Source organism: Mya arenaria, chromosome 6 (genome assembly GCF_026914265.1).
Source record: "Mya arenaria isolate MELC-2E11 chromosome 6, ASM2691426v1".
Lineage (NCBI taxonomy): Eukaryota > Metazoa > Mollusca > Bivalvia > Myida > Myidae > Mya > Mya arenaria.
The window spans coordinates 43,048,339-43,120,427 of NC_069127.1; the positions used below are offsets into that span (position 1 = coordinate 43,048,339).

General features: G+C 34.5%; 2 protein-coding genes across 3 annotated transcripts; both read left to right on the forward strand.

Moving 5' to 3' along the window:
• The first annotated feature begins 7,252 nt into the window (after nucleotides 1-7,252).
• LOC128236886 (integumentary mucin C.1-like) lies at nucleotides 7,253-23,568 on the forward strand. The gene is made up of 3 exons (XM_052952014.1): nucleotides 7,253-7,313; nucleotides 13,772-13,948; nucleotides 23,226-23,568. Exons 1-3 carry the CDS (start codon nucleotides 7,307-7,309, stop codon nucleotides 23,423-23,425), a joined length of 384 nt encoding a protein of 127 aa, XP_052807974.1. The 5' UTR covers nucleotides 7,253-7,306; the 3' UTR covers nucleotides 23,426-23,568.
• Nucleotides 23,569-53,852: 30,284 nt separating this feature from the next.
• On the forward strand, nucleotides 53,853-66,796 carry LOC128238802 (serine-rich adhesin for platelets-like). Of its 2 annotated transcripts, none has more exons than XM_052955054.1 (7): nucleotides 53,853-53,984; nucleotides 56,234-56,290; nucleotides 57,661-57,852; nucleotides 58,831-59,067; nucleotides 61,076-61,219; nucleotides 63,318-63,405; nucleotides 64,110-66,796. In XM_052955054.1, exons 1-7 carry the CDS (start codon nucleotides 53,912-53,914, stop codon nucleotides 65,008-65,010), a joined length of 1,692 nt encoding a protein of 563 aa, XP_052811014.1. In that variant the 5' UTR covers nucleotides 53,853-53,911; the 3' UTR covers nucleotides 65,011-66,796. The 2 variants fall into 2 exon arrangements, with proteins under 2 accessions (XP_052811014.1, XP_052811015.1); XM_052955055.1 differs by having other exon boundaries at nucleotides 61,076-61,186.
• Nucleotides 66,797-72,089: the final 5,293 nt, after the last annotated feature.

The window sequence follows — 72,089 nt, forward strand, 5'->3', positions numbered from 1 at the left end:
TAATAGAAACCTCGTTATGATATTAGAACTATAGGTATGCCCCTGGATCTGCTAGTGCAACCTTTAGAGTGATTAAAAGTTACGCCCCCCTAACCCAAAATCCTGGATCCGCCCCTGGGCGGTATTGCAATATTGGAAACGATTACACGTGTGATTGTGTATCCGGAATTATATGAACGAGCTCCGAAACACATGAGGATAGCTGAACTTTATTTCAATCTATCGAGTGTTTGAAACTTAAGTAAAAAGCTAAAACGTCAAAATAAACTCGGAAAAGAGTATTTGAAGTCCATAGTATCAAAAGCAATACTTACTTACCTGTGAAAAAAGCTGCCAAATAGTATGAACTTCTTTTGGTTAAAACTTAAATTACGCAGAGTTATAAGGTAACCTTGTACTCTGAATTATGACCGCTGTCTAGATGGTCAAAGAAAGGTAAATAATGTGCAAACGCAACGAAAATTAAGTTCAAAGAACAATAATAATAATTGTGCTATAAAGAACACAGAGTTTAAATGTCTGTATAACATGTTTAAATAAATTATAATTGAAATTCAAAACGATCAACGTGACACTTATATTTAATGCAGAATTTACGAATTCTTGTCAAATCCCGGCTCTAACAATGTTCCATCTACCAATCAAGTGAACCACTACACCCGCACATGCACAGGAGAAGGGGACAACATGTGACACTAGTAAACATTTCAAGATTGCATGTATTATAAAATAAATATATAAAACAGGAATTGTAATTCAAAACCGGTATGGAATTTGATGAAAAGGCTATTCTGATTAAAATGGACACTGAATTATTTGTATTGTCCTATAGCATATACGATTTCTAAACCTTTGCTTTATATCAAGTTGCGGAGATAAAAAGTAGGACAACAAGATGGCACAAAACAAACTAGAAATAGGGCATTATCTCATTGAAGCTACTCCAATCTAGTGTATATAGAAAGAAAAAAAACCTTTATCTTTCTTCTAAATGTACCTGATTGTTCTTCAAATACTTCATATCTACATGAACGGACGTGTGTTATCGATTGGATGGATACTCTTGTCTTTGCCATACAGGATGCTATGGATACCATTGTGAATCAGGTATCGGCTCCTTGGTATGTTCCATAATACACAAATAAGCTACAAACACGCATAAGAAGGTCATGATTTGAGTAATAATCTATTAACGGATCAATATGGTAAACAAACAGAAACAGCTTAAGAGGATTATAAGAAAAAATGTTCATTAATAAAACCCGAGCAACATTTATCCAAATATTTTATCAAAGCATTATTTTACCGTCGAATACACAACCTATGATACCAATTAAGGGAGAACAAACAACCACCAATCATATCCAACAGCAGTAAATGAGGCACGGGGGAAAACAACTCATCCGTCATATCATTACTTATGTGATAAACTACAGAAACAAGCTCAGTAGCAAAATGTTTAAACATAGCCCCCATTTAATGGCACAGATTTAACGCCAAAGACATAGAACACAAAAACAAAAAATCACAAACAAGAAACATGGAAGACCAGCACAAAACTCCACAAACATCACAGTGAATACATACTATATATAAAAAAAACTAGGTATGTTTATCAAGGATTGTAAGGTAGCGCTTTGGAACGGTCAGTAAAATGCAAATTTACTGGGGGTTTAAACCAGTTTACGTGCACAAACCTCACTCTTCTCCCAACAATCATAAATAAAGAAAATAACAATATAATACAATACAATACAATACAATACGTTTATTTCGGCTTTAAACTTGCAAAGTTTATAGCAGTGAAAAATAACAGACGAAAAGTGGTAAAACAGAACTTAACAAAGGGATGTTATGTATAAAAGACATATGCATGAGATGTTATTACATACATGTATATTATTCCAATATAACAGTTCAAAAAGTCAGAAGAAGGTATAATTTCAGGTTTAATATTTGACTTAATATGTTAAGTCGTTGGTAAAATTTCATTTCTTAATTTCATTGCAAAAAATATGTATTTCGCAATATTCATTTGACATTTTTTTATTTGGAGGACATAAGCGTTTCGAACTTATTTAAAGTAGGCCAACTACAAAATTAAGGTTTAAAATATGTTTTTCTTAGGTCTCTATATACAGGACAGACAAGCAAAAAGTGAAATTCTGTTTCTACAGCTGTCATTAAACAGAATTTGCAAAGTCGTTCGTTTCTGGGTGTATTATCATTCCTCCCAGTCTCTATTGCTAGTGTATGTGCAGATACTCTAAATTTTGTTAAAACGACTCTATATTTTAAGACAGAGACATTGTCTATATAATTCTCTAACACGACGGTTTGTTTAAACGTACAATATGACTCTAATTTACGAGAGTTATTTATATCGACATACCATGATTGATAATACATATCAAACAATCGCTGTTATTTTCGGCATTGGTATATCTATGTCGTTTTGGTTAGTCCAAATATACTCTAAGCCATGCTCTTGTAGGATAATTTTAACTTGGTGAGCTCAGTTGTTGCCACCATACATAATATTATTGTCCGAGTCACATTTTAACATTGTATAAGTTCGGCGTATAAGTAAATTTTCGTCTGATTTTAGTATTTTGGCCCAATATTTAAGCATTCGGAGCTTACGGATAACTATCAACGGAACTCTACCAAGTTCACCATATAATGCGGACCTGTTAGATGATTTCTTAACATTTAATAACTTTCTTTAAAATTTGGTATGAATTAATTTCAAATCCGGGCACGGGTGCAAGCCAATAACTTCTCTCCCAAAATGAAGACTCGATGAAACTAGGGAGTCAAATAACTTCAGCTTTTGATTTATAGGTAAATCAACTTTATGAAATATAGAAAATAGTCTATTTAGTGCATATGATGCATGCTGAGCAATTGATTTTTGGCTTCGGTACCATTGTCCATTCTTGTATAAATTTAAACCAAGGTATTTAAACGTTTTTACTAGTTCCAGCGTTTGCCCATACATGAAGAAATAGTTTTTGCTATGTTGCCCCTTTTAAAATAGCATTACTTTTGTTTTATTTTTGTTTATTTTAAGCCACCAAGTGTTGCAATAGTTTTCTATGTCTGTTAACATTGATTGTAACGACTGGGCTGACTGTAAATACGACTTGGTCGTCGGCGTAAAGTAAAAGGAAAAGACGTAGTTCGTTACAATTGAAGATATCATCGATGTTATCATTAATATTTTCTATCAAATCATTCACGAATATCATGAAAATTATTGGAGAACTAGGGTCCCCCTGTTTTACCCCTACTTTTGAGTCGAAGAGGGGCGATAACTCTTTCTTAAGTCGTACACACGATTTTACTGAGTTATACATTGTTTGTAAAGCAGTCACCATGCGGCTATGGATATTTTCAGCCACCAGTTTATGCCACAACATATTTCTTTCAATGGAATCAAAACAACGTTCATAGTCTACGAACGCAGCATACAGTTTGTCACCTGAATTAAGAACTTTATTATTGAAGACTTAAACCCAATCACATTCTTCTCGACTATCAGAATCCTAACCAGAAGCAAAAAAAACTCAAAAAAATGAGGTTTTATACTCCCTAATTGCAGGCCCCAATTGTAGTTAACCATTCAGAAGTGTTTCCTAATTCCGCTTAATAAGTTAACGATATCATGTGATACATTTAACCTCACGTGGCCATAATCAAAGTATTTTACTAGCTATCGCCACAAAAAGGAGCTTGTCAATCAATACTTTCAGTGACGTCAAAATTAACTAGACTAAACCCCTTTAATAGGATTTTTGTAAACAAGGTAATTAAACTTATTTCTGGACGGTACTTAAAATAGCCATTAGGGGTTGACCTAAGCCGTAGCCGATTGATCTTCGATGGTACCAAGTAACGTATGAGTTTAGCAAAAGGCAGATCCTTTGATAATTATTGTTCAAGTCGTAGGGCCATTCTTAGCATATGCTTAAGCGATTAACTGTTCCATTTATTCTCAGAATATCTAATCGACACCTGCCGGAAACGGCGATGAAGCTCCAATGAAAATAAACGCTATGGCATTTTGACCACTTAGTAGCTAAAGAAATGAATGATGACCTTAAAAGAGATGAATCAATATTGGCGGGGGTCATTGTGTTACACGGCCTATCGGCGTGAAGTTAGCAGCCAAGCGGCCTAGCGGAGTGAAGTTAGCGGCCTAGCGGCCTAATGTTTTCTCTATTTCATAGCAATTGTTCATGCCTTGTTTTGAAACACAATGATAAATCAATGTCTTTTATTCATACATTAACATAGCGGCCTTAAATTGTTTTTCTATTCAGAGCATTTTTATATGTGTTTTCTTCAGCGGCATAGCGGCCTAGCGGCCCAGCGGCCCTGCGGCGTGAAGATAGCGGCCTAGCGGCCTTAAATGGTTTCTTATTCTAAAGTATGTATACATACATCATTGATTTAGAACAAAACGCATGTATATATGCTTTGAAATAGAAACTCATTTTAGGCCGCTAGGTCGCTCGGCCGCTAACTTCACGCCGCTAGGCCGTTTGGCCGCTGAACTGGTTGATCGACATTTTAGAAAATTGTTGACAATCGCTTCAGGATGTTATTATCTGAATCAAAAACATTTGTGTATCGTTGTTTTCAAGAAAACGCATAAACAATTGAATTTTTGAGGCAGCTTGGTTGAGTTTTTGGGAAATGCAGATATTCGCTAAAGGATGTTGATTTGTGAATAGAAACCATAAATTTATCATTTTTTTAGAAGAAAACGCATGTATAAATGCTTTGAAAAAGAAATCAATTTTAGGCCTCAAGGCCGCTAGGCTTCTAACTTCACGCCGCTAGGCCGCTGGGCCGCTGAAGTGCTTGATCGACTTTTTTGAAAAAAACTGTTGATAATCGCTTTAGAGTGATTTGTGCATAAAAAACAGTAAATATATCATTGTTAAAGAAGAAAAAGCATATGTATACATACTTTGAAATAGGATACCATTTTAGGCCGCTAACTTCACGCCGCTAGGCCGCTAGGCCGCTAGGCCGCTGAAGTGCTTGATCGACTTATTTGAAAAAAAAGTTGAAAAACGCTTCAGAGTGATAATTTGTGCAAAACAAACAGTAAATATATCATTTTTTAAGAAGAACAGGCATGTTTACATGCTTTGAAATAGCTGACTGCTAGAACGACTTTTTTGAAAAAAATAATGTTGATTATCGCTTCAGGCCGGGAATCGAACCCGGGTCGCCTTGGTTGATCACTGAAATAAGTGGACAACATAGACAACTGTCTATATGATATTCAAACAAGCTTAATTCAAGCGTACACATGCTCACCTTCCGATGCACCAGTTTATTACATCTGTATAAATGATAAATATGTCATATGCATGGTTATTTTTATATTTTCTACGTTTAAAGGTTTTACAATAATTTTAGAGAGATGAGTCATCGTGACACTTAAGACGTCAGAAGAACTACTTTTTTGAACCTCGTGACGTAACAAAGTTTAGGAATAAGCAACTAAATACGGTCAATAGACAAAACGATATCTAAAACGATTACTCTTTCTCCACCTAGTAAAAGCAGGTCAATATCCACAAGAAGTTATAGCAGGGTAAAATGAATCTACGTAAACACAAATGTTGATGGAACTTGAGAGTTCACTTATTTATTTTCCTGATCACGACACACTTAATAGCTGTTTTTACTGCCTGGTGGGTTTCGCTTACGTGCTTTCGAAATCAGGAAAATGCGAACAATCTGAAATGTCACACAATAGAATGTTAAGTTTGGCCCTCAACATCTCATCAATGTTGAGAATCAAAACCAGAACAGCAGGAATTTAGATCAATTCTACTTGTACACAACCGTGGTATTAGATTGTCCATAAAGTAAATACGTATGTAAGAAAAAGGGAAGTAAACCTGTTTTATTTTACATATATACGTGTTATCTCAAACGTTTAAATTTATTCTAAAAATAACCTAACTGAGTTAAATCAGCAATGTGCCATTATTTGTTATATAAATGTAATTTTTGTATTTGGTTTATATTCAATACAAAAGTTAGAAAAGTTCAAACTTGAAACATGTAGAAATGTAAACAATTGATGAATTATGTAATGTCAAGTTAAGTAGCACCATTAAGTATAATATATCAAACTATTTTATGAAACTATTGGTAAAAATACACCTTGACACAAAGCTGCATTTAAGATTTAGGTTCGCCTATGATAACTTCCTGTTTTGAAACTACTTGATTTTAAAATGACACCAAAAAGGAATTTTGCTGTTCAGTTGATGTGTTTTTGTTTTTTGTTCTTTGGTAAGTCCTTATGATTACATATTTTATCGTCTTATTTTCGAAATATTTTACAAGCCTTGAGCTTTATCTGTTTAAGGGCCTTCCACAGTGAACAAGTGGGTGGGGTAGGCCAAGATTGAAATCTTTCAAAAGTTCATGTTATATTTAGTTTTGTGAAACAATATTTTCAAGAGTAAAACAAACATCCCCTGCAACAAACTTTGGTGTAAGCAAATTTAACGAAAACGGTTTTAATCAAGTTTGAGGTGTAGAAGCATTTAGGGTCCGGTTAGAAAAGTGAGTATTCATTCGGACAGTGTAATTGGCTATATATATTTAAATGCTGCTATTTGACATGTTCCAATATGCTACATTTCATTAGTAATGTCATTATCTCATTGATTTTTTTGTTTTAATCAAACTTAAAAAAGAGAATTTAAAGTCTGGTACAGGTCAGGGACTATTTTTTCTGTACGAATAATTCGCCCACTCTGCGAAGTCATTGTTTAATGGTGTTTTTATGATGTTGATGATGATGTTGAAGACGATGATGATGATGATGATGATGATGACACGAGTGTGTGTGTGTGTGTGTGTGTGTGTGCGTGCGTGCGTGCGTGCGTGCGTGCGTGTGTGTGTGTGTGTGTGGCTAAAACTGAAAAAAATGTTATTGACTCCCGCGTCGTCTATTAAGTTACGAATTGACAATGAATGAGGAGAACAATTTTAATACTATATCTTTTTGTGATTTTGTCATAGCCTTGGCTTATCGATGCAAAGTACTCATTTTTATAACCGTTGCCTTGTTATTAAATGTGTCGGTGTGGGAAATGTATTGATCAAGCCTAATGTATGTAAGGCAACTTGCTAAAACGCTTCCTTGGTAACAATGTTACGACCTGAGGCTAAACTATTACAACATATCTGTTTATCTGTTATTGCAGTTGGCAGAACACAATCTGACAATTGCTTTACCTTTGGACACAATCACTACAATTCTACAATGTGCAGTAAGTACACATAGTAAGAAATACTAATCAAAATGGAAAAGCAAAAAAAAAGTTTAATGGGCCGATTGTTAAGGACTTTATTAAAGTTAACAATGTAATTAACGACATCGTTGTTAAATTTAAACGTTAAATATTTGATGATGTGCTCTCATTTTAAAACATGAACAAGTATTGATGAAAAAGTTGTCTCAAACAGTGTTAGAAAAACAGCAGATTAGTAAACCTACAGAGCAGAAACTATTTAAAAATTATCAACGTTGATATAAAAACGCTGTTAACTTTAACAAAGTTTTAAACAAGCGGCCGTTTTTCAATTATACCACTGCTTGACAAAAATGACTTTCTACTGATATCGTACCAATTAATTAGTGACTGTCTGTCATGTGTTAAATTGTAACACATATTTTTACTGTTGTATGATGATGGCACCCACTGCAGATCATGACTGGCCATACGTTATTTAAATTTTAAATTACAAATCGCTGATATATTTCCTTAAAATGCTTTACAATTGTCAATATATTTGTACAGATGTATGCATATCTCCTATCGGGAAGACATAAATATTTTGATTGATTCATTGATTGAGGATATGAAAAAAAAGAAAAAAAAGAAAGACCAAAAGGAAAAGTAACACGTAACATTTATTTTCAGAATAAAATCCTATGCATCAGTATTTTTCTCTTAAATTAATATGTATTAAACCGAAAGATGTAACGTCAAAAAGTCAGGCTAATTCGACGACCGTGACAAATAATTTAACTCTGTTAAAATTCGCATATTTTGTTATTCTCAGCTATATGCATTTCATATAAATTCAGTCATTAAAAACATGCGCTTCTTCCCGTGTATTTGAAATAATTTTAAACGACCTTTTATGTATTCATTTTTTTGATGGACATTTCCCATAAAAACCGAAAATGACGGGAAACATGCGATGGAAGATACATAAAACGATGTAAAAACCCCAAAATAGCATTTTTTGTTAAAAATCAAGTCTCTTTCCTCCGCAGATATCATATGACATCATAAACAAAACCTTCCGGTAAACAAACAAAATGGATGCAATTAAACATAAAGATAAAATTGCTGACGTTGATTATTTGCCATGATGTGTTTTATTTCGATTGTTTAACTTTTAGACCTTTAAATTCTAGTAGAATAGAAACTGGGCGGTGTCTAGGTCAACCTGTATGGAGGCTATTCGTTGCCAAAAGTCCAGACGTGTGTGTGTGTATTTTAAGTTTATAACATTGATGATTTACCAATGTACATTTTACAAACGCCAACTCATCGGTTGTATGTTTACATTTCACACTAAACATTTTCATTGTGCCGATTGCAGTTTTATTCTCGTTGCATCTATTCAACAGAAGGTTCAGTCGTGTTTATAGAGTCGTTTATGGTAAACACTTGTAATTCTGTGAAAGTCACATGCCGATTCTTACGTTGCGGTTTGTAGAAGACAGATTTCAGTTCGTAGTTCTACAAAGTACATTGTATGGTGGTGACTTTTCATTCGCAGTTGAACATGTTTACGCCTTAACCATGTCTTAACTCCTCCTTACGTCTTTCGGAAATTTCCGCTATCATTCGGCTCTATTTAAACCAGCTATGGATACTTTGGACCATGGACATTGCGAACGTTATTATGGACATTACAAATCATCTATATTATGACACTATGGACTATGATTTGGAAACAGGATGGATTATAAATTATTTCATGTCGAATAAAATAATATATGATATTACAACATGTTTTTGTCTATATAATAGTAATAAATACGCACATATGACATGAAATGAGATGTATGCAAAATGATACTTGACTCAAACACAACAAAATGTAAGTCATTAGCATTAAATTATACTTCAAGAATGAAAAGTCCCATTGTCTTATTTTTCTTTTAAAGCTGCACTCGCACAGATTGACCGTGTTGACAACCATTTTTATTTTTTGTTTTGGAATGAGCCAATTTTTGCGTAAATGTCTGGATACCAGTGGTATAAGACTGCTGACAAAAGATCAGATACAATTTTTCAGTTTTACGTTCGCAAATTGATGTTTTATGGCTAAAAGTGATACTACAGTAACGTTTTAAGAAAAATGAAAAATGTCGGTAGTTTTCCAAACAATTTAGATCTGTTTTATTGTGAGTAATCTTATTATTTGTATAGAAAGCATTGCTGCCAAAATTAGCCGAGTCTGGGACAAAAAAAAGGTTGTCAAAACTGTCAATCTGTGAGAGTGCAACTTTAAATTACTATAAACACTATTTTAAATTCTACCATTAGAGGACACTTTCTTGCCTTTTTGCAATGTTTAAGATTGCAAGTAATATTAGATAATTTAAAATTTACGAAGAAAAAAATCTAAATTTTCATTAAGTTGAAATTATTCACTAAGATACCCCAGAGGTTAATTACCTGGTAGCTGGTACTGTATGGATAAAATACACTAAGATTACAACTTCATATAACTCGTACATTATACTGTAACGAATATTATTTTATAAGTAATTAATAAAGTATTTTAATGATGAAGTCAATTTATTGCCAATAAACAATTATTACTTGCTGCTACCTTTTATACCCCACCCACACTCAACAGTCAGGGCTTTTTTTCACATTTATATGAAGCGGCCCTAGCCATTTTGGAGGGGAAAAATCGCGCGTTTGTTTTTTTAATCTAAGACTCACGATTTCTATTTTTTCATGTTCTTGAAATCCCCCACTTGATTGTTATGGTTCACAGTGGCAGATCCCGTAATTCATAAATGGGGGACACAAGTGGGTTGGAGGGCTCCACATGGATATTTTGTTTCAATGATGTATTGAAATTACACGTTTACACCATACATGCTTATTAAGATAGTAAATTCATAACATCAGACAAAACTAGGTGGATATCATTATGATGTCCATCAAAAGTTTCGTGGGTTTGCTGGAGCAGGTTTCGAACAGGGACTTGCGTTAGAGGGGCGTTACTTAGGGGCACAACTTTTTGGACATGATCCCTCGAGTGGGCATGACATTAATATGTTTAAAATGTTGGAAGTGGGGTTTAGGGGTACTCCCCCTAGAATATTTTAAATATTTTTAGTCTGAATTGGTGCATTATGGCGTAATTAAGTACTTTTTTCTGAGAAATATTGACAAAAAAATTACCCTTTAAGTTTACTTGCGGGCCAACTGGGGGGGGCACAGGCCCTACAGCTCCCCTCCCCCCACTGAACGACCCGCCCATGGTCCACTTGTAAATAGAATAAATGAACAACTTTTGCTTGCTTGGGTATATAAGTAAAAAAAAAACTGACAGTGGCTGTATAAATCTGGGTCCGTGAGCCCAGCTCAGATACACCCAACTGCAATTGACTAAATAATATGGTGATTTATAACCCATTTAGGAACATTGTTCGTCAAAATAAAATAAAAGATGAAGTTAATTTTAGCTTTTATTGTGAATTAAAGAGAGCGTACTCGGACTTACAACCGGGAATTTACAGGAAGAATGCGAAGATGTTATCTCCCTTGCTTGATTCGACGGAAATAAACGAAAGAAAATCCAATTCGTTAGCTCCGCCCATTCACCTTCGTTTCTTTCGGTGACATTTACCATATAAGGTATAGGCGAAATCGTCTGGACATTTGGCAACGAATAGCCTCCATAAACCTTTGGTACAATACTTTGTAGGCTATGCCACATCCAATAGGTTGAAATGTGCAGTGTATACTAATACAAGAATTTCGTGCTTTGGTCCTGTGCTTTCTGAGGATCATTTCACAAATCTTATGGACGTTGAAAATTAAGAATAACACTATATGTATATCATTGATATGTTTCATTTTGCATTGTGTCATTAAATTTTGTATTTAACATTTATATGTAATGAAGACGCAAAAGAGAATTGAATATATTATCTATTTCTATATGCATGGAAATAAAGAAAAGTTTGACATTGTGTAGTGCGGAAGATAGAATAGGAGTGAAGGAATAGAGCGGAAACGGTGGAGAACCCGAGTGACTTATTGGTAACGTGCATGGCAAAAAATGTAAACAAAAGGTCTCGATTCAGGAAGGCTTTTTAAAGATAACTTTCTTAATACTCGGAGATTTTTTTATCACATAAAGACCATAATCCCCGCAATAAAGAGCCTTTTCCGCGGTTATATAGAACTTTCTCTAAAATCTGAAAATTTCGGCAAAGTACACGGCTCCTGACATATATATTACTAAAATTGGGTATGTCGTAAGCAATTCACACGATAATCATATTTTCTGCAAGTTTAATGCATTTTGTAGGTTCCAGAAACTATGGGTTTATTTCTAATATTATAGTCATTTCAACGGGGAAATTGAGCAAAAACAAAATTGATAAAGTGCACGGACATTTTGGGTTTGATAAAGTACACGATCGTACCTTCAGTGCATATCCTTATTATTTCACAGACGGGTGCTAAAATGCAACTCGTAATTGAACGTTGATGTCTGTTCGAAGCAGACGCATTGTAATGGAGTAACAGTAAAAGAATAAACGCGTTTTAACATTCAGACTGACGGAGTCATGTATCAATGAAAAATGTGTTATTACAATAAAATCCATTCTTGTATTTCAACAATATACTCACAGTGAATATAAAAAAGGCTTTTAATTTGTTGTGAAGTGTGTCCAGCGTGTCTTTCGTTTGTACATTCCATTACATTTTCGCATGTATTTATGATACCTGACATACCGTATAATAACATATAATTGCTTTATAACTCTGTATTTTGTCAATGTTCTGATTAGCAGTGTGATTGTACTTTTGAATGACCTCGAAGTCAGAGATTGACACTGTTAGCTGATTGGATAGACGTATACTTTTGTGATATTTGTTTTATTTCAGAAAATAGAGACTCCATATGTATGCCAAGAGTGCTGACATTAAAAAAATCCTGCACATGTTTTAAAAGAACAGATTTTGTATAGTTTATGTTCATTACTCTGCGAATAAAATATCTAAAATCTTACCTGTTAAATGAGCGCTTGTTAAATGAGCGCGGGAAGTAAAACAACTCCCGCAACAGCGATGATTTTGAGTTTGGGCAAAATGCCTTTTTTCTCTTGTTTGTTTTTTGAATATCAGTCTCCATTTCTGAAATCAAACACATGCTACAATACTATACTACTATACAATCAGCCTAGAGTGTCAATCTCTAATTTCGAAGTCATAATAAAGTGCAACCGCTATATGCTATTTAGAAAATTGACAAAATGCAACGTTATTTCGCAATTATCTGTACTAGCTGTACATGTATGTCACGTATGATAAATGAGCAAATGTAATGGAATGAACAAACGAAATGCACGTGAAAAACCTTCACAATAAATTAAAAGCCTTTTATATATCCATTGCGATTATTATGTTGAAAAACACGACTGGATTTTACTCTAATGACACACTTTTCATTTTAAAAAATAGCCCATCAGTGTCCGTGTCCATTCTTTTATTGCCAGAGACGAACGTTCCATCAGTTTTACAGATTAAAAAAGGCATTTAAGAACCCGTCAGTGAAATAATAAGGTTATGCATTGAAGGTTTGAAACCTTGAAAATGCATAAAAATTGCTGAAAGTATGATTATCGTGTGAATTACTTAAGGCTAACCCGAATATTAGTAGTATATTTGTCAGGAGCCGTGAACTTTGTCGAAACTTTAAACTCGCAAGTTCTATATAACTATGGAAAGTGCTCTTTATTGCGGGTTTTATGGTCTTTATATGACAAAAAATCTTCCAGTATTAAGAAAGTTATCTTTAAAAAACCTACCTGAATAATAGTTAATAATGGTGTACTTTGTTATGACGTCATTTGTGTGGCGTCAAATTTAGTATTCGAAAGGCGCAGAGCATGATCGTATTTGTTTAAAAGTAGAATTTTTTTTGTAGAGATATCATCATGAAATTTCTTTCAGAAATCTTATTTAATTAAAATACCAAATAAAACAATAAAAAAACAGTACGCGTAAGGACAAAACTCGCGCGATAAAGCTCATTTCATAATCGATTTCTAGGATTTGAAATACACCAAAATAGTTCCTTAAAGTTACCTTGTATCTACAAGTGTATTTGAATGACTTGCAGATTTTAGTAAAAATACATGAACACGCTTACAATAGAAGAATATGTTCATGAAGATTGTGTTTGTTACAGAAAATACAATAAGAAAATGTTTAAACATCTTTTTATGTTGAAGAAATTATGAAAGTGATTATAGTGAAATAATAAAAAAAAATGGAGAAGAAAAGGGAAATAAATGAAAAAATAAATTTGGCCTTCGTATGTAGCATCGTATGTGTGTATAATATATTATGACTCTTTACTCTGTAGGTACGTATATTGTTGCATTTTCAAATCCTTATACATAGATGTCTTAAGTGTAAATTTCAATGTTGTATATTAAAACTTTTGGTAGATTGCTCTGGGTTGGACATACCACATATTACAGACGGCAACTATACCGACCACACCTGGCACAGTGTAACCTACGTTTGCGATGATGGATACATTATGAATGGAAATGCAACACTGTTTTGTGAAAAGTCAACGAGTAGTCAACAATGGCAAGTCAACCTACCAAGCTGCGTGTCAGGTAAGAACTTGACTTACGATAACTTGTAAGTTTTGAATCTAGTTGTGGAGATCGTATTGACTGCACCAAAGCATTAAATAGTTGTGTGGACAAATCCGCTAGATTATCAGATTGACGGTCCACAAAAGGCACAACTGGGAATGCCATGACGGTTCGGTGACTTTATACCGATATTCTCATTTATAAAAAGTTAACCGAAGTATTTATGTAAGACGTTTTATTTAACAAAACATGGTGAAGCTGAAACTATTTCCTTGTTAACGTTTACCCTTTTTTGAAAGGTAAAAAATCTAATTCATGAATACCCACTTTAAGGTTTCTTTTTGTTTGCCACCAAAACACGGATATATTGAAAGCTTACCTGGCTAATATCCCCCAATAGTATTATTTTTCAATACCTTTTAAATGATAATTTCAGTTTCAATAATTTTCTCGCAGCTGGATTTCAAATCCACAAGATACCTTTTTACTTTCAAGTTACCTTAACAGTGTTGTAAGTCTCGTCCGTACTGTTATATTTTTTTACTTTTCCTTTAATGCATTGGAGTGTATTTTTATACTGCATTTCTCATCTTCGCCGTTCATATTACTCGAACAAATTAACTCCTGGTTGACTTAGGAACTTAGGTTGAAGTTTTTAGGCACATTATGTCCGGTTAAAGTTAAAGGCAAGTCGAGATGTCCACTTATTACATCTATACCCTTTATTCAATTGATTTAATACTCCACACAGTTGGCCATAGCACTTTTAGGTTACATAACTATAAATTAACCAAAAAAGTAAATAATGGCCTTTGATTGACTTTTTTTATTTGCTTTTAACAGTCACATTTTCATATTTCTAACCAAAGTGAAACCTGTTTATAAGAATGACGTACGCCGTTTATAATTTTTGTAAGGTTTGATATATGGTGACCAAACTTGGTAATTCGGAAGAGTTTATGGAGACCTTTCATGGGATTGCGTTTGAGGCCCCTAGGGCAAGGTCAAGGCCACTATGACTAAACATAAAAAATGATTGGTACTAAATAATTTTAGTAAGGGTTGACATATTGCAACCAATCTTTGCATATAGGTAGAGTTGATAGGAACCTTTCATTGGATTGTATTTCGGGTTTCGAGAATCATGGTTTAGGTCAAGGTCACCGTTACTAAAAACAGATAAAAGGTAAGTACTGAATACCCTTAGTTAGGATCGACATATTGTGACCAAACTTGGTATATAGGAAGAGTTTATGAAGACATTTTTTTGGATTGAGTTTTGGACGCCTGAAATAGAAAAAAAAACGGCGTATACTAAATAACTTTTGTAATGGTTGACATATTACGACCAAACTTGGTATATAGGAAAAGTCTTTGAAGACCTTTCATCGGAATGTGTTTGGGGCCGCTAGGGTCAAGGTCAAGCTCCCTGTAACTGAAAATAGATACCGTTTGGTTCTGAATAACTAAGTTATGAAAAGAATAGTTAATCTGATAAAAGCACAATTAAAAGTATCATTTTAATAAGATTTAATTCCAAATTAAAGGCTTTATTTAACTGTTAAATGACATATCCTTGGATTTAACAGTAAGTGCCAAAGTTTTGTAATACCAGTATACACATGTACGGGATGAGGTGCAATACCTACGGATTTTACAATCAACAATGAACAGTAATACACTTGCACCGACACTAAAAGCACCAACAACGGAATCACCAACAAATACACCACCAACAAAAGCATTAACAAATCAGGTTTGTTATCTGAAAGAAAGCATAACTTAAAAATAATAATTTGTACAGTTCATGATGATAGGATTCAATAAAAAATGTTAGAATTTTCGTTCAAACACAACACCTGCAACGGGTTTGATTTGTTATATTTATTTAGAATACAGCCTACACTTTCAGCCAATGAAATTGCAGATGGGCAATTATTCAGTACTATCTTTAAAAAAATAAACATTCGCGGGTTTTTAAATGTCCCCACTCGCCATAAACCATACAATTGGGCGTTGATGATTTTATATATCTGTTTACCAAATTTCATTTTGGAGTTGTTGAATTATTTTCAAGCGAATAAAATTCAATGTAATGATACTGGGAGACCAGGTGTTCGAGATTTCGGAATCACAGAGAATATGAGAAATTAACCAACTCTAATTTCTTGTGATCATAAAAAAGTCTAGAATACAACAACTTTTGTTTTATGATAAGCTTCATGTATTACGAGATCCTACAGACAACAATAATCGTGAATTCTTTGCGATTCGCTAATAAACTGTATCGTCTGCATACGACAGGAGACACATTCTTAAGTTCACATATATTGAAACCAGAATTACTAAGACAATTAAATAGTAGACATATACATAAAAAACACGAGAAAATCATTCTGAAATATCGAAAAAAGGTATGTGACATGTTTTCACCCCGACGTACTCTGGTATGACTATTAAATACGTTAATCTGTGTATAAGGCACATGTATTATGCTTGCTGGTTTAAATATTAAACCTTGAAAAAAGGTTTGGTCCTTCAAACTCACTTTTTGAAATGTGGAAGGTACCTTAACCTATTAACTGCTTAAAATAACTGCTTTTCATGCAATTATTTATTTAAAATGAAACGCTGTCGTTACCAACCCTTTATTGTATATTTTTGGATTTTTGTTTTCTTTTTTATGCTTATTTTTTTTGGAATGTCCTGATGGCAACCCATTTATGAATAAATTTATTTAATTAATTTACATATTAACACTTATTATAAACATGCAATCAATCATAAACAAATAAACGGAATTATATTATATTTGACCCCCGAACAGGTAAGCATTCAATCAGTAACTTATATCAATATGCTTCTGTCTTCTTTCAGCTTGTAAATGCAGTAAGCTATTTGACATAGAATAGTGTTGATCGTTTTTTTGTAATCAGTGTATATTGGATTGAATTTGTGTGGAAGTACCGTTAAATCAATCGCAGCGTTATATAACTGAAGATACATGTATAGCATTTTCTTTCTGCAATAATCAGCATTCCGTCTGTTTAACAACATACAATATCTTGAAAAATGACGTAGCCAGAGATCTTGCCATTCCATCTCGTGTCATATTTCCATGTCAACAACATAAAAGAACATTTAAAGGCATCTCAACAAAAAAGTATATGCTTACTATACACATTGGTGACGGTTTGCTTACACGCTTCAGCCATTGCTAAATCAAAAAATATTTTGTTCCACATAAACTGTATTATGCATTAGCAAACTATTCCTTGTGAATTCTGGAAGGTTAGTCGTAAACATTTTTTTCTGGCCAATTGGTAAAACCAACCTTTACAGTCACCTCAACTTATTTGAATATGAACGAATGTAGCAATGATTTACTTATATTTGATGTTTTAAACACCATTATTAAAATACTGAATATTCTTATTGGAGTTTTCACTATGCAAATACCGTTTATTATTAAACACGTGAAATTTTAAAACATAAACAATTATTTCGTAATTTTGTTGTAATTCACAATATGCTCAAATTTCTTATTTAAAATATAAAAAAGGGCATGCAACACTGCTTTGCTCGACATTTCAAAAAGGAAATAATAAGAAAAACATAAAACGTTAATTTACTCCGACTCTATCCAGCTTGTAAATTTCCAATCAAGTGCAACATCTAAAGACTTTAAAGCATTCACGCAACAAAGATTCCGACAGAAGCCATAGGGATTTGTCTTTAACATGTCACATGGAACTAGTTACTGTAGAGGCGGGCTCATACACCCGAAAAGCATCCATACAAGTTCAGCATGCATTGGTTTCACTTCTACCGGCCAATTCGATCGTAACATTAAATTGCAACCGCAAGAATGGCGCAGTGAAAAGCGAAAATCTTTAAGATATGTAACTAAGTGTTCAAAGCAGCAGTTGTTAGTAATAATTGACTGTCTCTTCGATTCAAAATTGCATTGCCATGATACAATAAAAGCTTCAGTGACAATCATAATAGCCACAATAACCCAGTTAAAGACACAAAAACAAACATATAGTAAAAGAGAGACACACAACGAACGAAATAGAACGTACAGACCACACATGCATCGAATTATATTTGTTATAGTAGGTCCGGCTACAAACAGAAAAAAACTACTGGAATGCCTTCTTATGAACTTGACGTATATTATTTCACTTTAAAATAAACTTTCAGAAGTTAAAAGTTTTTATACAATAGCTTTTTATATCTGTTTTTCTGCCTTGGGGTGCCTTCTATAAAGTACATATCTGTGTAGTATTATCTCTACGTTATTATTTTAAAATATAACCCCAAACTCTAGCTTATTACCTCATCTTTTATTTAAAGAAGCTGTTATGTTACTCAAGTACTTCCCCATACATCTGTTACGTGAGCCGAGTGTACCTAGCGGCTGTTCACTATTTTATTAAACTTATATCAGAACTTACTTAAAAATGACAAAATATGAAACTATGTAATGATTTTCCTCCAACTTAAAAATGACAAAATATGAAACTATGTAATGATTTTTCTCCAGGTGACTTAACCTTTTGACTGGATACTTGTGATTTTAACTTCAAATAAATTATCACAAACTTATTATGAAAGACGGTTTGAATAAATTATTTTCCTTATGGCTTCTTGCCTTTGATTGACATTATTAACAATGACTCACAATCTTTCCATTTACCCAAGCCTACTGCTATGCAAATGATGAATTTGCAGGAAGCTTGGCTTTTTCGGATGAAACACTGAGTTGTTTATTTACTGTTTTTTAGTTGTGACCCTTTTAAAATTGAACACACCAATTATGCAATACCAGATATCCAAGCTTTCTCTGCATACACATAAAGGAAGGTTTACTTACTTTCTTTACTACTGCAAGCGCTCTAGCTCTACGTACGATCTAACTACGTCAAACAGGTAAGCAGGGCTTTCTCTGACAGATTGTTAAAGTTGCAACGTGCTATGACTCACAGGATAGCTGAGCTTTCCATCAATACCATAGAAAGTAAGGTTTAAATGAACTGAGTGTCGTATCTCTCAACGACAATCCGGTCCACTCGTCAGCTATTAACTAAACAAGACGTCAAAACTGAGCTTTTCAGTAAAGATTGTTAATATTTTCGATGAGCAACTACAATGTTCAAGTCGATTAACACCAAGTCTTTCTTGATGTTTACTCTTTGATAACAACATATAGAATGTCAATATGGTGTTTAAGCTTTTTCAGACGCGATCTCGGGCCTTGCCTTTTCGACGCGTGCTCCGATAAGATTGTTGAATGTACTGGAGTAGTGCTGGTGTGTCCTTGGTGTCCTTAAACGTGAAAATTTGATCAAAATAATATGGGACATTCACTGTCATAGTCATTTTGTTGAAACATGTATACCATTTAAGGATTAAAATTCGACATGTTAGAACAGCTATCGTAACCTAATTTTATACGACAATGAATGCACAGATAAAATAGTTCCTTATTTATATGTTTATTTTCTATATTTTCAAGGTCAAGTATATTATAAATTTGTAATATAACTGTATTACAACTAGAAAAATACAACTTGAGTTATGAAAAATTAACAATAACAAAAAAAACAACAAAAATATCGCCACCTACAAAGTTCTCATTATATCTCGCGATAATACCCGAAACTAGCGTTTGTTAAGTCACGAGTTTTCAAATTGGAGAGAAATTCCAGTCAATTTACTTGTTGAGCGTTTTTGAAGAATCAGTTGGTGTATGAATCATGTTGGAATACGGTGTTGGACAAATCAGCAAGTGCATTGTCATTTCTTTGGAAGTAAACATTCAATGACGATGAAACGTCTCTGTGAAAACGACAGTGGCGGTGGGTGGGGTAACGTGAACTTTCACGGAAGGAGAGCCAGAAGACGCGAAAAGCCTTAGTGTTGAACTGAGCTCTTTCTTCTCGACGTTGCTGGGTGCACTACAAAATGTTATTGTTCATTTTCTCGATGTCATGTTTTGTCAGATGCTTTATTTTTACCAAATGTCAATTCCAAATTCCGGAATAAGTCGTCATCATTGTAATTTAATATTTCTTCAACTCAAATCAAATTATCGTTGCTTATTTTGTTTTAACTGCTTTACTTCAGATTACAGTTTTGCATGTTGCCAATAATTTTACTACGATTTCATTGATGAAAATAGTACCGAAGTAAATATGCCCCGCCCATTAGTATTAATGCGCCCAATGACAGGACAGAAGTATCGAACAAACGCACGCGATTTCGATGGAAAATTCCATTGCACTTTATACAGATATAATGTGAAATTGATAAACAACAACCATTCAAGGAATGAAGTGTTAATGTAAATATCTTGTGTTAACACTCCTGATAAATCATTTAAGATAGTGACCATCTCGACTCTACATTAAATTAAATTTGATCCCACAAATACAAACATTTTCACTAAATAACGTTTACATTGAGTACAACAATGTTTAATTTTGAGATGAAATTAATCGGAAATGACATGAAAATAGATGGTCTGACCCATGTGACCATATATCAACAATAGCGGGTTGCAGTCGTCGCCTCTAAAATTAACAAGGTCCTGTTTCCAATATTTAACTAATTGTTGACATTATTTTTGTTATAAAAGCGTTTGTTCGTGGAATCTCGATAAGAATTAAAGTGTAAACTATGAACATCGCTTGTTTGAAATTGTCTCAGATAAATAAGAAACGAAAGTCGGGGAAAAGTTATTCGTTTAAAAGATTTCTTACGATAAGTAATAAACATTTAGCAGATGCTATTTGACGGTAATCACGTTTTAGACATATATAATATGTAAGCTATAGACAAATTCAAAATGAATGATTACATTAGCTATGGTGTTCATTTATTTCATATTAGATCTTTTAAGACAAATAAAATGGATAAGTTTTAAATGTTTAAGTAGTATCCAAACAGTTCTATAAAGAACTGCAGTAAAACAAATATTCATTTTTCTTTGTTTTTGGGTAAACCCAGTTCTTGTTGCATTGTTTCCGAAGTTTAAAAATAGCATATCCATGTATATACCTCATCTGTCAGTTTTTTTTTAATATGCCCGAAATTCAGAGCTGAAAGCTTTTTGGTACCATACTTCCCTCTGAAAATAACAACCAACACCAGTTGATATTATAGTATTTAACCTCGAAAAGTGTGTGCATGTTGACATGTTCAGACCCATTAGAGAGCTTGATAAGTAATCTTGCATCCAATTGTGTCAACATCGTAGCTGATTGTTACCGACACACACACTCCAATATTGTTGAATACGTATTTTGAAAGGGACTCGCTCATGTTATGTGAAATGCACTTTTATATGACAAAATAAAGAGCGGCAAATCATAAGGGTGGATAAAACTAAGATACTGTAATCTGGAACCGTATAACAAATCTTGATTTATGCTCAAATATTGTCTTTGAAGTCCACGATTTTGAATAGCGCTAGTAACGCTTTTCAATAAAAGGCTTTAATGTTGAGTAATCAATCCCTCGGGTTTCGGTTTTTAAGAGTATACTACTTATAATATTAGTGATATCCCGATGCATTTTCGTGAAAAAAGGGTTCAAAAGCATGAGGAAGTCCCTTTCAATAATTATGGCACTCAGAGTCACAAATCATTTGGAGAAGAGGTATGTTTAAGCACGGACATATTCTTTAAAACCATATCTCCGTGGCTTAAGATACATAATTAAAAACAATGAAGTTTCTAAATAAACAGCGTTAGGAAAGTCTAACAGATTGTCATTTAGACAATGTTAGTCATATTCATACTTCATTGTATTTAAAAGAAATTAAATGAAGCATTTGTGTCATTAAACACTGAAGAAATTATTTTTACTATGTCATCATATGTCAAATGGAAGGCAGACTTACACCACCAACTAAAAGTAAATTAGTTCCCCATTAGACCCGTTTTACCCCCTTTTTTAAATTTCAATAAAAAAAAACTTCAAGTATAAAAATAACACTTACACACAAATAACTGGTAATAGTTAGCCCATCACTCAGTATGTGGTCTAGCATATCGCTTTCTTGTTAGAACATCTCCTTGGTCGGCCATGATGGACTATTTTCTAAAAACCCGTATTATTTCCGATTTAAATTTTGTTGGATAATGGTCGTGCTGTTCCGACTGAGTCAGTCACGTGACCTTAAGTTATAACTCATTGATTAAGAGCTCAAAATACCTCTTCTGGTTTTAATAATAGCTGATTACAACCCAGCCTCGTTGAAAACGGCTTGAATGGCAACCGATGAACAATCAAGTTTTGATTTTAATAGAGGATAATTGTTTGTTTCAGTGTAAGTCGCAATTTATATATACACGGACCTAGGAAGCTCATCTACTAAGCACCTAATGGTACTTTTCGTGTTCACAAAGAGAACTTTATTGCGATCTTACACTGAAACTAACTGGTTTTCTTTTTATTATTTATCTTAAAAGCGCCAAATTGTATGCGAACAAAACGTCTTTCTCGGTAATGCCGTCGTTGATATTCTGTCTAAGCTGTGCTAGCGCTGGCATTTGAATTTGATTTCCAACCGGGATATATATCCCAAAAATGTTGTTTTTCTCACATACAATTTAACGCTTTATAACAAAAACAAAGCTGTTCTAAAGGATTTATATAAATATTTGACTGAATCTGTTTGTTTTTTCTAACAGTGAACTGTCATTTTATTTCGCTGATAAATCTCTATAAACCGGGGAGCTTACAATTAAATGATTATAAGTAATAGACAGAGAACATCGTTAATAAAATTCTGAAGGTACTTGACCACGTTCCTCCAAAAAAGAGAATGTCGGCCAATTCTAATGAAACCTAGTACAAACAATCGTCAAAGACTATACAAAGAAAATTGTTATATTATCAGTGCATGAAACGCAAATTGGTTTAAAACAACGGTAGCGTATGGTTGCCTTAAATGGTCGCAACTTGCGGTGACAAAATGGCCAGTCTGAGTAATTTTTGGCATACAAAAATTGCATAGAACATTTTTATAAGATAATGATAAGAACTTAGATTACACTATGAAGATGTTTTAAGTTCAATAGGGTAATTTCCAGGTTAATAATATGGCAGCAAATCTAATTAACTTCAAGCATCGGACATATACGCCTCGGTCCATATACACTTTCGGGGCTGACAGGCCGGTCCTTAAAATGTCGTTTGACCCTCAGTGGTGTGTAATGTTTCTTAAATGTTATTTAAATTATTGTAGTATTGTATAACAGTTTCATATTTAACGCATCAACAGCAACAACACCAACAGGGGCAACAACAACAACACCAACAACTACAACAACAACGCCACCACCAACAACACCACCGCCTGGATCAACAAATACAGAGCAGTTATCAACAACAAGCAGGGCGTGGAACGAATTATCTTTAGGCGCTTCGAAATCATTATCAACTACATCTGATAACCCGATTTCAACAAATGCTTCAGGTTAAGCTTTTTCATTTTCGTTTTCAAGCAATATTTCTAGTATTTGTTAGCAATAATACAATTAAACTCTTTGAAAAGCTATTACTTTTAACGTGGTTGTCTTATTTGCAGTATACTTGCAGTAGTTTAAAACATAAATACTGACAGAAATAAAAACGCATTTAGCACATTGACGCGATGTCACATCGTATCGTATTTTTTATTTCGATTTATCATTGTGATGACAGATGACAGTGGTATATATCATATATACAACCAGTGTAATTTTCAAAGTTTTCTCATCTCAGCGTCTAAGATTCATGTGGACTAATTCCAAACCCAATAACAATATTCTTGTTCATTTGAGGTAAACGTTGTCGATACGTCAGCGTAGCACCAAAATACATCATAATGTAGTGGATGGGTGGAAACGACCACGTAACTTAAGAGTTCGATTGTTTATTTGAGAAAGATGTCGAAGAAACCTAAAACATATAATAAAACATATAAAAGTATATGCTAATTATATTACTAATTAATACACAAAATACAATGACAATGGGCAGTGATCGGCATATATCAATCTAATCCATTAAACATTCTAAGACATATTAATAACAAATTTACCAGGCACGTCTAAATAATAATTACATAAATAGAACTACAATATTACTGCTCAAAGATAAGAGCGAGTATACTTATGTAATAAATTAATAAGACACAAATGTTATAGTCGATGACTTGCGTCGTTGACGATTCAGAGTAGAATGGTTGATTTATATATGTTAATAAGGGCGTGTGCAATGAAGCGGGAAAAGAAGAGAAGGGCATTATCAACCAGTCAATCACTCTCATAAACATAGATCAACTCGCATAACCAGTATTAACGCTCGGACATCGACGGACATTGACGGACAGTAACGCATTTAGGACAATGTCCGCGTAGCACAACACTAAACACGACGAGACAACAAATACAATACAAGACAATATACGATACGGAACCATACCAAACACACAAACGGATAAAATACGGAAATATGCACCTTGCTAAAGATAAAAAACTCCGTTTACAATGTGATCATACTTTGCAAAAACCGACGCAATACTGGCATAGCAAATGACCGACGACTGCGGAGTATGGAATGTGCCATTTTCATGCCCTTACATGCGTTTGTTTATTCATTGACTGTGTTTGATACTTAGGCCGACATAGATATAATTTCTTTTCTCTAAAACATTTTACTCTATGTCTTATGATTCTGATATTAATGTGGAGATCTTAACCATATCTATTGTCACATTTTAAAAGTGGTGCGTTTTCATGAACTGTGGTATACTTTAAAGGAGTAAAAATGATACTGTCTTGGCGTTTTGATCTTTACATGCTTGTAATTTTTCATTAATATTAACTTTACATTCATAGACAGTTCCAATAGTTCCACGACAACATCATTATCATCGACTGCATTGTCAAGCTTGAATTCAACCGACACAAGGAGCGTTGCAACACAGACCGAAAAACCACAATTTTCGAAAGGTAATCATTAATTTTCACATCAGATTCTATAATAAAATACACCACCACCACCACCACCACCACCACCATAATCATCATCATCATCATCATCATCATCATCATCATCATCATCATCATCATCATCATCATCATCATCATCATCATCACCACCACCACCACCACCACCACCACCACCACCATCATCATCATCATCATCATCATCATCACCATAAGTATCGTCGTTGTCGTCATCGTTGTCATCTTCACCATCATTATTATCATGAAGTTAAACATGTGACTTTTTTTAGATTAACAAAGGATTTTATATTTTCAAACCTTAGGTTAGAACAGACCTTTTTGAACATGCATTAATTTATTTCATACTCTTTCAGGTTCCTTTCCTACTTCGGGATCGGTTGGTATTGCTGTTGGCGTCTTGATAATTGTTGTAACATTATTCGTTGGGCTGATAATATTAAGGTAAATAAATAATAATTCTACTCATATATGTTTATTACTTCTAAGAAATTTAAGCTCATTTGAAAGATTTGCGAGAACGGTTATCGCCTTCATCTTTGAAGATTATCCAATAATTGTGTTTTGAACTCAACTTGAAAGATGTTCGGTCAAATTGTAAGGCAATGGCTAGAGATCTCAAAAGTATTTGCCTCATGTTAAACGTCATCTTCATACAACAGTGTCAAATTGTTTTTTTTATAATTCCCTGGATCAAGTTTGAAAAAAGTAGTAATACAAATTCTCAAAGCCAGACCCCTATTTAAGAAAGTGAACATCTTTGTGGCCACATCATTAACCGAATGTTTATAAACTTCTTTAAATCAAATACTTGCAGTGGAACTTACTTTGGTAAAGGGAGCGGTAAAATGGAGTCAAAATGTAGGTGGCATGAAAATTAAAGGAAAACCTAATTTTCTCTACATTCGTCCTCAAATGGTTGATTGTAATGCCTATTGCTACTGTGTAATCATTAACTATGGAATATGCAGAATAAACACCCAGGGCATTGTTAAACATAACAACATCGATCATCGTTAGACCAAAATCCCCAGCCAATTTTGTTTGTTTCAGCAGTTAGTTTTGTCTACTTTATCTAAACAAGCATAAAGTACATACAAATTAACTAATAAGATAACCTTATTGTGATTATTTTTTGTAGACGGAAACAAAGAGGTGGAACATTATTTGGGAAGAAACAATCTGATTTTCTTGGTATTACAATCCATTCAAATGCAGCGTATGATCCTCATGCACCGTCTGTCGACAACGTATCGATGACTTCTAAAGACAGTGGCCTTGGCAAACACGATGAATCTGGGGAAGAGGAACTAATGGATGGCGAATACAACACCATTATGTTGCACTATCCTGATGTAAATCAGCAAATTGAAAACACTTACAATCACATGGACGAGTCTCCTTCTGCTGATTCGACGTATTCGCACATTCCGAACTCTAAAGATGCGTTTTTCGACAATACTTACTCTCACATGGCAAATGGAAAACCCCTGAAGGCATTGGAACCCAATGACACCGATACAACGTATAACCACTTGGAAGGCCCTTCTTGTAGTAAACATAAAGACACAAAAGAAGAAACTTACAATGACACATATAACCATACCCAAATAAATCCTGAATGTCCGAGAACAGAGACAGATGAACAGGATGATAACTATTCACACATTAACCAGCAAGAATCAAACGCTGGCAAACAACAAGCTGATGTGCAGGACCCAGCAACAGCAACTACGGTTTATGATAAAATGAATGCGTTTACGATGATCGCGAACGAACAAAACAGTATAATGAGTCAGTCAATAGTTCTATGACGAATGCAGAGGGTGTAAACAACGCTGAAAGTCATACTTATTTTGTTTTGGAGTCGAATGCTAAACAGCGTCCAAAACAAGCACCATACGACTACGCAGTAGTAGCAATGCCAGAGAAGGATCGCACAGAGTTCAAGGTTGTTGACTCCCCGACAGATCCACCACATGAGTACTTTGTCATTGAGCCAGAGTTCAAGGTTGTTGACCTTCCAACTGATACACCACATGAGTACTTTGTCATAGAGCCTACAACTGAACTGTAACACATCAAGTATGATACTCAAAGAAAGTGCAATACAAACGAAGGTTTGAACAGTGGACGTACGCCATAAAAGACAAGTACCACTACTTCACGGGTTATCACAAAAAAGCACTTACCATTACAATAAATGGGATGTATCGCATGTGTGAAACATGACTCTCGTAACTGTTGTGAACTTATTCTTGAATATTTTAACATTTTTCGAATTCGTAATTTATTGCATTGTATATAATTTTTAATTTATCTTATTTTTTTTGCTCTGCTATTGTGATATGGAACGGTGCAGATAAGGAAAAAACGGATTGGTACTACATGTAGAGAATGAGAAGAGAGCTGTTGAAACAAATGAAGCGAAAATTGCCCTCCAGAACATTGATTGATTTTGACAGTAATATATATACTATACCAGGTTTACCGCTTTGAAAAGTGGAGAACGAATATAAATATGATTATAAAAGACAGGATAGACAATTTTAATAGGAGCTTTTTGTTAATATTTGTACATGTTTATATATATTATTGATGCTACGGCTAAGTTTGTCGATTAATATTTTAATGATTAATGTTTCCTACAAATTGTTATATACTGCATTTACATTCTACTGCCCTTTTGTGATAGGCTTCACTATATATTTACTATATGTCAATAAACTATAAACATTTTTCAAATAAAGTATAAGTAACAAATACGTGTAAAACACTTATTGGGTTTAAAAATGCACTCTTACTTCCAAATAAGATTTACCACAATTAATAATATTGATTTCATATTCCAAAATGGTTGAATAAATTTCGTAAACAATGGTTCGTATAAAGAATACAGAGTGTTTTTTTAAAAAAAAGAAATGAGCATAAAACATGGTATTTCTACCTTATGAGACTACAGTAGACCACAGTTAATCTTTTAGCATTCACCAATCATTTAATATTTTTGCGCTTCCTGCTATTAAATACACGGTTACTGTCTTGTTACCAGTAATTAATATTTTCCATAAATACATTATTTAGTTACTAGTTTAAACTTTATCAGTCAAAGTTGGTGTTTGTTAAACATGTGTCTGTACTGATTTTGAATAAGAGTGTCACTTTAAACGTGTAGGTGTTTAAACTGTAAATATGCTACACGAGGGTACTATGAAGATATCAAAGCAACAATTGCTATTTTTATAAGTTGAACACACTGAAAATAGTATTTAAGAGCAATGCAGAAAAAGTGAAAATAATTTCCTGAACACTGCCTGTCTATTTGATTGGCCTTTTTCTTCCGACGTGTTATGATGTCGCCCACATCATGATGTAATCAAAATTACGTTAGACCAAATATGAGATCGGCAGAATAAGAGGTGATCGACCCAATTTTAAAAGGCCAAACATTGTACAAACAAAAAAGCTTTTAGGCGGGAGTAAGATTTCGCCATTAAATTAAAAAAGAAAACAAAGTTTCACATGTGATAAACACAATAAATGTGTTTTGGAAATGATCCTTTAAAAGTACAAACTGAATCCCAAGTATCAAAACGCAGTCGAGCCATTCATTGACTATGACAGTATTACAACCTAGCACGGGATTACGCTGATTTAGGTTATTTTTAAGAATATTTTAAATCTCGAGAACAATAAAATATACACCATAGTAGCTTTTACCATTTTTCTTAACATTTGATAAAACTGGTACAAGTATTACATCCAGTACCACAACAGAAGAAGCAAAAAACGTCAAAGGAACACAAACATTTTATATATTCATTTATTTATTATATTTTAAGACTATCGTTGCTGTTCTGTAGGTCTGTTGTTGTTGTTGCCTTTCTAACCTGGATCACTGTCAGGCGAGATTGCAATACTCATTAATTGCTAAGTTTGTCCCTGTAGTTTTATTTCCATTATTTAAAATCTTACCTTCGCCGTTTATATTAACTTCATGTATATATGCTTTGCGGTTGTATTGAGCACGTTCAATCCGCTACGGGACAATTTTTCTTGTACATGAACATATTTACGAAAATCCAGACACCAGAAAATACATCCATGTAGAATCATTGTCATTCGTTTGCAACAAGTTGACACGTTTATTCACTATAAACCTGACGTGAAGTTGGGTTATACAACCATTGGCTATTATATATTGACGAAATATAATACATGTATTGTTTTTTGAATAGTTGAATGGCATTCACCGCAACGTTATTTGATAACTGAGTTTTGTTATTTTACAAAATTTCCAAAGTATTTCCGACTATGGATTAATTTAACAAGTACACCGTTCTATGATGCATTTTTCCATGAACCATTCATTTTCTTGGAACCTGGAAATACATCATTGATTTGATAATTAAGACCTAAATGGAATGGCGTGGATATTAACAGCATCAGTGGAGAAAAGTGACATCAGTAGATCAGCCAAAAATACGTATACTGCCGCTTGGAAGGCATGTTCAACTTGTATAACATGTTTCAAAACCTGTCAACAAAAGAAGCCAAGCTCAAATATAGGTAAGTACGGTCGAAGTCCCGACTAAATCGTTAATGTACGTTTAAACATTCTTCAAAAACAACATATCATTAATTGTTAAAAGGTTAAAAAATAAACTCGATGCACGTTGACATGGATCAATAGTATACATGGATATTTTCCCCTTGTTTGTAGCTTTCATATACAGTCTTGTTTTAAAGGGACTGTACACCAGATTGGCACAAAAAAGTTTTTTTTTCTGTAACGAATCTCAGGACAATTATTTAATAAATGTTCTACTCTTTGATATCATAATTGTAAAAAAAAATACCAAAATGAAAAAAAAAACGAGTCGGTGACCGAGTTCGAACAGATGTCGCCAAATTTGCAGCCCAGTGTTGTATCCACTGTGCTACGAAGGCCGACCTTAAAAGGTTGGAATATTTAAGCTATAGACCTAACTTGGTAATATCACGTGATAACATCAACTATCCAATCACGCATAAGGAAGGAATTCTACTAATTAGACATTCCTAGTAATATGTTTTAAAGAAAAACTACGAAAAAACTGCGAAAAATAAATCAATTGTAAACTATGTGGTACTTCAGTTAGTAAGTTTCAATGCATTGTGCACATCGATACCAAGTTTATGTCAGTTTTCGACTATTTTCTTTTTTTTTCGCTATTTCATCATACGGAGTACAGCCCCTTTAAGTTTAAAAACAGGATGTGAATCAAATTATAATGCACATTTCATGTCGCCATTTTTCATTGCACAAAACAGCAACAGCTGACCGTCTTGATCAGCCAAACCTACTTGACCCTTAACCAAGTTTAACCTATATACTATAAATGTATAAATGTGGAATTGTAATAAAGATCAGATAGGAAATATTGCTGCTAGAGTGTTAACATGCAAACTGTTGACGACACATGACGCAGCCATCGGTTGAGGTGTCTACATACACTTTCAGTTGACAATTACAACTAAGCAACACAGCGAATATAATATACTATGCAAAGAACTATACGGTATTACATGTTGGGGTCAAATGATGTTCATGTAGGTTTTTTTTATCATGATAACACTATATACTTATACGAATACAAATAGATGTTGTACTAGTGGACATAATGACCGCACACGACTCGTTGTACATTTCTATTTATTACCACGTTGGTGAAAGAAGAAACAAAGCAAAACATCGTCTCGTAACAAAACTTCAATAGACCCCTTCAAAGTCACCAATCGTATGTGTGAAGACCCGTCGCTCTCTTAAATTTCAATAAAGTAGTGGGTGTAGAACTAAAAGTAAATTGTACATATCCTCCAGGGGCAAATCATTAGCTCAATATGAAATGGAACATGCTATAATTCTGGTTACAGCTTGATGTAACCAGCGTTATCGCGGCGCACATCCTTTTACCATACAAGTCTATACTACCGTAACCAGTCTATCACTCTAGAATCTATCCGATGACGTCATTACCTTGTTACTTCCCTTTTCTTCTACAACTTTCGAGAAGGTAGCCCGTACATTTTTTTCTCTAATTTGTTTTTAATTCTATAACGGCTTTATCGCCTCTGTGTTTTAAAATAATTGTCTCATCACTTGTTTAAACACCTTATATTTCATTAATTAGAGCGCAAATTAGGTTTTTAGTATGCGATAACAACGGATTTAGATAGGTCCCTATTTTCGCATCGTGCCTCGCCATGGCCATCATAGTCAATATTTAAATGATTGCTTGGGTCTGTTAAATATTTTGTCACATACCAGTTTCTCCTCAACTGGGTTTAAGATTAATTATTCCTCGTTTCTTTTCATATACATTTCAATGCATCGTGTGAATTTGCGGAAACCGGCCCCTCCTGGAAGCCACGTGGCCAGCGGCACGCGCCCGTACCCAGCGGCAGCCCAATCTGTGGCAGCATCGAGGAAGTCGCGGGGCCGCGCAAAATCCGTGCCAGCGGCGCCTGCACCACTCGTCCGGTCTACGGCACTACAAGCCATCCAAACACAGTACCGGAACCAGGTCAAATACATGTAGTATCAGCACCGGCAGCGGAGCAGCCCCTACTCGCGGCACCGGCCAAGAACAGTCGCTAATATGGTTAGGGTTGAATGGTCAGCAACAGAGTTCAGTGCCACAAACCGGTAATTTTGACATGCTTTTTAGTCCTGTGCCTATGTTATCAGCATCACTTTGTATATCGGTAAATGTAAATACGAAGTCAAAAATTATTGCTAGTCAGTTTGTTGACCTTGGTCAGCTTGTTACTTCTGAACTGAATGGTTTGCCTACCAATCACATTGTATTGACCCCTTCTGGCGAATTTGCAATTAAGCCTACCTCTAAGCGCAAAATTAACTCTTTCGAAGTCTAGACTGATGCATTCTTGATTTACTCTAGTGTTTACTTGGCGGGCCATCTCGAAAAAACTCAGGATCTTCTAAAATACGCCAGTTTAATAAGAACAGCATCAAAAAGAAGTAAATATGGTTGGTTGAAATACGATGACAGTTTCGGTATCGTCAAGCCATGAATCCCGCCCGCTCTTGGGTGGAAGTAGACCAAGAATTGTGGCTTCTTTTCATCTCGTCATCTCCCAATTTCGATAATGGTGCCCCCCAACCAACTAGTGAGGCAATGACTTTAACACAGCAACTTGCTTCCGACCTAGATGCAGATTTGCCCATGTGTGTCTAAAATGCTTCAATTCGTATCCCTATAGGCTCTGTCCGTCCGTCACCCGGCTTTCCGGTAGTACAACATCCGCGTCAGGTCGCCGCTTCGGTGGATGGTTCGCGTCCCCGCTGCGCGGCCAACGCCCTCTGGGACCCGGGAAGTTCCCCAATGGTCCTTTCAGAACTTAAGAAACTCTCGGATCGGTATCCAAATAAGTCTGTTGCTAAAATGCTTTTAGATGGGTTTACAGAAGGATTTAGGCTGAATTATACCGGCCCAAGGTTAGGAATGGAATGCAAAAACTTATTGACGGCTAAAACTCATTTTTCAGAAACTCATGGCATAATAAACAAAGATATTTCATTATCCCGTATGGCCGGTCCTTTAAGGGAACCGCCTTTAGCTAGCTTTCGTACTTCCCCAATAAGCGTTGTTGCCAAGTCTAGTGGGGGATTCCGCTTAATAACACACTTGTCTTACCCCGAGGGTAAAAGCGTGAACGATGGGATTGACCATAGTCTTTGTTCGGTTAAATATACTTCGTTTGACACCGTAGCAGACATGATATTAAATCTTGGGGAAGGGGCATTGATGGCAGAGCGTGACTTAAAATCAGCATTTAGATTAATGATAATTCATCCAGCCGACTTCCACTTGCTTGGTATGAACTTAGGGGACAACTATTACTACGACAAATGTTTATATTTCGGCTGCAGCTACGCCCCTTCTTTATTCGAAATTTTTTCAACATTTTTACATTGGGTAGTATCCGATGCTCCTGGCTTAAACACAATTGATCACTATTTGGATGACTATTTAGCTGGACCTGCCAATTCTAACCATTGCACGAACTCTTGGGTAATTTTCATTTGATTTGTAATACGCTCGGCGTCCCCTGTAGGGCCAACAAATTGTTTAGTATTTCTTGGTCTAATAATAGATTCCTCCACTATGACAATATGTATTCACCGGGAAAAGGTGGATGATTTAATAATAACAATAAACTCGATGCTTAGAAAGAAAAAAGTTCACTTGCGGGAATTACAGTCCTTGGCAGGGAAATTAAATTTTGCCTCTCAGGCAGTGCGTGGTGCGCGTGCCTTTATCCGCCGGTTTTACGACGCAATATCCAATGTAAAAAAAACGCTTTTATATCCGGCTAACAGTCGCATTTAAGGAAGATCTATTGCTATGGCTCAAATTCCTCTCAAATTTTAATGTTAAGGTCAGAATCCCAGAATCAATTTGGCATTCGAGTGAATTTTTGCAATGGTGGACTGATAGCGCAGGGGCAGTAGGCTTAGGCGCAGCCTGCTACATGCGAGGTCGATGGGCTTTCTTTCAATGGCCCGCGTCATGGAAAAAACACACATTTGATAAAAGATTTGGCTTTCCTAGAGCTAGTCCCGGTCTTATTGGCTGTTTATTTATGGAGTGAACACATTGCGAATAAAAAACTTGTCATGTGGTCAGACAATCTTGGACTGGTGCATATTCTTAATAAGCAAACGGCTAAATCGAAACCAGTAATGCACCTCCTCAGGCCTCTTATATTGTGTATACTATCAAACAACATCACGTTCAAAGCTCGCCACATATCCACCAAACTTAATTTAATATGTGATCCTATTTCTCGTAAGCGCTGGGACAAGTTCCGGCAAGCGGCGCCAGAGGCGAACCAATGCCCAGATCCAATCCTTCAGGCGTTCTTGTCAGTGATTTACTGGACGAAGCTGATAGATTGTTAAATGTCTCCAGTTCCATAAATACAAGATTGTCATACACGCAAGGCATTATTGCATTCTCACAGTTCCGGTGCGCGCATCAGATTATGGTAGACTGGCCCCCTCCCGTAGACCACATAGATCTGTTCATTTCTTTTTTATCATTACAGGGCCGTTCCCACAACACGGCTTATACACAGCTCCCATTAGTTACCACTGCAAACTCTTAGGCGTATTCGATCGAAGTTATACGGTATTAAAAGGCATTGCATCCGCAAGGACCCTCGCTTACCTATCACTCCTCAGATTCTATGTTCCGTGTTAGGCATACTTCCAGTTATTTGTAGATATGCTAATGAACAAACACTTTTCTCCACTGGCTCTATCGTCGCCTTTTCTGGGTTTTTACGGGTCAGGGAACTTACCTACACAAAGGGAAATTCACCAGACAAAATAATTTCGGCGACCGACGTCTCTGTGTGTAAGGAAGTTGCTCAAATAAGGCTACGCTTTTTAAAAACAGACCAGTATGGGGCGTCACAGTGGATCAAACTACAGGCTTCGTGTGGTCCAATTTGCCCCGTTACAGCAATTACCAAATATCTAAGTATACGTCCAAAATTCGAGGGCCCCCTATTGTGTCATTTCAATGGCTCCCCAGTCACCAGGTACCAATTCTCGGCAGTGCTTAAAAATCTCTTTTGCACTTAGGCCTCAATTACGCCTGCTGTAGCTTCCATAGGGGTTCCTTTGGATGAAATTAAGCTCGCCGGTAGGTGGCGCTCTCACTCTGTCCGCACCTACATACGCCCGAATATGGTTTCCGTTCCTAGAATACTATAAACATGCTCGTTGGCCGCTGTACACCAGGGTCACTTAAGAATGCAATTATGTTTTCAATTTATTTCAGTTTGGATGTTTGGTTCATCAATAATCAAACAGGCGTTCTTGGCTAGCCGCAAGAGTCCCGTGGGTTCAAATTTGGGGTTTCAAAACCTAGAAATATGGTAGCAAGGCTACAGTGGTCTTTGGGTAACAAAGTGCCGGAGCAAACTCAGGACTTTGTTAAAGATAAGGTCTCCCTCAAATTTTATATTGATTCACTGTGGAGCAAATGATATCGGTGAAACAAAATCCGTTCAAGTATGTAATTTGATCCGGGCTATAGTTAAATTCATCCATCTGAACATGCCCGGCACTATTATTATTTGGTCTCAGCTATTGCCACGAATGTCATGGCGCCATAGTTCAAATTTATCTGCCATGGACCAGGCAAGAAAAAGAATAAATAGCTTTGCAGCAATTCTTGTTTTGAACATGGGGGGCAGGTACATCAAGCATAGTAACATAAAGCTAGGCGCTTCTCGTCTGTTTTTTGATAGGGTACATCTTTCCGAATTATGTAACAGTCTTTTCCTTAATGACATCTCGGCTGGCCTCGAGTGTTTAACTACCAGTGGCCAGACTGTTTACCCCCAATAACAAGTTGCTAGCCCAGTTCAGGGCCCGTGTGGTGTGGCCCCAGGAGGTATACATACTTAATATGGTGATATTTTTTGAGTAGCGCTCAGGTCGCTACATTCTGGAATAAATCAAATGGTGTTCGCAGCTGGGCGAACTGTTCTCTATTAATTCATGGCGTGCACGGGACTTTTTGTAAATCGCCCTCCAAAAATCAAACAAAAAGTTAAATTATTGGGGTATCAATTCTTGTCGTTTCGTATTATTTTAAAAAATTTGGCGGTGAACCTTTGCTTCGCGCAGATTCAATTGGCGCGGTGGCGATTTACATTCAGTCAATACGTAAAATATTTAATACACCTAGTCAGTTTAGTACCGCTGTTACCAGGGTCTATCTGCTGATGGTGTTTTAAGTGTACAATACACTGCGTCTTTATGTTGACGCTTGGAAGGGTCTATAATGGTGACCCTTGGACTTGATAGGGACGACAGGTTTTCAACCACCGCGTCTCCCGCCTTTAACATTAGCCGTGCAAGTTTTATGCCATCTTTCAAAATTAAATTAAATAATTCTGTGGACATATTAACGGGTTTCTTTTTGTTTACTTTTAAGCTTAGAACCCCAATAGCAATTCCCGCGCACACATGCTGCTAAGTGAACGCGGGTCCCGTCTTTTTATCCCCCGCCTTTAAAAGGGGCTTTCCTGATTTGACCATTTTTGAAAGAGTTATTGCCCTTTGATTATTTTACATTTAAAATTGGTTTCTTCGCAACTCCTCTTACGTTTTTCATGCGATTTCTACTAAACTTTCACAGATTGATGATCATAAAGTGAAGCAGCGCATATTGTCGGGCTTTTGCGATTTGACCATTTTTGAAAGAGTAATTGCCCTTTGCTTATTTTACATTTAAAATTGGTTTCTTTACAACTTAACTTACGTTTTTCATGCGATTTCTACCAAACTTTCACAGATGGATGACTATATAGTGACGCAGCGTCTAATGTCGGGTTTTCGCGATTCGGCCATTTTTGAAAGAGTTATTGGCCTTTTTGTGTCGCCTGAAAAGACGACATATAGGGGTTACTTTTGTCGGCGGCGTCGGCGGCGGCGGCGGCGGTGTCGGCGGCGGCGGGTATCAACTTGAAACTTCATATGTACATAGATCTAATTGAGGGCAAGTGCAGTGCTCAAGAACTGTTACTCTTGCTTCCATATTTTTAGAGTTTTGCCCTTTGTTATTTTTCATGCTTAAAGTTTTGTCCGGGGCATATCTTGTAGAATATAAGAGTTATCAACTTGAAACTTCATATGTAGATAGATCTCATGGAGGGCAAGTGCAGTGCATAATAACAGTAACTCTTGCTTTCATAGTTTTAAAATTATTGCCCTTTGTTAATTTTCATGCTTAAAGTTTTGTCCGGGGCATATCTTGAAGAATATAATAGGTATCAACTTGAAACTTCATAGCTAGACAGATCTCATTGAGGGCAAGTGCAGTGCACAATAACAGTAACTCTTGCTTTCTTAGTTTTAAAGTTATTGCCCTTTGTTAATTTTCATGCTTAAAGTTTTGTCCGGGGCATATCTTGAAGAATATAAGAGGTATCAACTTGAAACTTCATAGCTAGATATATCTCATTGAGGGCAAGTGCAGTGCACAATAACAGTAACTCTTGCTTTCTTAGTTTTAAAGTTATTGCCCTTTGTTAATTTTCATGCTTAAAGTTTTGTCCGGGGCATATCTTGAAGAATATAAGAGGTATCAACTTGAAACTTCATAGCTAGATATATCTCATTGAGGGCAAGTGCAATGCACAAGAACCGTTACTCTTGCTGCCATATTTTTAGAGTTATTGCCCTTTGTTAATTTTTTTGCTTAGGTTTTGTCCGTGGCATATCTCGTAAACTATAGGTGGTTTCAACCTGAAACTTATTCCGTATGTATATCTGATTGAGGGTTCAAATGCCACCTACACTTGAAAGTTAAATGGCAACATCATTGTCTATAAATGAACAAAATGCCAATCTAACAGCTATAATGTCGACAGTAAATAATTCGTCAGGCGACACATCCGACTCGCGGAGTTCTAGTTTACATTTAGAATTGGTTTATTCCCAACTCCTCTTACGTTTTTCATGCGATTTCTACCAAACTTTCACAGATTGATGACTATATAGTGTCGCAGTGCATATTGTTGGGCTTTCGCGATTCAACCAGTTTTGAAAGTGTTATTGCCCTTTCTTTATTTTACATTTAAAATTGGTTTCTTCGCAACTCCTCTTACGTTTATGACTATATAGTGACACAGTGCATATTGTCAGGCTTTTGCAATTTGTCCCTTTTTGAAAGAGTTATTGCCCTTTCTTAATTTTACGCATTTCTTATGTTCCTGAGAAACTACCCTTACCATTGATTGGCTTTCGTTACAAAAAAATGTCCCCATGAGGCGGGGGATATTGCTGTCTGTGACCGCTCTTGTTATACTGGCGTCCGTCGATAATAGTAAAAAGATTACCGTAGTACATTTGAATTCAATGACTACCGTACTAAATTTGAATGGCTGCCAGAGTAAATTTGAATGACTACCGTAATACATTTGAATGACTACTGTAATAAATTTGAATGCGTTCTTTGATGATATTATATTTTTTAATTTAGTAACTATTGATAAATGATGGGACAATTGTTAGGTTATTGTCATGTTAACTCTTTTCCCCCCTGGCTGTTCCAAGGAGATAATCCAATCATTTAACGGTTAAGCGAATTTTATAAGGGTGTTGTTTGTTTGTGGTAGTTGTACTGGTGTATCTGGTGAAAGTTTGTTTTGGGTTTTTGTATTTGAGTATTTGGTGTTAATATGTTTGTGTCTCTAGTTCATTGTCGTTTGGGCTTTATATTGTGCCCTTAATCAGGTCATTTTTTAATTTCTACTTCTGGACAGTTTTCATTGTAGTATAATATTTCTTAGTTTGTAAAAATTGATAAATATCATGGCAAGTGTAAGTTTATGTGCGTATAATTGTTAAAAACTCCCACGGAGCTCGTGTTTCACTGACCATTACAAGGCGGTTAATGCATCCTTTATTGATAAAGCTGTTTTTGGTTCGTGTGTGGTCAGTTTGTTGTGTTTTTACGTTTTTGTCTATTGCTCAGTATCTTTTAAGCCCTGACACTGTGTTCCTCATCATGGATTATCGATGATTGTTTGACTACTTGGCTTGTCCCTGTAATATGCATTGCATTATTGTAGTAGGCAGGGATGATATCAGTCAGGTATGAATATTACGAGGAAGACGGTGGAGAGGATAGACAATTGCGGACACAATGCTATCATAAGTAGCCCTGTGATCGGCAGACAGAAAACGCTCCAGGAATGACTTCTTATATGTGAACCTTTGATCTTAATGCCATAACGAAGCTCGAAATAAGAGCTCTCGGTTAACTGAATGTAAAAAGTAAAAGTATAAAGGGCCATAATGTTTTCAAAATGTCGATTTACAGCAAATCCAACTGGAGGTTATTGTTATTCAGTGTAATACAGGATATTTGTTGAATTCAGTGTAAGATCGTATTTTATTACGAGTGGTCACAGAAAAACAATATTTTCACGAGTAGCCTTTTGAGAAGGATATATCGCAGACTTCGGAAGTTTTCTTCGATGACAAGATGTCTGAAATCACCATGGCCTGGTTAATATTCAATCTGCTATAATTGCTCTGAATGCTCAGGTTTTTATGAGCTGAACTATTTGATTAGGCGGGACTCCTTTATCGTTTAGTTTTTGAACAAGCCTTTTCAAGCACTACGCTATTTTAAAAAGAAAACTGAATATATGAACTGATGAAGGTAAACAGTTGCAGGAAATTAATCAAATTAAAAATGCTGGTGCATCCATGTATGCGGTTGTATGAGTGAAAATGATCTACAACTCTGTTACTAGCACATGAGGCCAAGTAAATATTGTATAACCTACAAAGCAGGTTAATTGTAACAGTATATTCCATGAAATAGTTCTTATATAAAATGGTTAGTTCATTTTTTAATAGTTAGAATCAATCGCAGCAATGTTTATTTTATTAAAAATAATGCATAATTTGATAAGGACAATAAATAGATATACGGCGTTATGCGAAGGTGCTCCATGCCAGCATCTGCCTTCATGTCATTATGCTGTAGATAGAGTTGAACCCTATGGCACAATTCTTAAACCATCCTTTCTGCTGGCCAGTACAAGTACTGAAATGGGATTTCAGTGTCCAGAAATTCCCCAGGGCGCATTCATTAAGCTTAGTTGATGGAATGAATTGAATACTTCTTGAATCTCCTTTTGACAAGCAAAATTCATACTACTCCAATTCAAATTAAAAAAAAAACTACTTTTATATCGCTATCTGTTCTTTTTTAATGTGTTTTTGTTTATGTTCTCAGAAAGAAATTGGTAATTTCATTTTTGAACCAAATACCGCTCCGTAGTACATCTACGATTTTGAACCAAACTTGTTCTACCTCATTTTCTTTCTGTTATTGTTCATTTTCAGTTGTTGTTCTTTTGCATGTTCAAAGTTGTTGTTTACATATCTATTTTCATCATTTCATTTTGTATAATTCTTTCTTCAAATTCTCTGTTTAGAAAAAGTTCTGCATCAAAAAAATCAGCAAATTCCTCAACAAACATGTATACTCTAAAAGTACTTTTTCAAGTTAAGGGAAGCAACTCTTATAAAAGATGGGAAAAAAGTAGTTCCAAGTTGTCTGCAGTGAAATGATCAAATGTTATCATTTTTACTCGAGCCAAACTGAAATGATCAAGTTATCATTTATCCCTTTTTTATTCTTTTACCGATATGCATTAAATAAAACCATAGATTTGCATGAAAATCTGCAGTTTTAGAATATTAAACGAAAACTATACTATCTGTTTATACTTTTTTCACCAACAAGGTAGTGAAATAAATGTGCTAACAAAACGTCGAATGAATTGACAACTACATCATATAAGCTATGGCTGTATCGTGGTCGTGTTGGTGTGGATATGGTTTTAATGTGTTGTTGTGTCCAATACTACAATACATTGTATGCGGAAAATGAATGCAATATTTTCTTAATTTTCTCCATTGTGTGATTATTAAATCACAACAGACATACATTTTTTCTCGTACTTCAATTTGAACCAAGTAATATCAGCATGAAAGGAATTGATGATACATGATTGATACTTTTATATCTTACGAGTATATCACTACATTAGAACAAAATACAAATAATCACCTTGTTTACAGACAGGAAATGATGTGTTCCAACGACCTTTTACGTCCATACATTCAACATATGCCGATCCGTTTAGGTAAAATCCATAAAAACATTCAAACACGGCCTTTGTACAATTTTCGTCAATATTGTAGCTCTTTGTAGTGTACATGGTACATTGAACGGCACCGTTCTGTGGAGGGTCTGGTATTGCACAACCTGATATAGAAATATAGTATGTAAACGAGCAGTTGATCTTTTATTTGCCCTGAAATAGGGGTCATGGAGTCGGGGCATTCCCCAAAGTCTCTTACATCATTCATAAACAGTAATAATTCATGCACTTATCAATTGAAATAACAATTTTGACAGAAATGTTAATGTATTTATTGTCGTAGTACATATTGATTTTTTAAATAAAGTTTTGCTTAGTTACCGTCGTATATATATATTATATACCACACATGTGTACTATATCTGAGAAAGAAGAAGTTTTACATTCGAAAGCAAAATTTGTCAAAACAGACATAATGAATCAAATAGTGCCTTTTGTTTATGTTAGACATCAGTGTAAAAATTCACAGTGTACAATTATATGTCGAAAATGCGTGTAATCCGAACACCAATATTATTTCAAACTCTGCTGACAAAATGACTTAACCTATACAACGGATGCAATGAGTATATCAGCGAAGTCAATATGAAAAAATAAATAACAGCGAACATTTATATGGATGGCATATATGAGTAAATTAACAAAACGTGTTTGTCTCGGTTCACTTAAGTTTGATATATTCAAACAAGAGCAGATAAGGAGACATCAAACAATAAGATAGTATTTAACTATTATACTGATTTATGGTTGTCTGACCATTTTAATTGCTCTAAAGTATTTATTCTAGTGTCCAATAATAGTTTAATATATGTGAATTTCTGTTCATATTTGTTTACAGTTTCCACTTTTCGAAACAGGCTACTTTGTTTCTAACAGTAAATGCTTACTATTTTGCAATTTATATGAAAATAATAAGACCAAGCAAGGCTGTAGCATTGATTTGTTATTTCTGTTTGTAGTATGTTTTAGGCTACATTTCGAGAACTGTTTATTGCCAAAATTTTGCGCTTGTTTACATTCTCAGAACAAATACACCGGATTTTCTTATTTGCAAATTTTTCATAGTCCATCTGAATAATTTATTTGATAGGTTTTTGCTAAGTGAACATCGTTTGGTGTAATATTTTGAATAGCAATTGTTTTGCTTTTTAATGACACTTTTGATTTGTATGGACAACTCTACTTTTTTGTCCAAGGAAGGGATATATTTAACAGATTTTCCCATTTTTGCTTATACATACAATACATGCTTTTGGTACACACTAGTAAATGCGTTTCGTAAACGTTACTGACTATTTCTCTACTTTAAGACAATAGTATAATACCTAAATACTATGAATTAAGAGCCATTTTGACACCAAAATAATGATAATTATTTCAATTGATAAAGTAAGAAAATTGAAGCACCCAAATTAAACACAGCAATTACGTATAGTTGGATTATCATTATAGGTGAATTTAACGGTTTCTTTAAATGTGTTTGTTTAAGGCACAATTTATATATTGCTATCATTACGAAATTGGCTGTTTGCATATTACACAGCCAAGCAATAATACTTGACCAACCGGTCTGTTTAGCCAGACAACTATTATTGAATGCCAGACAGAAAGTTATTGTGATACAGTTAATTTGTTCATAAGTTACGTACAATCAATAGCCTAATTGTGTTCATTTCTCCAGGTGACAAACCCATTAGGAAGAAGCAAAGCCTTCAACAACTCAAGCACCCAGGATACTGAACATAGAAACTGGAGGTAAAAACTTAAAATTTTCATTTTGACATGTCTGACAACACAACAGTAGATTATGGCGTGGATGTTATAATAGCGACACAATGGTTGTAAAAAAACCCACACCATTTCCGGTACTGTTGCTATGTTTTCTGTTATTTTGCTTAATATGTACATTTTATTTTAAGGTTTTCCATTCCTTCTAAATTATACATTCTATTATCAGATCAGCTCTAAAGTTAGATTGTGATCTCTTCTCAGACCGTGAACTAATGGCCTCATTTGAAATTAATTAGATAGTTGAACAAAAATATTTAAATTGAATGACCAAACGTACATGAAATATATGTTGATTGAAGCATATAGTTCGTTCTTCTGTATTACAACATGCCTGCTTTTAAATAAAATGCAATACCCAAAAAACATGTATTAGTGGTACATTAAATGTGCCTTTGATCAAAAGTGCGTTCAGTTGTCGCTACTACGATGTTGGCTAGCGTGCATACAACCTTAACCACAATGGGGAGTAGAAAACCTTAAGTAGATTTTTTCTGTAATCTAAATAAGCATGCGTTGTTGATTTTGCACTCAACGGATTTTGTATTGTGTTTAATTAAAAAAGATGTTTTATATATACTGTAGAATCATATTATTTTTTAAATTTCTTCTTAAAGATTCAAATACTTTCTAGAACATTCGGAAAAGAATATTTCTGGATCTCGCAACTGACATTGTAAGATTTTTACATCCAAAGCCAGGTTTTAGAACATTTGTAAAACTGATTTGTTCAAACATAACACTCAATGTTATGTTGTCAAATGTCCTAACTAACTCATCCCAAATGTTTTTAAAAATTAGGACAGTCCCTTTTGTAGAAATATGTTTATTTTCATTTTTTTTCAATTAGCAATGAACTTATTAACATGAACATCAAGTTCTAAAGCAATATGTTTTTCAGTATTACCTGTTAACATCGGCAGTGAGAGAAATCATCATTACTACTTTACTAAGTTGTTTGATTAATAATTAAGCTGCGTGTACAAATGCTTCTTTGATATATTTACAAACTTTCATAACTTCCTTTTTATCACATGATGTCAGTAATTGAATTTAAATACAGATGTATGAACATTGTAAAATCGTTTGCTGTAAGTTGTACATAATTGACAGTTGAATTATTGACATATACATCTACAAATACAATGTATGTGATGTTCATCCTCTATGTCCCTACTCACAATATAAACAATAACGTTCGTTACGTGGTATATTATTAGGTGTATATTTTATCACATGCTTACCCTTGTTTTTCGTGCAATATACCCATTACGAATATTTTTATCTTACACATGTGTAAGATAACCTATCAGACATTTCTATTGGCCAGACTAATCACACGCAACCTAGATATCCCTCCGCATTGTTTGTAAACAAAATGGTTTAAATGCCAACAAATACTTACCGTAATAATGAAGCTGTAAGGCTTCCGGGAGAGAAATGGCTAACGAATCATAGTGCCAGAAAGCATCTTGTACAAAAACTTTCTGATAACAATGTTCCGCCAACCAGATAATGCAGATTACTAGTCACAGAAATATCCAGTCAGTCAACAAATACAGCCACAATAGTGACAAACACCACAAGAACATTTCAAACATCTCCATCTTGACCAGCACAACCAATATGCAATCAATGCCATTTGCTTGCCAATTGTATCAGCTGTCGGTTACCGAAAACACAAATACGAATTCCGCAGCACAGACATCTCATTACACATCACATGGCGGCTAGAACATCATGTTCTCTGCAAACATTCCTGGTGGAAATTAACTTTTTCAACATCAACATCCATGCAGTACAGAGTAAGGCTTCGCCGATATCATCTGCATGTTGTGAAACACCATGTACACCAAGATAACGCTGCAAAATCATCGTAGAAAGCGACAGCGAATAACTTTTAAATCCGTGCACACAGTAAAACTTGACAGACCGATGTAGGTCACATAAACCGCGTAAATACATGTACTCTGAGTGTAACGTCATCAAATTGTGTACTTATTGGGTTTTTTTGGTTAAAATTGTTCGTTATTCATGTTGTTGGATATTTTACTACACATTTTTATATTTGTGACTTGTTAAGCGCTTTATCAGATTTTAAAACTTGATAACTGCTAGGCTAGTTACTTTTGTCATTTTAATTTGGAACTATTTATATGGCGCATCGTTGACATTCTACTCTGAGTATTTTGGTTGTCAAACAATCGATTCAGAAAGTGGAACTTAATTGGTAAAAAACACCGTTTTAAGCATGTGATAAAAAGATCTGACACTCGTTGTCATTTAATTCAAGAATTTTATTAAACTTGTCTATGAAAGTTGTTAGTAAGCGAGCCTCTGGCGAATTTCATGAACTCGTTTAATAAAATCTTGTATTAAATGACAACTCGTGTCAGATCTTATATGTCTTGAAGGTATTCTTAAAAGTCAATTTTTAAAGAGAGTATATACGTAAACTCTTTGGTACTAAATCTAAATGTGTTTCATAATAAATGGACATTGTAAAAATTCTTTACATATCCAAATCCGAACAATTATTAATATATCCATACCATTCTTGTTTAAATGTATATGTTATTTACATTAACATATACAGTATTTAGATAATAACAGTTTTTGAACATTAGAAACCAAGTCATCAAAAGCCCAATTCTAACCTACTTATTGATATATAAAGGATATTTGCCTAGTTCTCCATATACTGCAGCGTGACAAGTGTTTTATTTTAACATGTAACAATCGTTTGCAAAGTTTGAATGTATACGTTCTACTTCTTTGGACTAAGTAAAGCCCGATGTTTCATATGTACACTTTAATGTTCAACCGACAGAGGCATCAAACATTGACACACTAGATCAGGCTTTAAGTCGTATTAGTTCCATTTATATATAAAACAATTGGTCATTGCCTTAATTGCCTTTACCCTCAATTACCCTAAATGGTCCAATGTAAAATTTCCAGCATAATTACCCACAGTCCTTAAATAGTTAAAATTATCGACTACTTTGCTATTGTGCCCATTATAGGTCATTCTGTTTACGAAACACCATACTTTTAGTCTTTGATGTATCCAAACAAAAATTATTTTTCCTTAAAACATATCAAGCGAGATCACGTTTAAAACATTTAAGCTCATTGTGTTAACATGTGCATGATCATAATTCTTTTCAACATAAACGTTGGTTCCCAAAACACACAATAAGCATACAGACTGTCCAAATAACCTATTGAGAGTACAAAGAGAACAATGGATGACCTCACAGACATGCTTAAACTATAACGACATCTTTCAATACCATACGATGCTCAAAAAGACCGTCTTATTCTCGGTAAACTGAAACTACTTTGGAAAACGATAATTAACACCTACCACATTTGATGCATTCCGAGGCAGTCCCAGAAACTGTAATATAAGGAGAATTGAAAAACAGGTGTTAAAATAGGTTTTACGAATAAAATGTAGCTGATTTTTTCTGAACTATAAAATGGACTAAAAATATTATTATTCAACTTACGTTAAATCGCAATAAAAAGGATCTGATAGTTTCTTTAGAAAAAAGCTGTATATGTGTAATGTTTGTGAAGCCAAATTATAGTCGCTTCTGTTTACCTGGAGACTTATTGTGGTGGTTGTTTTAAATTCTTTTCAAATGAAGAAAAGCTTTCAAACGAGACTGTCATTATATATTCTTGATATTTAAACACATTTAAACAAATGATAGCTGTTACAAATGTATTTGTTTCAAGATCTAGAAAACACACTTAAAAGCATATTTCTTGTATGTAGATCGAAACTAGTATATCTTTACTACGGGTTTTACAAGTCGAACGTTTACCAAAAGCAAGGTCATAAGTATCTCTATTTGGTAGTCTTATTGTATTAACGTATTTAATTTTTGAAACTACAATCACCCACTTTGCAGCAAATCACAACAGCAACATAACCTAAACTAATTCCTTTTTGAAGAAGCATCCCGTAGGTTGAAAATATAGACATCCTCCAAAAACTGCTTTTCGTTATAACCAAATAGTTTTTGCTTTTTGTCATAACAAAAAAAAAACATTTAATATTTCTATGTAGTGTGTGCCTCATTTGTAGGTATGAATATATCCTAGGGATAGGATATGCATTCCGAGACTTCCGTTTTAAAGCAAACGTGGTGAATATATATATATATAAACAACTTTTTGGACCAGAAACGTAATTTGCTTTTCGTTATACCAAACAATATTTTGTACATTATCAGCATTTGCCCACGATTTTCGAAAAAAATGCTCAACATATCTCTCAGTAACCGAGTATAGTGTACATTTTTCCGCTTAGCCTCCGCTAGGTTTTATAAAGATTGATATTAAAATAACAAACTTACAGCGATAATCATTTCCGAATCGAGCAGTATTTTGCTTCACGTTATAACAAAATCTGACGTCACAAACCACGTGGTATGTCCACACTGGTTATTACAAGCACATATCCTCAGAAATATGCATAATTAAACGATACGTGTCGATCTACAAAATAAAAACTACACAACGAATAAATGACCTCTTAGTAAACAATTTATGTCTCACCTTAAGTTCTAGTGTTCTAATAGAGCGAATGTTGTAGTTTCCCCTAGAAGTGTGTACTTATGAGCTCAGCGGTATATTTTGGATCGTCCTTGTAGGCTTTGTTTTATGGAAAATTGGTTTTTGATGCGCATTCAGTGTAAATATTGGCTCACTGTTTGTTCTGTTTTGTGTTCATAAATTGCAGTAACTATCGTTTTTCTGATGCAAACGTTTGCAGACATGTGATACCTCTGTGATGTCCCTAACTCTTGTGTTTGTATTTGTTTCGTTTTCAGCTTCCTGTAGTTTTATCCTCTGCTCGAAGAAGCATACAATCACAGCTAGAATCACGACCAGCACGCTTGCAATCGGAGCAGCTGTCACCACTGCAGATGCTTTTGTAGATTTTTCTTACATATTTGACCTGTTCAATTGCTTAATCAGTAAATAAAAAACACTTTCGTTTACATGTACTCATATTTAAAACATCTTTATTAGAAAAAATACTCAACAGATACTTTTAAAATTATCAATAATAAGTAACAATAATGGTTGAAATAGGGAACGTTCAACCGATTATTTTCTTCCTTTCCGTTGATAGTTGGCAAATAATCAAAATGGTGGTGTCTAACTAAATGAACATGAAAACTCACTCGTAAAACTAGCCACGCTTTTAAACCGGTTAAAACCGGTTTCCAAAACAGATTTCATGGGGAGCCTAAGTACGCGAACTTGGCTAAAACGCGCCACTTTGGTGCGCACTTAAGGGCCCTTGTAATCGACTGAACCGGTTCAAACCGGTTTTGTTTTCAATAGTGGATGGCCCTCGAGTGCACCAAAGCAGAGCTTTTAATCGATTCAAATCGATTACAAAAATCGATTACACGGGGTAACCAAAATTACGCGTTTGAGCCCAAAGTAGAGCTTTTTGGTACGCACTTGTACGCCCCCGAGCTCAAACCGGTTTGGATTTTGTCGAAATTGGATAGCCCTCGAGTCAACCACGCTTTCAAACAGGTTCAAACCGGTTTCAAGAACCTATTGTATGGGGAGCCTAAGTACGCGAACTTGGCCAAAACGCGCCACTTTGGTGCGCATGAAAGGGCACTTGTAATCGACGTAACCGGTTAATATCGAATATGACATGGGGACAGTAAACAAATAGGAGTTTGACAATATTATTAAGGAAAATGAGGTCTTATTTTTAAAAAGAAATGCATTTATCTCAATTGTAAGCGGTGTTAATATTTGACGAACATTACATCTTTATTATTTTATTACATCTGACGAATGTTTGTCAAACAGACCAAACCTTTCACAATTTGAGTCGGACCAAGTCCTTATTTACCGTCAAGACCATCGGCCGTCGGTATTCAAAATTCTTGATACAATTTTGGTATTTTTGAAAATTTCAAAACACTTTTTTTTTAACATTTTGTTTTAATAGATGTTTAGGGATTAGAGGAATCTCATTTTGAACATCCAATAGTTAAGACTAAGAAATAACGACCCCTTCATAATAAATATATTTAGAATAATCCTACATTTTCAATTGCAGATAGGCATAAATAAAGAGCCAGACTTAATCATTAACAATTTCAACTTTCGAGGTTGTTTTAACGTCAGCCTTCTGTCACTTAACTGATGCACAATCCCTGAGTCAGATTTTGGTTGTTTAAACGTCAGCCTACTTTCATTTATCTGATGCACAATCCCTGCGACAGAGTTTACGTTGACAATAAATCAGCCAATAAGGTTGTATTCTAAGTCAGTAAGATGATCTGAAGTAATAATCTTAATGATTGAGAATGGGCTCATTCGCTACGCTCACTCCGCCCATTCTTAATAATGTCTTGTCATTAAGAATTTATTTTATATTATCTATTACTTGTATACCTTACTTCCTGTTAAATAAAGCCGTCACATATTTTTTCTGTCCTAAATACACATATGTAATATTAATATAAAATTGCTCTACTTCTATTGGTCAGAATATATATATAACGCCTCTAACATAAATGACGCAACGCCATTGGTCCAGGACTGGTCACGCGGTGACCCAATATTTTTCATGGATTACATAGAAAGGAAAACATATGGTTTCCTTGCCCCGTATATCCCTTATTGGGTCACCTATTAACCCCGTAATTTATTATATCACTTCACATGTTTGTAAACAAATTCATTGGCAGTAATACTTGCTTAACTAGCAATATTTCTAGCAAGTCATATGATTATTTGTCATTTTGTATTTATTATGATGAAAACAGTTAAAATTAAATTTCTTACCAATTCTGAAGAGGAAATAGAGGATATTTGATTATTTCAGTGTAAGATCGTATTTTAGTTCACGAGTGTCAAAAAAAACATATTTTCACGAGTGGCGACATAGAAAAACATATTTTCACGAGTGGCGAAGCAACGAGTGAAAATATAGTTTTTCTATGATCACGAGTGAAATAAAATACGATCTTACACTGACATAAACAAATTTTCTGTTTCTTTTATGCTTATTTTCTGAGTTTTATTAGTTTAACAAAACGTTTAAAAAACTGGAATACCGTTTTTCTAATAAACGGTAAGTTGTTAATTTCCGAATAGATCTTTATTTAGACGTATGAAACCTTTCTTTAAATTTCAAATATTTATTTTGCAAACATTTTCTGTTTCAAAAGTGAAGTGTTCTGTTCTGATCAAGGGGAAGTAACTACAATGTATTTTAAAAGTAGTTCTGAAAATTGATATTTTCTCTCATTATTTTGCAGTGAAAATTTTCACTGTTGTTATTTCACTGATAAAACTTCATATTTCATCAAAAAAGCATGAAAGAAATAAGTAATGATAAATCATTAAAATAGTATAGAGTGAGTTATTCATTACGGAGAAAATAGGAAAAACAGGGAACCCCTATGAGTTTTTAAGTTTTGTCTTAAAACAAATTAATGCACACTTTGTTATTAAACCTATATTTGAAGTTAAAAATAGAGAGTCTTTCCATTGTGAAAAATTCTAGTTGTTCTTCAACAATAAATTCGTTTATTCAATTTAACATTGGATATTTTTATCGTCTGTTTCTGCATACTTGTCGGAGCTTACTAAGGGATCACTTGACATGGTATGCGTAGCCTTATCGCTATATATTATTGACGACAAACTTCGCACAGCAAACATATAATGAACACAATAGCTCACCTTGAGCATTTTGATAGTAACCGCATGACACAGGAAAGCAAATACAACTTAACGAGATCAATGACATATAACATACTATTGAGATTTTAAATTTAAGTATAAAACCATCCATAGTCAATTTATTTATAATGAAATACAAGTAGGCAACCACATACAAAGTAAAAATATGTGCATATTCTAGTTCTATGTATTTAATGTATTTACGAACTTAGGGAAAATAGATACAAGGAAGAAAGTAACAAGTAGAATCAGCCTTAATACTGAGAATATGTTTTATGCACCAGGTAATGTCAAAATAAGTTACAGGATAGAGAACATGTCAGGGCATTATCATGTAGGAAATGTCAAAATGAAACGTTCTCAAATGTTCATATTTTTTATATAATGACACTGCATTTTTAATGAAACCCGTGTGTTAAAAACCAAGTGTCATTAAGACAAAGGGTCATTCCAAGTGGAAGAGGTGATGATAGCCATCCTTTCTGGGCTTCCTTTTAATATTTGAAACTAGAAGTATGAAATTCCTCAACATTTATATCTGAAGTGTTCATCTTAAATATGTAAGTTTATTCCTCAGGAACTTTAAGAATTTCCCACTATTGTCCAGCTATATATTTTAAATGTCAAATAATTTGTAACTATTACTTGCAAACTTCACAAAAGTGTAATTAAGGAAATCATTTGACGATAAGACTTATTGAGAATGTGGCCATAAAATAACATTGACACCAGGTTTTGATATTCTTTTTTAATATTAGTTTTAATATCCAATGATTATCCGCAATTGTTTATCCAACACATTCGACCTTTAAAATTTTCATTCAATAAATGGCGGCGTGGTAATTTGGTTCTATTGTTTGCAGTCTAAAGGAAAACACTTCTTGACAAAAAAGGTAAGCCCTAGAATTAAATAATTTGGTGTGAAACATTGTTTAGTGGTGCTCTACCAAGATTATTCATATAGAGCCCCTGAGGTCAAAATATAAATGTTATCAATTGAAGACCTAGACCTTTTGACAAACTTTTTTTAAAAGCTACATCAATGGAATTTGGACAATGTGTACAGTTTTGAAAACAAATATATATGTCGTCCTCAGATGACCTTCACTGAGACCTTTTGACCTACTGCATTTTTTCAGTTATAGCAATTTAAACCAGATGTACAGTTTTGAAAACAATTATCAATGTTGTGCTTTAATGACCTAGATTGTGACCTTTGAACATACATTTAATTGTTTAGCTTCAGCAATGATATTTAGACCATGTGCACATTTTGAAAATAAAAAATCAATGTTGTGCTTGGATATACTTGATTGTGTCATTTTGACCTACTTTCCTATTTTTAAGCTACTGCAATTAAAGTTGTACCAATCATTTGTACAGTGTTCAAAACACTTGGATAACCTTGATTGTGACCTTTTGACCTACTTTCCTGTTCTTAAGTTACTGCAACAAAAGTTAGACCATGTGTACAGTTTTGAAAACAATCAATGCTGTCCTCTCATGTCCTTTACTGTGATATTATGACCTTCTTTCATATTTTCGAAGTTTGGACAAAATGTACAGTTTTGAAAATAAATATAAACGTGTGCTTGGATTACCGTGATTATGACCTTTTGAAGCTACTGCAATGGAAGTTTGACCATGTTTGGGAAACGATTATCAATGTTGTCTTCGGATGACCTTGATTAAGGCCTTCTTTCTTATTTTTGAAGCTACAACAATACAATTTGGACCATGTGTACAGTTTTGAAAATAACTATAAATGTTGTGCTTGGATGACCTTGATTGATTCCCTTTGGCGTAGTTGTTATGTTACCGGAATTAGATTTGGGCCATGATACAAATATCAAAATTGACATTGCTAGGTGACCTCTTTTATCTACTTTCTTATTTTCAAAGCTACAGCAATGAAATGTGTATGTTTTGAAAATAAATATCAATCTTAGATATTTGGTTTGAAGCATTGTCTAATTGTCCTCAACTAAGAATGTTCAATTCATGCCCCTAAATTCAAGATTGGGCTCCGATGACCACCTGTGTTAATAAGTTCTATACAGCAGACCGAAAGATGGCACCGTTCATCAGCACTTTCAGTGCTTTGATTAAGCTTAGTGCTTATTACCGCAATGTCCCATTATAATAGATAGATCTATACAAGTTAAGACCCGCTACTAGAGGAATCCATAACGATAACAATATAAATCAACATGGGCAGAATCAAGAAAATGGAAATGTTATTGTGCGCGTACACAGTAACAAAACTTCAAGCAACTTACGCAGAGCTTTAACTAAATATATTAAAATCCTGACAAAAAAAAAACGTCATCCCTACGTAACAATTTAAATGTGTACAGGTACGAGATCAAAAAGTTAAACAATATTGTGTATGACGTCATTTCCATCGAGCCATAACATCACACCCCACTTAAGAGGGAATAAGCGATAAGAAATTAAAAACTTAAAACTTTTAAACACTAATGGAAGATGTAATCCAGATCTAAATGTCGTAAAACCGCATTAGTATCAAGCAATTATTTTTTGAGCTGTACTTCGCGGTTTTAAGTTTTATTGCTTTTGCACGAAAGTGCGTTTCACGGTGTTTCATTTCGAGGCCCATTAGCTACAGTTTTTCGTAATGGAATATTTGGAACATGTTTGAAAGGTTTACAATACATAAATAGGTAAGAAAATATGAAACATATTAATATTATACATATAAGGGTAACAAGAGTCATAGAAAAACATGAAAATAAAACAGTGTGCAGTAAGCTTCGAACCTTACATCCCCTGTTTAAGTAGGCATGCCACTACCTCATAAGCGCAAACAAAGATATATTTTTACTTGAAAAACGTGTCTTGCAGTGTTATATCCAAATATTTTCCTGTAAGTAAAGTACAATTTTAACAAAGAAACAATTAGAAGGACGATGCAAAAAGAGCAGGACTGATTAAAACATGACAGTGGTCTTATTATTATTTTGACTCATGTGACTAACGGTGATGATGCTGTTGTTGTAACATCGACTAGAATAATCCTTCATCGATCTTCACTTATACTCACAATACATTAAATTACTTGTGTAAACATGGACATGTATCACTACCAGCGCGCTGTCCCCTTTAAACCGTCCAAGTTTTACTTTTTATGTCAATATAGGAGGGAAAAAATGTTAAAATTTCTTGGGGGGTTCCCAAAATTCCCGTGCCGACGCTTTCAACGAAATAAATTTCGGTTCTGAGGGAGGAACGCAAGTGCAAAAGTTACGGCCCAAAGTTACGACCCGTCTAATGTGAAATCCTGGATCCGCCACCATTATGTTAAACTGTATGATGTATAAGAATGTGTTTAAAATTAAGACACTCTACTGTGCATTTTCTGTTTTAAAACCATTTCATTCCAACAAATTTGCTAAACCTTTATAAGCCTTTATTTCTAAAAAAAATGTTTTTGTATTTGTCTTTTTACAAGGTATTTTTCGTTTATAAACCACCTGCTTTATTAAATGTCATAAATATACATAACCGATGACACAAAACGCTTAAACATTAAGCAGAATAGACGCGTGATTTACATGCATAGACGATCGGGTATGAGCATATCAGGTTTTTAAATTTCCTTGTTGAATATATTGTGAAATTATAGACAAACATTATGGAAAATATGGTGACTGCGAGGAGATTAGTAGTTTTAATTGTGTATAATATATATTTCAGTTCATACAAAGGTAAGTTCCACTCACATTTATTGCATGGTCAACTTTTCATTTTGTTACTTGTTGTTACTCTTTTGAGTTATTTCTTAAGGTTGATAAAATTAGACAAACAGAAAGTAACATAACCTTCACGGAAGCTAACTGCTTCAGGTATTGCTGTGAGATTCGCATACACATTTGTTCAGAAGTTTATAAAACATCAGGGCCATATTAGTTACGGGCTACTGTTATAAAATGCGCACCGAACTTAATGTACAATAATCATTTACAATCAATGCATTTTCTCAAACATCTTTACTATGTTAAGTGAAACAACAGGTAGGTATGTTTGCGAGTATCTACATATTTAATGCAGGTTGCCTTTAATGTGCTTATCAAATCAAGTAGAGTATATTGAACCGGATACCATGCTTTACACCTACTGTTGATTTGATCCTTATTATACTCATACTGTTTCTTGGTATAAGCTGTATAATAACAATGGTAGCATTCATTGCCACCATGATGTCATATTTTTGTGTAATCATACTATTTCAATTAGAGCTAGAATCTACGAGCTTTAAATGTATAAGGAAATAAAAACATGGAAAATGAAATTGAATTTTATGATGAAAATGAGTGTCATTCGAAGAAAGGACTACAATTTTGATAAAAATACTTTTATAAATCTATCATCTGGAACAGAGGACATGTTCGGATTGCGAATCCATCGCGTTTAATATAAATTGGAAATTGTTCATCTTGTTATGTTTTTGTCAGCAGGCCACGAACAACATTTTCATCAAGTTGGAAAGTCTGTATTAACGATTTGTTATATATTTATTTTGTCATTTACGTTTAGATTTAACGTCAAAAAGTGTTTCTTGTGATGAAAAGTTTCCCGCGTTATTGTGACGTACTCTGATACTTCGGACACCACTTACTTTAACCAGCCCTCGTGCATTTATACCCCAAAGATGACATCAATCCCGCAATTCATTCCTAAAATAAAACACTTAGTATTAAGATGCATGCGTTTAGATATATTTGTGTGTTTAATTAATGAATAAGAAGAGAATGATGTACATTCAATCAAGGTATTGTCGAGTAGTCACGATGTTTTGACGGATATATTTCGACGTTAAAATGTCACTCAGCTTCGGACCATTTGACCGGATGGATCAAAATGTATTTTACATTATTGGACATGAATGCTGTAATGTTGACATTCCTTTCCGATTTATCATGATATGATTTAGTATAATAGGAGACATTGGTCACTGGAAATGAATTTGAGGTTTTATAATAAATGACTCATACTGTGTTTTTTTTTCCAAAAACTCAATATGTTTATAAGTATGATCATACATACTTAAATTGTTCAACTATTGGAATATGGTATGATATACTAGTATACTAAGTTGTGGTGTACGGTCACATGAATGTACCAGTTATCAACGTCCGACAGTTATTACGTTCTCCATTTTTTACACGATTTTGCAGTTAGTTGTTGTGCTGTTAGCTAGTTAAGAGAAATGGTGTATTTAAAGGAAGTACATATTTTTTCAGAAATATGTTCTTATTGGGCAAAATAAACCAATTAATCTACGAAACATAATCAGCATTCATTTGATTCTTAACAAATAAGAACGACCACCTAAAACGTTTTCACTTGATAAGTCGCTTTCTTCAATATATAAATAGCTTTTAATAATATCCGAAATACGTATACTGATCCGAACAAATTTCCGTACCTAATTGTACATTCAGAACGTGTATTTTAAATCATTCAATCAATTTTATAAATACTCTCCATTTTATTAATTAGCCCCTTTTTTGTATTTACAAATTAGACATAGTGACTAACTGTTATACTCACAATGCTTTTATTCACTTGTTGGTGTTTTTTGGATTCAAGCCATTTTTTGTACCCTTGCATATAAAAATAAAGAAATTGACAGTTTTCGTAAATTAATTAATTGTCATGTTATATGCATTTTAATTGTTTATTTAAACAAAGTCTGAGTTTAAAATGTACTGTTAATACGTCACTTAGTACTTGTAAAGCATTTACGGCGCAAGGTACCGTGGGTTGACACATTATAAACATTTATAAACAAATCTCCTTTCTGCTAAATAAATAAGAGGAAATGAAATAAATGACCTTTAAAATTGTGGCACTTAATGAAAGTCGAAAGAATTTCCACTTCTATCGGCATATGAGCGTATCGTAAGTTATATACCATATTTAATAATAATGTTATGATATTTTCTGTTTTTAGGTAGAGCAGTTGCTGATAATTGTAACAATGAGAGATTTTATGTCAATTCAGAGTGTCGTAAGTATTTTTTGGATATGATTGAAGGCTTTGCCTCTACATGCTTTAGGCATTTAAGGCGTAAATAATCACCTACAATATAGAACGAGTATCAAATCTTAAGTTATTTATAAAGCATTAACTTATTCTTATCTTATAATATACGTGAGCCTCGACATGTTTAAGGCCAAGTTTAAGCCTTCTTGAAGTACCCCCCCCCCCCCCAACCCGTGTACAGTACATAACTTCTGTGTACTGATCTTAATCTTTATCGCCTTGTTTGCCTATCAAATCTCCGATCTGAGTATCCTGCTGTGTAGTTTTGGAGGTTTTGTTATATAAATGGACAATACATCCTGTCTTTTAGTTGTTGCTTTTGTTTTGTTTTTCGAATATTATTATTATTAGAATGCCTTAGAAAAACACTAAGGGAAATGTTATATATTAAAGCCCATTAATATGATTTCACCAGGATGCTTCACAATTCGGATTTAACAAAGGTGATCCCCCATTTAAAATATATATGTTAAATAACTATTTAAAAACTTGTCACTCTTATTTGATTATTATTCATTTCCATTCGGTTTAATTAATAATTGCAACTGCGTTGCATATTGTTTATATGTATTAGTGAGACAATGAGATTTTCTAATCTAAAAGTGTCAACCCTAAATGGTCCTGAGCCAAAAAAGATACACAGAAAAATGGACCCTACTGTGACACCAGTGCCATAAACAGGAAATGCACAGGAGGGGTTAATCATTTTCAACATTCAACTAGGCCTTTAAGAACACGGTTCAGTTCCTCACGTTATAGCATTATATAACAAGAGAATGCTTCAAACGCCTCTTTGTCAGTGAATCGATGTCCACAAACGTGATACTTAAAGGGATCTGAACGCCTCAAACGCCTCTATATGATTAGAACTGAACGCCTCAAACGCCTCTATATAATTAGAACTGAACGCCTCAAACGCCTCTTTGTCAGGGAATCGAAGCCCACAACCGTGATACTTAAAAACAGAAGTTGTTCTACATTATCTTAACTTATCTTTTAATATCTGAAAAATTTAAATCTCAAATTAATTAAGTCGTTGGTTCAAACAGAAAGTAATATCAACTTACTGTGTGTTCAATTGCAAACTGTCATATACAGGGATCCATTATGTACATGTTTGTCCTATTGGTGTACCAGTCATTTCACAAGTTTTGTTTCTGATGTTCCATCATTAATATCGTTTGTTTTTAAATATACAAAGATATTATTAATTTCTTGACCTTATTTTGGTACGTCTCCGTTACCTCAATCCATGTCATTCCAATCAGCTGAATTCAGCATTCTATGTACAGAAAACACGTTTGTTCTCTAAAAAGTAATTTTGTCTTTTTCAGAATGTGGTAAATTTGAAATAGATTATGCAGAAACAACTTACGATATGGATGCGATATATGACAACAAGTACGTGTATCTGATCGGCACAAATGCAGATTCCGTTTGTTACGGAAACAAATCGTTAAGCAGCCGGCGAACTTGTACAGCCGGACAGAAATCTGCTTCTTGGGATGGAATTCAATTGCAATGTGGTATGATCTTTATTGCCGTTTATAAATAGTTGTATTAACAAGAATATTAAGGTACGGGTTTGAGAAAGGGTCATGCTTTTAAAAATTAATTATTGAATAAATAAACAAGATAGCTTGAAGGTACGCAGAGGCTCGGCTGTTTTTCGGCAGTTCACCGCATAATGACATAATTTAGTACTGAAAACTTAGAAATTCTATCTTCTGTTCTAAATCAAATATTTGATTATTTTTTATATAACTTTCCCAAAAAATTCGGCTCACTTGGAAAAATCTTCAATTAGACGTTGGCAAACTCCCGTGTGATCACTTAAACCCATTTATTGGCCAACGGGAGAAATCAGTAATGTAATTAAAATGTTCATACTTCTTAAACATTTCTGGGATTTGACTGAATTTACCTTGTGCCACTTTTAAATTTGATGTCTCAAATAAAAATAAAATAAAAATTAATTTGCAAATAAACCGGATTTGCAAACTCATACCGGATGTTGTTATAACCGCATATCGCTAGATCTACTTTTTGACATTACAATACAATAATTTATCCGCCGAGGTTACAAAAAAGGACCAAGGTGTTATGCGGTTTAAAATAGTGAAACAAATAAAAGACTAATTTATTTAAATACGTTAACGTTAATGGGGTTTTAAAAACAAGCCGAAGAATCTTAAATAAATCTTGGTGAGAAACCGAGAGGAATAGATAAATGGAAATGTGTTAACTAAAAGCCTTACTTCACCTACTAGAAATAGTCAAAACGTCCTCATCCTGTACCCTGTTTCATTAATTAATTTCGCACGAGCAATACAAATGTGAGATGAAAGCAATGTTCATATATTCTAGTTCTTATCGGTTTATCAATTTCTGTTCCAACAAGCTAATTGTATTAAAAATAAATTGTTTAGACCTGCATGCCTATTAAAATATCTGCTTTATTTAATAAACACGCTAAATTAAAAATACGTTTAATTGCATTCCAGCTCAACCTCCATCAACATCAACAAAAACCACACCAACCACACTAACTACCACAACAACCACACCAACTACCACAACAACCCCAGCAACCACACCAATTACCACTTCAGCTACCATAAGTACCACACCATCCACAACAACTACCAAACCAACTACATCAACTACCACAACAACGATGTCAACATCGAAAAATCAAACAACTGGATTATCTGAAACTAATACGACGAGAACAACTACAAGTAAGTCAACCATTCATTTCAGCTGTTTAGACTATAAATGAAACATTTAAAAAAATCCCAAAAATCTTTGACATCGTGACGACAGGCATTCATTGGAGCAATAATTTTTCGTTTGAAAATGAGTTAAGAATGGACATAAACGATGAACACTTTAGGAGTGATTTTAACTTTTAATCACCATTTCATTCCATTTCTTCCCTATAAGGCCACAACAAATTGATCATTTGTTCGTCGGATTTGCCACACCTAAAATTCGAAAAACGAAAAAAAAAAAAAAACTTTTTTTTTTGCGCCCGCACATACTTTTTGGCCGCGCATATTTTTTTTTGTTTGCTTCTGAATTTCCTCTACTTTCTGAAGTTCTTTTACATAGAATTTAAACCTGCAACGTCGACCTCGCCTTTTTTTGAAGGTATTTCCATGCTTTACATTCTTTGCGAGCAAAATTTCCACGTGTCAGGACAAAATCAGGTCCGGGTATCCGCAAAACAGTCGATATTTGTTGACAGTCTTTTTTGTCGGGAATGTTTTGCAGGACGCACCGTTGTTATTTATTTCCGGTATTATATAAAATTACTTTCAGTTTTCGTAATGTAAAATCAAGTTTTTAATGAAAATCAGTGTCATAGTCAATAAATAATAGTCATCAGTAAACAACAACAGTTTCACAGCGCCGAAGGCAATAATTATTTATGTGTGTTTTAGTAATTCATTGTTTTGTACTCAAAATTTAGTGTTAAATAATAACTAAATCAGATTTTGAGTGCAAAACTTAAATTAAAATACACGGACACACGACTTACAACAATTGAACATGTTTTCGTGAGTATTTTTTATATTCTAAAATGCATTTCTCAGTTTTCATATACTCATTGTTATAAACAGATATAAATAGTAGGACTTGTAAATGTTTTAAAAATATTCCCCCTCCCCCATCCAGGGTCCGGGGGTATACCAGGGTTAGCCGGGTGAATGCGTTGAATGACCCGGGGTTTGCTGGACTGAAAGTCCAGTAAAGTGGCCTGTGATTAAAGTGGCCTGTTTCTTACGGGCATTAAAGCTATGGAGGCCGTCATGATATTTTTTTAAGGCACGGACCTTTACCCCGCAGGTTCATGGCAAAGGCGAGGTCTTGAAAGGAAAACGTCTTTAATCCACCACCTGCTCTTATATAATGACCGGTGCAACATTTGCAGATTTGTTTGCTGCTGCTTTAATTATGAGGTCCCGCAATTTAATCCACAATGTCTTTTTTTTTAAATGTTCTCTGTGTTACATTTACATGTTCGATCTTCTGCAAAGTCAAAGTCACTACAACCTTATCATGTGCTTTAAGAGGTTCAAATTTAGACCTGAACAAATATTTGGAAATGCTCAAATGTTGAATTACTCTGGCAAGTCTAAATTACACGTTACTATGAGGAATGGTGTCTTTACAATATATCCACGTTTAAATTGAAGTTAATAGTATAGCACTGGATCTTATTGCCATTTGTTAAATATTGAGACAGATTTTCATGTGATACAATCAAAACCTTTTCATTTATAACTGAGAACCTATGTTTGCAATTAAAAAGCATTTCTTGACATAATTGTATGATAAATTTGGTAAGAAATAAACTTTTGTTTTATTTTTTTAATTTTTCGCTTTGCGCTCGCCTCTGAAATGCCTTAAATTTAAAAAAAGTATTTTTTTTTTCGCTCGCTCGCTCCTACTTTTTTTGGCAAAATCCGTAGAACAAATGATCAATTTGTTGTGGCCTAAGGGTTACACAGATTGTATCGTGGTGGTTGCAATACAAAGTAAGATCATTCAGATAGCTCATACACACAGACGATATTTGTTGATCTCCAATACACTGTATTACGTTTTCTTTTAAACGTTAACATAAAGGCGAATTCGTGTATTTGTGTATTAGGTTTAACAATTATTTATTTCATCAATACGAAGCTAATACAAATGTTTCCTTTATTTCAAATTTCAACTTGTTTTTCATACCGCAATAAGCATCACAAACACCTAGGATGACGAATTTCACATATACAACGCTATCGACTGATTCCACATCAATAATCGACACTAGCCAGGCTTCCACGTCTACATCCAACAATGCGTACGGTACAGAGGCTGTTGTTTCAAATGACAAGTCAGGCAAGCAATTAAAAATAAACTTAGCACTTTATTTATTTGTTTCATAATCGTCGTGTTTCAACTGTCGAGGTGCCAGTGGTCTTCCTCGACGTGTTCGGTTTGAAATTCTAGTTACTCGGCTTACCCACATTGATATCCTGAAAATGTTCATAGAAGTAAACGACTGTTATAAATGTCGCAAATGTCACGATTGTCGCAAACGTAAATGCGTAGCATTGGCAACATCTGTTACATTTTTCAATATTTATAACATGTCCAACATTTATAAAATTAGGGATATTCACAACAGTCGAGACATTTGTAGCATTTACAACATCCATTACCTTCACTTTATTCGCAACATTTGCGACGTTCACAGCATTGGCGACATTAACATTATTTGCGACGTTCACAGGATTTAAGAGTTCAATGACGAATACCACGAGTTTTTTTGTTCACTGCGCATGCGCTTAAGCTCTAGTTTACTGGATTAGTGTTACCGCTAATTAATCGCGGGTTTGTCGAGGGTTGAGACTAATTTAATACGGTTGGTTATCTAAAAGCGGTTATAGTAATGCATTAGAAGGAAAGTGCGTTCATAAGTTGTTTACCATCTTCCAGCAAAATCCTATATTTTGATGCTATATAGATGACTTTGCATACTTTATGTGTTTCTTTCAATAATAAAATAGGTTTAAACCAAAGGAAGGCGAAACGTCTATTAGCAATAAGTAAAATACAATGTTAAATGGAAAGAAATGTATAAAAAAGGTATTAAATACTTCTTAACACATAGTATTTGGCATCATATTTTCGATAACTTCATCCAAGAGACATTCACAATATTCGCGACATTCAAGACATTTTATGACCATCGCAAAATTACAACTTCGGGACATTTACGGTATTCACCATTACCTTTCGTTAATCGAGTAAATACCATAGACCTGCGCGGTATTACCCTGCTTGCTGTTATTACTTTCATACATGTCCAGTTTCAATATACATTTCAACCAAATTAAAAAAGAAAATGTGTCTTTACATGATATCAACATCAAAATGATAAACTAAGTTTACCGTTTTTACTTGCGCCAGTTTAACCGTAGCCTACCATATCACTTTCGCTTCAACCCGTAGCCAACTCGCGAAAAAAATGTGGGTTTCCACTGTCGAGTCAACAACATAATGGCCATCCACAGTGAATTCACTCGAACTATTCGATTTTAGGCTGTAGGCCGCAGGCCGCAAATCGAAATAAGGTATCGTCAGATCTATTTTATTACAATACATGTTAAAATAATTCATGCGCCGAGGTTACACAATGGGAAGTATGGTGTTATGCGGGTTAAAATAGTGCGAGTTTTAAAAGACCCTTTTATTTTATTTTAAGTTGTTCATGAAATTGCAACGTTAATGTGATTTTAAAAGGAAGCCGGAGGATCTTTAATAAATCTTTATGAGGAACCGAGAGGAATTGAAGATTTCGAAGAAAATGGAAATGTGTGTCTTAAAGACTCTTACTTCCCATACAACAGAACGCGTTCATATCGCCAATATCGGGTTTCTTTGATTAACTTTACACTAGCAATAAACTTGCAAGATGAAAGCAATGTTCATATTTTTTAAAACATAGCTTTATCAGTTACTGTTGAAACTAGCTTATAGTATTAAAAACTCATCAATTAACATTACCTATTCTTTGGTAATGTCAGGCACTTATCGGTTACAGTTTGAGGCCACTCATAATATTTTTTAGATTCGTTTTATTGTAATTATAGTAACTAAGTAGAATCACGCTTATCACACCTACAGCCTTTCAACGCTTTCAGCCCTCCATTTCACCTCTTGTATCTCGGGCCATCCAAGATGTTATCACGGATATGTTCTGAGATGGACACTGGTGGCATAAGTGATTACACTATTGACAACGTTCGCAATATTCACGATGTACAAAATCATTTATATTTTCCACGCTATTCTTTCATTTCGACTTCAGGTATAATATTGCCATAACTGATGGAGAAAATAATATGTTTCTTTTTTTAATTTTCTTATTTTATCATAATTATTAGATTATCAAAGAAAATGCGATTTACCATTTTTGCATATTATATTTCAGAAGTTCTTCCCATATCTGGAATTGTTGGTGTTACTGTTGGTGTTCTTCTGATAACTATAACCGTTGTCGTGATTTTGATTGTATTAAGGTAAAGTAGGCTTTCTTGGTTTGAAAGGAACGATTGTATATAGTTTTTATTATAGATATGCATACGCTGTTTATTAGTTAAATTTTGTGTAAGTATGTTTAAGTTGCGTTGCTTCTTATTTATCCCAAAGTTAATTTAATAAATATTATTGGAGACTTTTTTTGACTACGTCATCCAGGTGTGTGTTTAGAATCACATATACTATTTATGATCCGACTGACATCATGTATGTCCATATATATTCCCTTATTTCAACAATAATTACAAAACAAACAAAACTATTTTAGCATTAAAAGAAAAAAGTTTTGCTGTGCCGGGATTCGAATCGATATTTTTTTCTGGAAAAATATTAGTTCTCCTGCAGGTTCACCACTTAGTCAGAGGTGAATATACAAAATGAATTGCCTTTAAACTGATTGTCAACACTGGGTACATGATTGTTAAACCAATTTGGATATAGACAAAACTTGTCTTGAATGTGACTGCGAATTAACAAATTGCTCACGGAAACTAATATCCTCGCCGTAATCACAGTTTAATTAAATTATCATGTAAAAGGGTAAGAATCAGATTAACATTGTCGAAAAATATTTAAGCCAATAAGTACAATAAGTGGCAGTTATTTTGACATACATCTGTATTACCGATTACAGGTATTGATGTTGAGTGATCCGTTTTTCTTTAACAATCTTGCATACTTTCAGAAGAAAGAATTATTGCAAGGACATAACATGTGGTGGAAGGACCTCGCGTGATTTTGGCAGTAATGCTCATTCAAATCCAGGATATGATGCTCATGAAACAGAATCTGCAGAAAGTGTTTCCGATGGCTCAATGGACAGTGGATTTGGAAAGCACGACGTGACATTGGAAGATGAAATGATGGATGGTGAATATCATACACTGCGAGTGCACTGTCCAACTGTAAGTCAACCTCCGGAAAACACTTACAATGTGTTGAAGGGACTGGCACCAGTTGATGTGACATATTCACACATTACACACTCTAAAGATGCGTTGTTTGACATTACCTACTCTCACATGACCAATGCCAAACCTGCTAGAGCATTGGAACCCGAAGACACAGATACAACCTATAACCACTTGAGAGGTTCTTGTTCGAGCAAAATTATAGGCAAAAAGGAAAGAACGTGTGACGACACATACAACCATACACAGCTTAATTCTTTTCGTCCAAAAGAAGTCAAAGACGATCAGGATGATAACTATTCTCACATTAATCAAACTGGATTGAAAGCACAGAAATCAGTCGCCAACGAACAACTGGCTGGTTTGCAGAAACCAACTACGTCAAATGTTGAGTACGATCAGGTAAATAAAGTAAGAAAGCTCGCTGCGAAAGAAAAGGGAAATGGTGACGCCCAAGCCTACAATAGTTCTACGATGGCCAAGGATGACCGCAAAGATGAAGGTCACACTTATTTTGTTCTGGTGCCGAATGCTTACCAAAGTCCTAAACAAGCACCATACGACTATGCTTTAGTAGCAACCCCAGAGAAAGACCATTCCGAATTCAAGGTTGTGGACTCTCCGACAGATCTATCGCATGAGTACTCTGTTATTGAACCTACAACTGAGCTATAACAGTGCAATACAAACGAAGGTTTGAGCAGATCACTACTTAACGTGTGTCCAAAACAACAAAGACACTTAGCGTCTCAACAAATGTGCTATATCACCCGTGAAACTAGACTGTTACGTCTCTTGAGCTAATGTGTACATTATCTTGAATACCGTAAATTTGTCAAATTTATGCTTTGTCCAATGTGTACGTGTTTAAAATTGTATCTATTACATGCACATGTTAACGACTTGCTATTGTTTTAGGAAATTGTACAGAAAAGGAAAGAAATCGGAATGTTTATATACGAGAATGAGAGATTAAGCGTATTCCACAATGCAAAAGTGGGTGGGGAAGGCCACAAATTAAACTGTTTGAAAAGTTCATGATTAACGAAGTTCTGACGAACAACTTTTTCAGGAGTAGAACAAACATCCTTTGCAACATATGTTTGGGTAATAAGGAGTTGAGCAAATTTTACGAAAGAAAATATTATCAGATTTTGGTTCAAAAAGCTTCAGACTACCCAATCAACAATGTCTTGCGGATTCTCAATGATATTTTTTCACATAAAAAATATATTCAATAAAATAATGCAAAATAGTGGATAAAATTCATTTCCTGGTTACAAAAATGCAATCATCTTTCTCAAAATACATTCAATCACCACAAAGCTGTAATTTATTGTTGATCGCGTAGTCCTGACTATTTTGACACAAAAACATAATAATTGTGTATAACGGAATTACCGTAAAAGTATAAATCTATTTATTGAAAATCGGATAAAATCTTATTCCATTAAAGTTGCTCAACTCCTTATTACACCTTCAAATGTTGCAACGGATATATGTATTAATCTTGCTATAATTGAACCCCAAAACTAATTGAAAATGATTGCTTTAAACATTGATGTTTTGGTCCTTCAAACGAACTTTTACACTTTGTAACCCATTTTTACTAAAATACGACGTAATAAGACTCTGTTATAGCATCGAGGGTTTATATGAAATACATCAACGATTCAATTAAATTCATTTAAATGTTAACTTCATGTTATAAATGTTCTGTTTTAGTAAGTAAATAAATTGTTTATTACCGTAAAATGTGTATAAACAGAATACAAAAATGTTGAAAATTTCACAGCAGTGTATTCTTTTCAAATCGCTTTATAGATTACTAACAGACAATTTGGATTCTACAAAGTCTGCTCCACAGGTTTACCAACAAACCTAAAGTCTTTTAACGCAAGACAAAACGCTAGACATCAAAACACAGTCAAAATAACTACTAACGTCCATCTACTTACATCATGTTTTAAATCGATGAGTAGCTGTTGACAATGTGAACATACATTTTCTTACTATTTTTGCGTGTGTACTTTTGTGGTAAAATTTACCCGAACACAATGTTTTTGAATACGCAGTTTGTGCATATGTTACCATTTTAGACGTACAGTTTCTGCTTATTTGTCTCTGTTGTACATCTTTTTTTTACAAATAAGAATGGATTTGTGTTGTGTATTGTTACCGTTCTGTTATATATCACAGCTATGTTATATATATCGTTAAGCATGATGAGCTTCTTCTGTAACTGCCATTTTGTGAATTTGCTTAGTATTTTATAATATGTAGATTATATGTTTAGCCTTAGGGGAAAGGGTTCACACGTTTGATATAAGCACATTGTTCTGTTTGAACGTTTGTCGATTGATTAGCATTGTAGTGTTTTATTCACCTAACAAGTTTTAATATTATATTCCGCTGCCCTGTGTAAATTTAAATTTAAACATTTGTAAGTTCGATAAATAAATACGTGTACAACAACATGAAAACCATTTGGGTTGTTTAAATTATAAATATCGTTCCGAAAGAAATTAGTGCTCATAAAGACAATACTTGTTTTTGAGTTTATACGAGTCTGCCCGCGCGAAGTTAAACACAAAACAAAGATTTACATGCTATAAATAGTGTTCACAAGCAAGGCTAAATACTAATGGTTGTGCGTGGCCGCTATACGCGCTATAGCGGGTCAAGAGAACGGAGCACAGGAAGAACCTCATTTTTCTTATCGAACAGAACACAACAAGATCAAATATTTGAAATGAGACAGGCAATGATGTTTATTATACTTTTCCAGAACCAGTGCAACGTAAACACGAACATGAAAACGATCTCTGGGGTAAACATTCACTGCATAATAGTGACAACTTTAATTCACTCCCCAATTTAAATAAGGCGACGTTTGATAACACCTTCTCACATACAATAAGAGGAAATGATTCATATGAGGCAAAACCAAATGGTGCGCATTTGACAACACTGACGATCATTTGGCCATCAACATTATAAAACAAACGCTGGCGAAACCGACGTTACAACAACATGGCAATATCAATGCCACCTTGTTCCACTACCAATTAATTGTCCGAAAATAGGAAACGACGACCAATAATTCAAACTGTACGAGACGAAAACGGATGTAAACTCAAACACGAAACAACTAATATACAGTATTCTCAAATCCATGGTTTACCACACAATGGTACAGAAGAACAGCAATAACGAAAATCTCGAGATAGAACATAACCCATAAGGCACATACGTACGTCGTGCGTGAGCCCTCATATTGAGGTCAGAAGAAAAAAATCACAATATCGAATCAAAATAGCTTGTTTTGCAATATTCAATATACACACGTGTTCCAGAACCGTTAAGGGAATCAGACAGTAGATCCATAAGAAGAAAAAAAAATGACGCAACAGACGTTGAATGAGTTTTGGAAATGTTTATTTTTTCAAATATTATTGAAGCAAAACTTTGAAATTGTGACAAATTTTGAAAATGAATGTCAGAAGCTCGAACCATGACATCCTAAACATTTGAAGACAATTGACCAATTAACTATGGAGATATTATGAGTATGTAATTTCCTAGTAAAATTGAGGGCTCAATGGGAATTGACCTTCGAATAATCTTTTATCAGCAAATGTATATTTTAAAGATGCAATTCTTGGCCAAAATTTCTACTTGACGCAATTTTGTAAAATGATGCAACGCTGAAATTTGGGATTGAGGATTGCATTATTAAAATACAAGCAAATCTAAGATAGTTCACACGTGAAGAAGCAGACGATATCGTTGTCTTTTATAGGCGTATAAATGTTTTCATATCTTTTCATTCAAAAAATCTATTTAAAAATAAGCGTCACTTATTTGTTTGTTTACATCGGTTGTGACCCGTGGTGACCCATGTGAGAACCTCTTTAGACACGTGATTCCTCCTCTGTCAAAGACGGTACCGTTAAGCATTTTGTAAACATTCAATTTAATAAAAAAAACGATGTAAGGGAGGTAACTCACTTTGACATCATTTAAGTACAATAATGCGTAGCTCATAGTGTGGTGATCAACTAAATAAGAAGTATTTCCACGTAAACATTTGCGAAACGACTGTCCACCATTGTCCGCCTTTATGAAATTGGAATGAGGGAGAACCGAATTTGTAGCTGTCCACCATCACGAGTGCGAACAGTGGCTCCAGCTCTTTTAGGAGCTGTATATGAAAAAGAGCCAATGACACTTCCGAGCTAGAGCAAAAGAACGGATATCATCATGAAACGTAAGTATGGCTCTTAATTTTATCTAATATCACAATTATGAGGGCTTATTTGAGTAATCGGCGAATGCAGTGCCATATAAATATGTTTAATCTTCACACGTATTTCGGTTATTTTGTAAACTTATTGTTCACGCTTTGGCTCCAGCACCCTGGCTTTTGGTTCCAGCTCAACTCAGAAAAAGAGTATAACATGATTCCCGACAAAATAAAAGCACTCGATAATACTGGTTGTATCTTAAATGTAAGCTTATTGAGTGAAATTCGGCTGAAAATTGTTGAAAATGTTCTACTTTCGTTTGTAAACATGCATGTGTTTGATGGGAGAATCGGTTTTATAACTCCATAATTAATAAGTTTACAAAATAACCGAAATACGTGTAATGATTAAACATATTTATATGGCACTGCATTCGCCGATTTCTCAAATAAGCCCTCATAATTGTGATATTAGGTAAAAATAACGAGTCATTCTTAGGTTTTACGATGATATCCGTTCTTTTGCTCTAGCTCGGAAGTGGCATTGGCTCTTTTTATACACAGCTCCTAAAAGAGCTGGAGCCACTGTTTCGCACTCGTGACCATTGAATGCCTTTATGAAATTTTCGAATGAGGGTGAACCGCTGTCTCAAATGTCAGTTATTTATACCTCGCGTTTTAAACAGGCGTTCATGCATTGCAGATATTAAAATGAAATATTATTTGTTTTAGCTTTAAAAACTGCACTCCCACAGATATAGCACTTTTACACCTTTTTTAATTTTTTTGTCTAGGAAAGAGCATTTTTTTGCGTAAATATCTACAAACCAATGATTTAAGATTGCTGACAAAAAACAGATCGTAGATTTTCATATTTCCGTTCGAAAATTAATGTGTTATGGCTTAAACCGTTACTAACGGTTTAAGAAAAATGCATAAAATATCATTTTTTTAACTTAAATATAAAAATATGCGATTTTTTTTCCAGCTGTCTTATATAACTGGTTTCCTTGGATCTTCACAAAAATGGCTTGTTCGAAGACAAAAAATAAAACAGATGTCAAAACGTTCAATCTGTGACAGTGCAGCTTTAAGTGAAGATTCAAGTATGTAATTTTGGTCGTTATTTTAACATACAATCACCTAAATAAATAGGTTGCAAACTGGAGTATGAGTGTTATAATGCATGTTTGATATTAAAAGTTGTTTGTAGTTCAAATACATTATGTCGTGTGTTGTTTATAGAATAATACATGGTTGACCATGGCTTTTGATTGATAATTGCCCAAGTGGAAGGAATAATTACCCGAGGGCATTTTTTTCACGGGGGCAATTATCAACCAAAAGCCATGGTCAACCATGTATTATCCTGTATAATACATATGTTTTGTTATTTGTCAATGATTTCAAATGGATTTTAAAACATGATTTTGCGGAATAATAAATGAAATGTCATATAATTAGCATGTAGTCTGAAAGTCTTAAAAATGAGATATAACAAAATGGTTTTGAATGGCATTAGCTGCGAAAAATAACGAGTGATTGGAAAACAAAATAGCAAACCTTTTCGTACGTGTTTTCAGATTAGGCCTGCAATTTTTCCGTTCTTCAAATATTTCTGTTTTACATCGGCTAATTATGATATTCATTTCAATAGGTGAGCACAGCTAGGGTCGATCAAGCCTAGGAGCAGTTTATAAGAATCTCAGCTTGAATGAGCCTAGAAATTTCGCAAGAATAATTAACATTTCTCAGCGAATAAAGTAAAACAAAACATTCCACAAAACATTTCCTTGTCTCAATGCTTTATGACCTTTACCGAATGTTAACATCCGGTACGGTTTCGGGTAGTACTCGTTACTGAAAAACAAAAGGTGTCATTATTGGTGCAACTATTTTCACTATCATTGCACCGATAGTTCCATTTAAATCCCTTTAAAGTTTTAAATAATGTTTAAATGTTTGCCTGCCAAGTATACGGCGGCCATTTTTATTTTCGTGAAAATGACGTCAGTGTGCACGTTCTCGTCTTAGTCAGGCAATTATGCCATAATCGCCCTGACGTGACGTTATAATCTCACGGGCGGAGACGATAATCATTATTGCGGGAAAGAATTTTTATAGTAAAATGTTACTATATATAGTAAAATGTGTATTATTGGTTTAAAAATAATACAAAATCAAACTGCAGGTACAAGCTCAGTAGTGAGAACAATAACGGAGACCCTGTTGTTAAGACACGTACATACATTAAACCGGGGACGCGCACAGTCACAGCACAACATGGAGGTATCACAAATAACTGGATTCATGCGTTTAGCAAACCATACGTTGCCATTGGTCTATCTGTTTGATTGTCATCTTAACGTGTTTTTGTACGCGTTCTATATACCACTACAATGACACACATAACAGCAAAGCAATCTATCATCACCAAAGACAAAACTTCAAAAGCTGGGCAATGGCCTAGAAACCGTAGAAATTTTAAATGATACGGCTTGTGTATATGGGTAAGAGATAGTAAAAAACAAAAACGAATGCAACCCAGACCGAAAATAAAAACAAATACATAGAAAACATGACAAGAACCAATATTTGGCGTATTTGCTGCTCATGAATATGCGGGTAATAGAAATAACAGTCATCTACTTACTCAGGTTTTTTACACAAACATTTACACACTATCAGATATAGGCAACAATAAACAAAATAAATTGATGAGCAATCAAAAGACAACGAAATTAAAACATGAGTTGGTTGTAAGCACTGCATGGTTCACCACTAGTTTCAGTGTTCTGGCAGAGTGAGTGTTGGAGTTTCTCATAGTACGATTCATTTTTGAGCTCAGCGGTATATTTTGGAACGTCCTTGTTGTTTACGTTTTGTAGAACTTGAGTTTTGGGAGCGCATTCAGTGTTAATCATGGCTGAACAGTTCGTTATAGTCTGTGTTCCTATATTATAGTAGCCCTCAGGATTGTTTCTTTCTCCGATGTTATAATAACCTTGTTCTGATGCGAACTCTCGCACACTTGTGTCACTTCTCTCCCAAATACTTGTGTTAGGATTCCCATTTTCAGCTTCCTGTAGTTGTCTTTATTGCTTGAAAAAGCATGCGATGGTCGCAGCCACAATCACTAAAACCAAACATGCAATCGAAATGGCTAGCACCGCTGCACAGGCTTTAGTAGGTTTGTCTGAAATTTATGAACTCTTCAATCAATTGAGTCATTGGAAAAAACGTTCGTTTATATACTTTTTCTCACAAAAAAGAGAAAATCAGAAACATACTCGGTTGTAACATACCAGCGAATGCTTTAACTCCGCCCGCATCATTCTCCTCCGTGAAGTGTTGTAAAGTAGTCGAAAGCAGGCCGATGTTGGTGTCTCACTTGATGTCCGCTCATTCGTATACCCATACTCTTTTGTAGCAATGAATGTGTAGCTGCTGAAGTGGCTGATTGATTGTTAATAGTTGTCGGTTTGGGCTTAGTTGTCTTACTTGTGGT

Coding starts and splice junctions, on each gene's coding strand:
- LOC128236886 (XM_052952014.1), top strand. Junction 13,949..23,225: donor CCTACCAAGCTGCGTGTCAG/GTAAGAACTTGA, acceptor ACGCATCAACAG/CAACAACACCAACAGGGGCA.
- LOC128238802 (XM_052955054.1), top strand. CDS start 53,912: ATGGAAAATATGGTGACTGCGAGGAGATTAGTAGTTTTAATTGTGTAT. Junction 53,985..56,233: donor ATATTTCAGTTCATACAAAG/GTAAGTTCCACT, acceptor TTCTGTTTTTAG/GTAGAGCAGTTGCTGATAAT. Junction 57,853..58,830: donor TGGAATTCAATTGCAATGTG/GTATGATCTTTA, acceptor ATTGCATTCCAG/CTCAACCTCCATCAACATCA.